A 72089-nucleotide genomic window follows, 5' to 3' on the forward strand; every position below is an offset into this window, starting at 1 on the left:
TATAGAGAGAGAGAGCTAAAATAGAGAATTATAGAGAGAGAGAGCTAAAATAGAGAATTCTAGAGAGAGAGAGCTAAAATAGAGAATTCTAGAGAGAGAGAGCTAAAATACAGAATTCTAGAGAGAGAGAGCTAAAATAGAGAATTCTAGAGAGAGAGAGCTAAAATAGAGAATTCTAGAGAGAGAGCTAAAATAGAGAATTCTAGAGAGAGAGAGCTAAAATAGAGAATTCTAGAGAGAGAGAGCTAAAATAGAGAATTCTAGAGAGAGAGAGCTAAAATAGAGAATTCTAGAGAGAGAGAGCTAAAATAGAGAATTCTAGAGAGAGAGAGCTAAAATAGAGAATTCTAGAGAGAGAGAGCTAAAATAGAGAATTCTAGAGAGAGAGAGCTAAAATAGAGAATTCTAGAGAGAGAGAGCTAAAATAGAGAATTCTAGAGAGAGAGAGCTAAAATAGAGAATTCTAGAGAGAGAGAGCTAAAGAGAGAGAGGGAGGGAGATAGAGAAGACTAGTGAGAGAGCGGGAGAAGGTTAGAGAGAGAAGGCTAGAGAAGGCTAAAAATAGAGAATTCTAGAGAGAGAAGGCTAAAGAGAGAGAAGGCTAGAGAAGGGTAAAAATAGAGAATTCTAGAGAGAGAAGGCTAAAGAGAGAGAGAAGGCTAAAGAGAGAGAGAGAGAGAAGGCTAAAGAGAGAGAGAGAGAAGGCTAGAGAGAGAGAGAGAGAAGGCTAGAGAGAGAGAGAGAAGGCTAAAGAGAGAGAGAGAGATAAAGAGAGAGAGAAGGCTAAAGAGAGAGAGAAGGCTAAAGAGAGAGAGAAGGCTAAAGAGAGAGAGAAGGCTAGAGAGAGAGAACAGAGAGAGTCTGTAGACATGGTTTGTATGTACTTTTTAAGAGCTTTCCAGATGAAACATACCATGGTGTCGTACAGGGGTGTGCAACTCCAGTCCTCGGGGGCCTGATAGTAGATTGTAGCTAAGCAACAGGCGCTCTAGGGAAAATGTGTCCACATGCAGGGTTTTTAATATGCCGAAGCAGATGAATGATGACATGGGCAGCACTAATGACAGGACTGGGGATGGGAGAACTGGGTATTTATACTGGTCAGGATGATGATAAGGGACAGGGCTGTGGTGGGCTCTTTCTAGTGGTCCAGGACTGGTACTGTAGAATCGGGCTGGGCTCATTCAGACAGAGAACAGGAGATCCAGATCAAACAGACCACTGCTCTTTGTCGCTGATAAAAGACCCACGTCGCTAAGCTACACATGGGGGGGAGCTCTTGAGCAGAGATGTGAAACTGCCTCCAAACCTTCACTTCCATCTTATCTATCCATCCATCCATCTATTCATGAGTCATGATTCACTCTCTAAAGGGTAGTTTAGGTTTTGCTGTGAGACGTGGTATGGCTTGTATCAGCAGGTGTCTAACATGGTTAAACTGTCATCTGTGTTTGTGAAGTAAGCCACTGTATGAACATGTTAACATCCCACTGGATACCTCTAACAGCAAGAGTCTGTAAACACACATCCCACTGGATACCTCTAACAGCAAGAGTCTGTAAACACACATCCCACTGGATACCTCTAACAGCAAGAGTCTGTAAACACACATCCCCCTGGATACCTCTAACAGCAAGAGTCTGTAAACACACATCCCCCTGGATACCTCTAACAGCAAGAGTCTGTAAACACACATCCCCTGGATACCTCTAACAGCAAGAGTCTGTAAACACACATCCCCCTGGATACCTCTAACAGCAAGAGTCTGTAAACACACATCCCCCTGGATACCTCTAACAGCAAGAGTCTGTAAACACACATCCCCCTGGATACCTCTAACAGCAAGAGTCTGTAAACACACATCCCCCTGAGTCTGTAAACACCCCTAACAGCAAGAGTCTGTAAACACACATCCCCCTGGATACCTCTAACAGCAAGAGTCTGTAAACACACATCCCCTGGATACCTCTAACAGCAAGAGTCTGTAAACACACATCCCACTGGATACCTCTAACAGCAAGTCTGTAAACACACATCCAGCAAGTCTGTAACAGCAAGAGTCTGTAAACACACATCCCCTGGATACCTCTAACAGCAAGAGTCTGTAAACACACATCCCACTGGATACCTCTAACAGCAAGTCTGTAAACACACATCCCACTGGATACCTCTAACAGCAAGAGTCTGTAAACACACATCCCCTGGATACCTCTAACAGCAAGTCTGTAAACACACATCCCCCTGGATACCTCTAACAGCAAGTCTGTAAACACACATCCCCCTGGATACCTCTAACAGCAAGAGTCTGTAAACACACATCCCCCTGGATACCTCTAACAGCAAGAGTCTGTAAACACACATCCCACTGGATACCTCTAACAGCAAGTCTGTAAACACACATCCCCCTGGATACCTCTAACAGCAAGTCTGTAAACACACATCCCCCTGGATACCTCTAACAGCAAGAGTCTGTAAACACACATCCCACTGGATACCTCTAACAGCAAGTCTGTAAACACACATCCCCCTGGATACCTCTAACAGCAAGAGTCTGTAAACACACATCCCCCTGGATACCTCTAACAGCAAGAGTCTGTAAACACACATCCCCCTGGATACCTCTAACAGCAAGAGTCTGTAAACACACATCCCCTGGATACCTCTAACAGCAAGAGTCTGTAAACACACATCCCCCTGGATACCTCTAACAGCAAGAGTCTGTAAACACACATCCCACTGGATACCTCTAACAGCAAGAGTCTGTAAACACACATCCCACTGGATACCTCTAACAGCAAGAGTCTGTAAACACACATCCCCCTGGATACCTCTAACAGCAAGAGTCTGTAAACACACATCCCCCTGGATACCTCTAACAGCAAGAGTCTGTAAACACACATCCCCCTGGATACCTCTAACAGCAAGAGTCTGTAAACACACATCCCCCTGGATACCTCTAACAGCAAGTCTGTAAACACACATCCCCCTGGATACCTCTAACAGCAAGTCTGTAAACACACATCCCCCTGGATACCTCTAACAGCAAGTCTGTAAACACACATCCCACTGGATACCTCTAACAGCAAGTCTGTAAACACACATCCCCCTGGATACCTCTAACAGCAAGAGTCTGTAAACACACATCCCCCTGGATACCTCTAACAGCAAGAGTCTGTAAACACACATCCCCCTGGATACCTCTAACAGCAAGAGTCTGTAAACACACATCCCCCTGGATACCTCTAACAGCAAGAGTCTGTAAACACACATCCCACTGGATACCTCTAACAGCAAGTCTGTAAACACACATCCCACTGGATACCTCTAACAGCAAGTCTGTAAACACACATCCCACTGGATACCTCTAACAGCAAGAGTCTGTAAACACACATCCCACAGGATACCTCTAACAGCAAGAGTCTGTAAACACACATCCCAGCAGGATACCTCTAACAGCAAGAGTCTGTAAACACACATCCCCTGGATACCTCTAACAGCAAGAGTCTGTAAACACACATCCCCTGGATACCTCTAACAGCAAGAGTCTGTAAACACACATCCCCTGGATACCTCTAACAGCAAGAGTCTGTAAACACACATCCCCCTGGATACCTCTAACAGCAAGTCTGTAAACACACATCCCCTGGATACCTCTAACAGCAAGAGTCTGTAAACACACATCCCACTGGATACCTCTAACAGCAAGAGTCTGTAAACACACATCCCCTGGATACCTCTAACAGCAAGAGTCTGTAAACACACATCCCCTGGATACCTCTAACAGCAAGAGTCTGTAAACACACATCCCCCTGGATACCTCTAACAGCAAGAGTCTGTAAACACACATCCCCTGGATACCTCTAACAGCAAGAGTCTGTAAACACACATCCCCCTGGATACCTCTAACAGCAAGAGTCTGTAAACACACATCCCCCTGGATACCTCTAACAGCAAGAGTCTGTAAACACACATCCCCTGGATACCTCTAACAGCAAGAGTCTGTAAACACACATCCCCCTGGATACCTCTAACAGCAAGAGTCTGTAAACACACATCCCCCTGGATACCTCTAACAGCAAGAGTCTGTAAACACACATCCCACTGGATACCTCTAACAGCAAGAGTCTGTAAACACACATCCCACTGGATACCTCTAACAGCAAGAGTCTGTAAACACACATCCCACTGGATACCTCTAACAGCAAGAGTCTGTAAACACACATCCCCCTGGATACCTCTAACAGCAAGTCTGTAAACACACATCCCCCTGGATACCTCTAACAGCAAGAGTCTGTAAACACACATCCCACTGGATACCTCTAACAGCAAGAGTCTGTAAACACACATCCCCCTGGATACCTCTAACAGCAAGAGTCTGTAAACACACATCCCCTGGATACCTCTAACAGCAAGAGTCTGTAAACACACATCCCCTGGATACCTCTAACAGCAAGTCTGTAAACACACATCCCCCTGGATACCTCTAACAGCAAGAGTCTGTAAACACACATCCCACTGGATACCTCTAACAGCAAGAGTCTGTAAACACACATCCCCCTGGATACCTCTAACAGCAAGAGTCTGTAAACACACATCCCACTGGATACCTCTAACAGCAAGAGTCTGTAAACACACATCCCACTGGATACCTCTAACAGCAAGAGTCTGTAAACACACATCCCCCTGGATACCTCTAACAGCAAGAGTCTGTAAACACACATCCCCCTGGATACCTCTAACAGCAAGAGTCTGTAAACACACATCCCCCTGGATACCTCTAACAGCAAGAGTCTGTAAACACACATCCCCCTGGATACCTCTAACAGCAAGAGTCTGTAAACACACATCCCACTGGATACCTCTAACAGCAAGAGTCTGTAAACACACATCCCACTGGATACCTCTAACAGCAAGTCTGTAAACACACATCCCCCTGGATACCTCTAACAGCAAGTCTGTAAACACACATCCCCCTGGATACCTCTAACAGCAAGAGTCTGTAAACACACATCCCCTGGATACCTCTAACAGCAAGAGTCTGTAAACACACATCCCCTGGATACCTCTAACAGCAAGAGTCTGTAAACACACATCCCCTGGATACCTCTAACAGCAAGAGTCTGTAAACACACATCCCACTGGATACCTCTAACAGCAAGAGTCTGTAAACACACATCCCCCTGGATACCTCTAACAGCAAGAGTCTGTAAACACACATCCCCCTGGATACCTCTAACAGCAAGAGTCTGTAAACACACATCCCCCTGGATACCTCTAACAGCAAGAGTCTGTAAACACACATCCCCTGGATACCTCTAACAGCAAGAGTCTGTAAACACACATCCCCTGGATACCTCTAACAGCAAGAGTCTGTAAACACACATCCCCTGGATACCTCTAACAGCGAGTCTGTAAACACACATCCCCCTGGATACCTCTAACAGCAAGAGTCTGTAAACACACATCCCCCTGGATACCTCTAACAGCAAGAGTCTGTAAACACACATCCCCTGGATACCTCTAACAGCAAGAGTCTGTAAACACACATCCCCCTGGATACCTCTAACAGCAAGAGTCTGTAAACACACATCCCCCTGGATACCTCTAACAGCAAGAGTCTGTAAACACACATCCCCCTGGATACCTCTAACAGCAAGAGTCTGTAAACACACATCCCCCTGGATACCTCTAACAGCAAGAGTCTGTAAACACACATCCCCCTGGATACCTCTAACAGCAAGAGTCTGTAAACACACATCCCACTGGATACCTCTAACAGCAAGTCTGTAAACACACATCCCCCTGGATACCTCTAACAGCAAGAGTCTGTAAACACACATCCCCCTGGATACCTCTAACAGCAAGAGTCTGTAAACACACATCCCACTGGGCACAAACTGCTTGAATCCATTTTGTTTTCACGTCATTTCAACAAAAATATAATGTGATGACATTGAATCAGAGTGGAAAACTTGTTTGGATTTGCAAAATATCATCAACGTAAAGGAATCTCTTTTCATCTAACTTTGACTCTAAATCCAATGAGATGGTTACATTTTTGTTGATTTCACTTTGAATTCACATTAGTTGACAATTTTATCAAATGTGGGACAGATTCCCAGTTAATGAGGCTATAGCCACTGCTAATCCAGTTCATTAACATACATTCACCCTCTGTAACTATGTATTCCACGGGGTCAGGAGGCTTTTCAAGCTAACATGCAGCTCTTCCCCTCCCAAAGTCCCTGCAGATCACACTTCATACTGCTAACAGTCTGCTACAACCCATGTCTAGTCTGCAACAACCAACTTCGAACCAATTAGCACAGGTCTTTAGTGTGAAGACACACGCATGCACACGCACATTCACACACAGAAATCCGGGATTGTTTGGTCCCCCACTGAGATCATAACATAATGAATGTGGACAGTTTCAAAGTTTTAATTAGCTGTGAAACTGTGTCTCCTTGTATGATGTTGGATAAATACTTTTTACAGTGGTCTGTGACTGCCAAGAGAATAAGTGTATTCTATCACCCATGAACTTCTCGTGTCCGCCAGACTTACTTCCACCTAACACCACACTAATAACTAACAAAGCTGAACTATAGGAGAGAAAAGGGTGATGTGGTTTCATTGTGTATATTGGAATCACAGTTGGATAACCTGCTAAAATCATTGTGATGGAGGTAGCTTGCGTAATCCACATGTCACATCCTGACTGCCTGCTGATCATCACACGTGATTCACGTGTACTATTGACTTATTAGTCACACACACACACACACACACACACACACACACACACACACACACACACACACACACACACACACACACACACACACACACACACACACAGACTATTTGAATAACTCTACCTACATGTACTGTACATACTACCTCAACTAACCAGTGCCCCCGCACATTGACTCTGTACTAGCACCCCCCGTGTATATATATATATTTTGTTATTTTTTACTGCTGCTCTTTAATTACTTGTTACTTGTCTCTTATCCTCATTTGTTTTAAATTGCACTGTTAGTTAGGGGCTCATAAGTAAGCATTTCACTGTAAGGTGAAATTGTATTCGACGCAATTTGATTTGATACCTGTGTGTCAGGATGTTTAGGCTCTGTGCTCATCCCTGTGGGTGGTAGAGAACATTACCATCCATAGAGTGATGTTAGTGTAGTCAGACATGAGGGTGAGGTTCCATTCCCCTCTATCATGAACCAGGACCAGCTGGTGTAGACAGTTGCCCTGTGAGAAGGAAGGAAGCAGGAAGTGCTGTGTACTTCTAAATCCCCTCTTTTCCCCCCTCAGAGTCTGATAAACCCACTAGCAGTTATTCCACTCCGGTAGCAGAATATGAGTCATTATCCTGTTGTTACCAGCCTCCACATCTGCTGGTCTGGTCTGTCCAGGGAAGGGAGGGGAGAAGAGGAGAGTGCTTTCTTTGTTATACCAAGGTTTCCTTGGAATTTTCAGCAACATATTGGGTGTCAGTAAGTTACTGTAGAAACAACATCATTTTTTTTTTACAGTGTACCGTAATTCCACTCCACAGAATTCACTATCGTAACCTATGACCATTATTATATATTATAACATATTTTTGAGGCTATAATTGTTGATCCTGTGAGTGAGAATGCTGTACCAATTCAACTCCTATGTGGTTATAGTGCCCCATCTACGTAAAAGGTATAGGGTCCAGATTGGAGTGGAAGCAGGTTTTAAACCTTTAATGGTTGAGTATTTTTGCCATGACCTTTTGTTCTGTTTTGCCCTGTAGTTGTTGACAGTGTGGAGGCTCTTGTTAAGGTCTCTAGAAGTGTAAGTGATATAAAACACTAAATATGAATAATATGCTTTAAGTTTCTTTCCCCCAATGTTTTTAGAAGGAACATTAATGTGTTGAAAATTAAAAATGGTTTGCAGTCGACTCAGCACTGACACACACACTTACCCCACCAGACATAAAACCATGGGTCTTTTCACAGTCCCCATATCCAGAACGAATTCAAGGAATCGTATAGTAGTATATAGATCCAAGATGGCATGGAACTCCTTTCCATTTCATATTGTTCAAGTGAACAGCAAACCTGGTTTAAAAAAAACTGTTAAAACAACACCTCCCAGTACAACGCCTCCCCCGATTTTGACCTAAATGTACTGATAAATGCTACTGAATGAAAACACAATATATGAACATGGAAATTATAAATGTAGGTATAGAATGATAGGCCTGTGTTTTCTCTCTCAGTATTGAGTCAGTACAGAACCTTTTAGTTATATTTTTCTTGTTTTACATTTATCTAGTTCTGTCCTTAAGCTGTTCCTGTCTATTAATGTTCTGTATTATGTCATGTTTTATGTTTTGTGTGGATCCCAGGAAGAGTAGCTGCTTCTATCACAACAGCTAATGGGGATCCTAATAAAATATCAAATACCAATGAATTCCATTCATCCATCCATTGATGAATTCACTGTGAGTACGGTAGCATTGACTTTTTTACATAATTGTACTGTGTGTCATTACACAGTACTTGCTTTGATACCGTATTTATATTATAGTAGGTGTACTGTAATATGAAATACAGAATTTTACCTGCCACTGAGCTGCCTGTAAGTTACTGTCAAATTCACAGCAACCCCTTTACAGTACACACACACACACACACACACACACACACACACACACACACACACACACACAGCGTTCACAGCATTCACATTTATGTACCCTGACAAAGGCTTTTAAAGTCGATACATGTGGCGTTGCTAACAATGAAACACTTAATTCACTTACACTTTGCCTCCACAGTGTCTGAATATCTCTTTGTCTATTGACTGACTGACGATCATGTCTAGAAGCTTTCCAGCTTTCGTCAAATTAACGAGTTGACTTTTCAAAGCAGGTTAGGATAACTTACGCAGCAGGTTAGGAGTATTAACATAGCAGTTTAGGAGAAGTAGGTTACCGTTAGGAAAAGGGTTAGAGTTAGATAAAATGCAACAAACGTTTCAATAGTGTACTGTTAAAACAAAGTTTAGTTGGAATTTACGGTAACATACTGTATTATTATTTTACAGTAACTTACAGGTAACTGGATCCCTTCTAGCCATGACCACTGAATGTGTCAACACGAATGACTGCTCCTGTCTGTCAGATTACCATATCTCCACCATGGTTTCATCAATATCGTCATCTTTCCACCAACAACTCTTCTCCCCAACAGAGGGAAAAGGGTGACGTCAGTTTCAAGGTTTAAGTTACTATATCCAGCAAATAACTCTAAAACATTCTGTTATATTTCGCAGCTTCTTTGTGCAGCTTTTTTTTGTGCAGCCTCTCTTTCACCCCATCATCTGACAGTCTGGTCCATGTTGGTGTATTGTTGCCTGGCTGGGTCTGAGTCTGACTATCTGTGGACTCGCTTGCTGGTATAATCGCTTGGCTGGATTCACTTGTTCCCGTTGCCTGAGTCTGGTTATGTGAGAACTGGTGTAATGGCTTGGCTGGGTTCACTTGTTCCCGTTGCCTGAGTCTGGTTATGTGAGAACTGGTGTAATGGCTTGGCTGGGTTCACTTGTTCCCGTTGCCTGAGTCTGGTTATGTGAGAACTGGTGTAATGGCTTGGCTGGGTTCACTTGTTCCCGTTGCCTGAGTCTGGTTATGTGAGAACTGGTGTAATGGCTTGGCTGGGTTCACTTGGGCCTGAGTCTGGTTATGTGAGAACTGTTGGCTTGGCTGGGTTCACTTGTTCCCGCTTCGTTGCCTGAGTCTGGTTATGTGAGAACTGGTGTAATGGCTTGGCTGGGTTCACTTGTTCCCGTTGCCTGAGTCTGGTTATGTGAGAACTGGTGTAATGGCTTGGCTGGGTTCACTTGTTCCCGTTGCCTGAGTCTGGTTATGTGAGAACTGGTGTAATGGCTTGGCTGGGTTCACTTGTTCCCGTTGCCTGAGTCTGGTTATGTGAGAACTGGTGTAATGGCTTGGCTGGGTTCACTTGTTCCTTGTTCGTTGCCTGAGTCTGGTTATGTGAGAACTGGTGTAATGGCTTGGCTGGGTTCACTTGTTCCCGTTGCCTGAGTCTGGTTATGTGAGAACTGGTGTAATGGCTTGGCTGGGTTCACTTGTTCCCGTTGCCTGAGTCTGGTTATGTGAGAACTGGTGTAATGGCTTGGCTGGGTTCACTTGTTCCCGTTGCCTGAGTCTGGTTATGTGAGAACTGGTGTAATGGCTTGGCTGGGTTCACTTGTTCCCGTTGCCTGAGTCTGGTTATGTGAGAACTGGTGTAATGGCTTGGCTGGGTTCACTTGTTCCCGTTGCCTGAGTCTGGTTATGTGAGAACTGGTGTAATGGCTTGGCTGGGTTCACTTGTTCCCGTTGCCTGAGTCTGGTTATGTGAGAACTGGTGTAATGGCTTGGCTGGCTGAGTTGACTGGAGTTGGCCTTCTCTCTGACTAATTTCCCTTTTGACAGAAATGTGTCGGTTCCTGCGCAATGTGTGTGTGTGTGTGTGTGTGTGTGTGTGTGTGTGTGCATGCGCGTGCATGTGTGTGTTTTGGAGAGCAGACTGAGCCAAGCTATTATCCTATTTAGCTACTGAAGTGCGGGCTGCAGAGGTAGTCTATTTACATCGTAATATTGTCTCTCTCTGTCATGATGAATTTGGAAAGGAAACAATCACTCTAACTTGTCTATCAATAAATGAATCTGGCCCCATGGCACAGCTTGGCAACCCTTTAAGCCAATATTTACAAAACTATCTCCAGCTCTGGCTCAGAATGGTATTTTAGCCATTTATTTCTACATAATCATTACATGTTAAAGTAGACAGGAAAAAATATTTGAAGTCATGTAAATGCATGGATGGCTTACAACATATGCTTGTGTAGGGGACCAGTGTGGTGTCAGATGAGTGGGCAGGTTTCTAATGGTTCAGAGACTATTGATGCCACAATAATCATACCAACCCACAACAAATACTACATCTGGGTCTAAGGAGATGAACTATGTAGTGTTTTACATTACTTACGAGTTTAGGACCTGTACACAATGCAGTACAGTTAGTGTAGCATTTTTTATTATAACGCACCGGGTTTCTTATAACTCACAGGGTTTCTTATAACTCACAGGGTTTCTTATAACTCACAGGGTTTCTTATAACTCACAGGGTTTCTTATAACTCACAGGGTTTCTTATAACTCACAGGGTTTCTTATAACTCACAGGGTTTCTTATAACTCACAGGGTTTCTTATAACTCACAGGGTTTCTTATAACTCACAGGGTTTCTTTAACGCACCCGGGTTTCTTAACTCACAGGATTTCTTATAACTCACAGGGTTTCTTATAACTCACAGGGTTTCTTATAACTCACAGGGTTTCTTATAACTCACAGGGTTTCTTATAACTCACAGGGTTTCTTATAACTCACAGGTTTTCTTATAACTCACAGGGTTTCTTATAACTCACAGGGTTTCATATAACTCACAGGGTTTCATATAACTCACAGGGTTTCATATAACTCACAGGGTTTCATATAACTCACAGGGTTTCTTAACTCACAGGGTTTCATATAACTCACAGGATTTCTTATAACTCACAGGGTTTCTTATAACTCACAGGGTTTCTTATAACTCACAGGGTTTCTTATAACTCACAGGGTTTCTTATAACTCACAGGGTTTCTTATAACTCACAGGGTTTCTTATAACTCACAGGGTTTCTTATAACTCACAGGGTTTCTTATAACTCACAGGGTTTCTTTAACACACCCGGGTTTCTTAACTCACATGGTTTCATATAACTCACAGGGTTTCTTACAACTCACAGGGTTTCTTACAACTCACAGGGTTTCTTACAACTCACAGGGTTTCTTACAACTCACAGGGTTTCTTACAACTCACAGGGTTTCTTACAACTCACAGGGTTTCTTACAACTCACAGGGTTTCTTACAACTCACAGGGTTTCTTACAACTCACAGGGTTTCTTACAACTCACAGGGTTTCTTACAACTCACAGGGTTTCATATAACTCACAGGGTTTCATATAACTCACAGGGTTTCTTATAACTCACAGGGTTTCTTATAACTCACAGGGTTTCATATAACTCACAGGGTTTCATATAACTCACAGGGTTTCTTATAACTCACAGGGTTTCTTATAACTCACAGGGTTTCTTATAACTCACAGGGTTTCATATAACTCACAGGGTTTCTTATAACTCACAGGGTTTCTTTAACCACCCGGGTTTCTTAACTCACATGGTTTCATATAACTCACAGGGTTTCTTATAACTCACAGGGTTTCTTATAACTCACAGGGTTTCTTATAACTCACAGGGTTTCTTATAACTCACAGGGTTTCTTATAACTCACAGGGTTTCTTATAACTCACAGGGTTTCTTATAACTCACAGGGTTTCTTATAACGCACCCGGGTTTCTTAACTCACATGGTTTCATATAACTCACAGGGTTTCTTACAACTCACAGGGTTTCTTATAACTCACAGGGTTTCTTACAACTCACAGGGTTTCTTACAACTCACAGGGTTTCTTACAACTCACAGGGTTTCTTATAACTCACAGGGTTTCTTATAACTCACAGGGTTTCTTTAACTCACCCGGGTTTCTTATAACTCACAGGGTTATAAGAAAACATGCCTCCCGTGGCCCCTGAGACACACCGCGGAGGGTTTGCCTGTTGACAGTGTGTCTCCATTTATGAATATTTCAAAACCCTATTACTATTAAAGAGATGTGCCTTATTCATAATGGCATATAGTAGTAGTTAAGTTGAGGTTTCTTTATGGCATTTAAACACAGGGAGAATTTTCTGTTCTTTACTCAAAAGGAGAGGAATCATTTTTATGCCTTCAGTCTTACTTTTGACAAGTGAATAGACTTGTGTCGTAGGAGGATTTATCTGAAGAGCGTGACAGGAACAAAATGGGCAATTGTGTAGGTTATTTGAGAATGTTCTGCCACAGTATATAAAATATATATATATATATTTCATATATATTTCATTTTGGAATGCCATGATGTTGTTTTTTCCACCCCACCACCAAACTTCATCCACCCCTCATCACATCAACTTGTCCCCAGCTGGCTGTCTAGCAACTGAACCTGGGGATGAGGTTACTCATCACATAACACTTTATTATTTATGAGAAATGAGGCTTGTTTGATCTGATTAGTTCCATATGTAGATATGGTTACTGTAAGCAAACTGGATGCAGTTTATCACAGTGCCATCCGTTTTGTCTCTAAAGCACCTTATACTACCCACCACTGCGACTTGTATGCTCTAGTCGGCTGGCCCTCGCTACATATTCGTCGCCAGACCCACTGGCTCCAGGTCATCTACAAGGCCATGCTAGGCAAAGCTCCGCCTTATCTCAGCTCACTGGTCACGATGGCAACACCCATCCATAGCACGCGCTCCAGCAGGTGTATCTCATTGATCATCCCTAAAGCCAACACCTCATTCGGCCGCCTTTCGTTCCAGTACTCTGCTGCCTGTGACTGGAACGAATTGCAAAAATCGCTGAAGTTGGAGACTTTTATTTCCCTCACCAACTTCAAACATCAGCTAGCTGAGCAGCTAACCGATCGCTGCAGCTGTACATAATCTATTGGTAAATAGCACACCCATTTTCACCTACCTCATCCCCACAGTTTTTATTTATTTACTTTTCTGCTCTTTTGCACACCAATATCTCTACCTGTACATGATCATCTGATCATTTATCACTCCAGTGTTAATCTGCAATATTGTAATTATTCGCCTACCTCCTCATGCCTTTTGCACACATTGTATATAGACTCCCCTTTTTTCTCTGTGTTATTGACTTGTTAATTGTTTACTCCATGTGTAACTCTGTGTTGTCTGTTCACACTGCTATGCTTTATCTTGGCCAGGTCGCAGTTGCAAATGAGAACCTGTTCTCAACTAGCCTACCTGGTTAAATAAATAAAAAATAAAAAAAGCCCCATGCTGCTCTAACAGTCAGTCACTGACAGGAATGAAATGGAAGGAATATAATGGCAGTGGCAGTTCAGTTCCTTTTTTCAGTATCCCTTTCCTGATGAAACAGGGTGCATGCGAAAGGTGTGTGTGTGTGTGTGTGTGTGTGTGTGCGTGTGTGTGTGTGTGTGTGTGTGTGCGTTTGTCAGATGAAAGGATTGCGACTGCAGAGAAGGAATGTTTCCACCCAGGAGGCACTCATCATCACTATGCAGATCGTCATCATTACTTATGTAGTTGTCAGGATGCACACACGTATACATACTGTACACACACACACACGCATACATACTGTACATACTGGGAAATCTTAACACTACAGCATACAATTACATTGTTTTAACCTATATTTAACTAAGCAAGTCAGATAATATATATTTTTTAATTTGCCTCTCCCTTTTTCCTTTTAACTTTGTGGCATCAGTTTGGGGAAGGCCCTTTCCTGTTTCAGCATGACAATGCCCCCGTGCCCAAAGCGAGGTCCATACAGAAATGGTTTGTCGATCGGTATGACAGAGCGCTGACATCAACCACATTGGACACCTTTGGGATGAATTGGAACGCCGACTGCGACCCAAGCTCAAATCGGCCAACATCAGTGCCCAAACTCCCTAAAGCTCTTGTGGCTGAATGGAAGCAAGTCACCGCAGCAATGTTCCAACATCTAGTGGAACGCCTTCCCAGAAGAGTGGAGGCTGTTATGGCAGAAAAGGGGGGACTAACTCCATATTAATGCCCATGATGTTGGAATGAGATGTTCGACGAGCAGGTATCCATGTCCTTCTGGCCATGTAACGTAGTTGTTGAGTGGATTTTCCCTTAAACAAGAGCTCAGAACACCCACACATTCTGAATAACTGACTGAAGAAACTCACTGGCAAGTCTGAGTTTCATTACAATTCAAGGAAACTTGTGCAGGGTTTGTCGAAAGGGAATTGAGTTAACTGCATAATTCATCATTGTTATCTGTCAAATAGTTCTGAGTCTTTGTAGAAGGAGCCCAGATTGTTTTGGTAGACTTCCTAGACTTTTGTAGTCTCTATGCCCTACTTCGCTGTTCTACGCCCACTCCTTACCCACTGGGCATAGACATAAACTCAAATCCTAGTCCACGTTGGTTCAATGCCATTTCATTGAAATAATGTGGAAACAACGTTGATTCTACCAGTGTGTGCCCACTCCTTACTCAGTTGGGAGTTATGAATAGAAAATCAAAGATGTAACTGCACTGGACCATGGAAATGACATTTTAATAGGGGAATTATTGTGTATCCAAACCCAACAAGGGAGTGTTAGCTTCAGGTTAATCTTTCAGAAAATATTGCCTTTCAGTCACCTGTCTCTTCTTCAGCCACCTTCATGAGCTCTGATTTTTATATTGTGTGACTGTCTGTACTGTGTGGAAGGACTGGGGTTGTGTAGGAGTGACATGGTGACACCATGCACCAGTCATAGGACAACGGCCCTTCCCCTGCATGGTCTGCAGTGTGATATTCAGTGTGACAGAGCATATGAGAACAAAGATGAATCTGTGGCATTCTTTAATTTGACCTAAACATAGCCCAACTAAATCCACTGTCACGTCCTGACCATAGAGAGCCCTTATTTTCTATGGTAGAGTAGGTCAGGGTGTGACTGGGGGTTAGTCTAATTTATTATTTCTATGTGGGGTTCTAGTTTTGTTTTTCTATGTTGGTGATTTTGTATGATTCCCAATTTAGAGGCAGCTGGTATCGTTGTCTTTAATTGGGGGTCATATTTAGGTAGCTTTTTTCCACCTGTGTTTGTGGGATATTGTTTATGTGTAGTTGCATGTTAGCACTCCATTGTCGTCACGTATCGTTTACTCTTTGTTTTGTTGTGTGGTTCACTTACTTTAAATAAAAGATGTGGAACCCAGATCATGCTGCACGTTGGTCCGACTCTGCTTCCAACGATCGTGACAGAATATCCCGCCACAACGGGACCAAGCAGCGTGCCCGGGAGGAGATGGCATCCTGGTCTTTGGAGGAGATCGAGGAAAGAATATCCTGGACTTGGGAGGAAGTCTTGGCAAGACACGAAAGCCTGCCGTGGAAACAGACGACAGGAGAGAAGGGAGGACGGCGACGACGCTGGGGTTCGCGACCATATAAAAAGCCCCAAAAACAGCCCAAAAGTATTTTGGACGGGGGGCACAAAGGGTGGTCGACAGAGCCGAGGAGTGAACCAGTGCCAGTCTGGGAGAAGAGGGAGAAACTGGAGGAGAGTGAACGGAGAGAGTCAGAGACCGTCAGAGAGTGGATGGAGGTATTGGAGGAGAAAGAGCTGAGAGAGTTGTTGAGTTGGTGGAAGATGCACAACATTTGCCCTAAGGAGCGTGTAATCAGTTTAATACCACCTGAGTCAGTTCCCCGTGCTATTAGTCTGGTGAAATCTGTGCCGGCTCTACGCAGCAGCTCTCCAGTACTCATCCAAAGCCCAGTAAGTCCTGTGCCAGCTCTCCACACTCGCCTTGAGTAGCGTGTCTTTTGTCTGGTGCCATGTGTGCGGGTTCTACGCACCAGGTTTCCAGTGTACCTTCACAGCCCAGTACATCCTGTACCTGCTCCACGCACCAGGCCTCCAGTGCGCTTCCCCAGTCCGGTACGTCCTGTGCCTCCGACCCGCACTCGCCTTGAAGTGCGTGTCACCAGTCCGGTGCCAACTGTACCGGTCCCACGCATCAGGCCTCCAGTGCGCCTTCACAGTCCAGAGCTTCCGGCGACGGTCCCCGGTCCGGAGCCTCTGGCGACAGCGTCCAGTCCAGCTCCATCCATTGGTCATTCTCTATGAATGGGATGTTTCCATTTGTTATGTTCACTTTGACATGTCATCTTATTTGTTGCCTGTATCTTAGCTTTGCATTTTGATGCAATTATAATAAATGCATAGATTCTGCCAGGTGGGCTTGGGGGTTAATCACAGATTAACTACAACAGTCTATCAAGGCGAGACCAAGATGCAGACATAAGAGGCAGATGGTTGGAGTCTTACAATGTTTAATAATTCAAAGGAGAAGGCAAGAGAATGGTCGTGGACAGGCAAAAAGGTCAAAACCAGATCAGAGTCCAGGAGGTACAGAGTGGCAGACAGGCTCATGGTCAAGGCAGGCAGAATGGTCAGGCAGACGAGTCCAGAAACAGGCAAGGGTCAAAACCGGGAGGTCTAGAAAAAGGAAAATAGCAAAAAGGAGTACAGGAAAAACACGCTGGTTGACTTGACTAAACATACAAGATGAACTGGCACAGAGAGACAGGAAACACAGGGAGAAATACATTGGGGGAAATAAGCGACACCTGGAGGGGGTGGAGACAATCACAGGAACAGGTGAAACAGATCAGGGCGTGACACCGTCTTCATGTTCCCTTCAGCTTTATCTCCCCTTACGCTTAATTTAATACACATAGTATTAAGAGTCGGTATCATATACTCTGTCAAAGTGGACATTTTTTAAGAAAAATGAAACACAAATATACCTTGATTACCCCTGAGTCAATACATGTTAGAAAGAATGTTGGCAGTGATTACAGCTGTGAGTCTTCTTGGGTAATTCAAAGTGCTTTGCCCACCTGGATTGTGCAATTTTTTTGCTCATTATTCCTTGTCAAAATTCTTCAAGCTGTGTCATGGTGTGGCTAGGACAGAAATGTTCAATTCTTGCCGTAGACTTTAAAGCAGATTCAAGTCATAACTGTAACTTGGCAACTCAGGAACATTCACTGTTTATTGGTAGACAACGTCCGTGTATATTTGGCATTTTGTTGTTGATTATTGTCCTGCTGAAAGATAAATTCCTCTCCCAGTGTCTGGTGTAAAGCTCACTGAAGCAGGTTTTCCCCTAGTATTTTGACTGTGCTAAGCTCCATCCCATTTATTTTTTATCCTGAAACACTCCACAAATTTGCCGATGTCAAGCATACCGATAACATGGTGCAGCCACCACCATGTTTGAAAATAAGGAGGCAGTTACATAGTGATGTGTTGTGTTGGATTTGGCCCAAAAAAGTGTATTCCTTTGCTGTGTTTTTTTTATAGTATTACTTTAGTGCCTTGTTGCAGACAGGATTAATGTTTTGGTATTCTGTAGATTTGTATTCTTCTTTTCACTCTGACATTTAAGTCATTTTTGTGGAGTCAGTACAATGTTTTTAGCCATCCTCAGTTTTCCCTTATCACAGCCATTGAACTAAAATGTAAATGTAAAATAATCAATGGCCTCATGGTGACATCCCTGAGTGGTTTCCATCCTTTCCAGCTGCTCAGATCAGAAGGATGACTATCTTTGATGTGTCTGGGTGGTTTAATACATAATCCACAGCATAATTATTAACTTGACCATGCTTAAAGAGATATGCAGTATCTGATTTGTTATTGTTAACCATCTATCAATCACTGCCCTACTTTATGAGGCTTCCCGAAAAGCTCCCTGGTCTTTGTCGTGAACCTGTGCTTAAAATTCAATACTTGACTGAGGGACCTTACAGGTGTTGTATGTATGGGGGCAGAGGAAGGGGTAGTCAAAAATATGTTTTTATTTCACACAGAGGGAGTCCATGCAAGGCCATAGCTACATGAGGACACTGAGGTCCGGAACTATTTTAGAATAAAAACTATTTACTGTTGAGAGTTAGAATACACAAGGTGCCATTTTGAAACTTGGTTGTGCATCAGCAGTTTTCTTCTTGTTATATGTCACTTACTGGCAGTCACTCAGCCCATGTCAGTAAAAAAAAGTACAATTAATGTGATTGGTAAATCAGTCCAGTTAGTCTAGCCACTTGTAGTAATCATGGCCAAATTACAGACCGGCCATGTGCCCAGGGGGCCCCCATTGACTTTGTTAGTCAGTCTCACTCAGATATTAACATGACCTAAGTAATGGTCATAAGTCATGTGCAGAATTGCAGGAAATTTGCTTTTAAAACTGCAAAAATGTCTCCTGACCCCATGGCAAAATGTAGAATTGCAGGAAGTTTGTTGTAAAACTGCAACAACAATAAAAAGTATAGTAAAGCAAACATTTATTTACCATTTGTTAATAAAATACGTGTTCTGCTAATAGGTCCCTCTGTACGTATTACATGATAGTTTTTAATTATGTTGCTGAGTAATGCGAGGTAAAGCCCCTATGCAGTCTTTGTATTTTAAAATCATGATGCTCGTGAATGAGGATTGTTGCAGTTGTGTAGCAAGTATACCAGACAGTGCAGTCAGCACTGAGTGGAATATCTTTTCAACGGACAAATTGGCAAGGCGTTGTGGCGGGCCAAAAACTGTGAGTAAAAAGCTAGCTAGATAACATGACGAATTATCCATTATCCACATATTATCTCTGTCAGTGACAATTTTAGATAATGTTATCTAATTAGCAAACAACCCCATGCATGCTAGCTTGAGCATTAGCTAGCTAGCTACTTAGCTAACGTTTGCTAACTTAACTTCGCTTGCTCGTAAGCAAGCTATATTCCTGTGCTCTGTGTGGAAGCAAACATTTTAGGCTTTTGTTGAAGTTTGGCTAGCAAACTAGCCATGTCGGTGCCGTGCCCATAGAAAGCTTGTCTTTTGTAAGCCTAACTTTACTGTGAGGTGCATTGTTTCACGCCATCAGCTGATGTGACAAAGTGCTATACAGAAACCCAGCTTGAAACCCCAAACAGCAAGCAATGCAGGCGTAGAAGCACGGTGGTCCGATAGTCCAGGATTATGTGGAAAAACATTAAGATCCATAATATTTATTCCACGAGACAAAACTAGGCCCATAGTATGACTGGCAGTGAGTATGTCCCGGAGACATGTTGGACAAAACCCACTGAGTCGATGATGACTCCGAAAGCCTTTGAGTGCGTCTGTGGACTTTTCCATGTGAATATTGAAGTCCCCCAAAAATGTGATATCTGCCATGACTAGAAGGTCCGATAGGAATTCAGGGAACTCGGTGAGGAACTCTGTGAACAGTAGTTATAAAAAGTGATTGAGTGGGCTGATTCCATGACTAGAAGCTCAAAAGATGAAAACACAGTCATTTTTTTTGGGGGGGGTGAATTGAAATTTGCTATTGTAAATGTTAGCAACACCTCCGCCTTTGCGGGATGCACGGGGGGATATGGTCACTAGTGTAACCAGGAGGTGAGGCCTCATTTAAGACAGTAAATTAATCAGGTTTAAGCCAAGTTTCAGTCAGGCCAATCTCATCAAGGTTATGATCAGTGATTAGTTTGTTGACTAACTGCCTTGGAAATGAGGGATCTATTCATTATTTTTCGATTTTCGATTGTTGTTTAGCTCAGTACTTTGTCCTATATTCCACTTTGTCGTTGTTTATAGTTTCACTCAATGCTAGGGGGTTAAGAAATAATGTAAAGCGCAAAGCATTAATTTTTATTTGCCAAACAGCTTAAAACAGATTTGTTTTGTTCAAGAGTTTCATTCAGTTGCTACCGACGTCAATTTCTGGAGATCTCAGTGGCTGAACGCTCTGCTGGAGTTATCAATCTAAAGAATCATTTCAATGGAAGTATTTTGCACCCTGACTGTGACCCTTTTGGTCACTTCTTTCTTCTTCTTTGTCTTGTTATCAACTGTAACAACATCATCATTATTATTACCAACATTTATGGTTATAATTCCAAACTTGAAAATGATCACTTCACTTGAAAAACGTATTCTCCGTTGCCTAACCAAGTTCATGAATGCTTTACTTGTAGTAGATGGGGATTTTAATATTTCTCAGAATAATTTAATTGTTAGATGACCTCCAAGACAGTCCACTTCTATGAATACAAGTTTGAGGCAGTTTATGTAAAGGTTTGATATTATAGATATTTGGAGAGTAAAGTTTCCTAATAACAAGTATTTCACATGGAGTAATGAGGCGCCAGACAATCATTCATAGATGTTTGGCTGGTGTCTAAATGTTTTTGATAAACAGGGTATTTCTGTTAACATCCTAGCCACGCCCCTTACTGATCATAGAGCTATTTATATTGACATTAAACTTTTTATCTCTGATAATGGCCTTGGCAGAGCATCCTACTGGAAGCTTAATAGCTCTATATTAAAACATGAATCAGTCATGATGGAGAAACTATTTAATTACACACTTTTGGAACAAAGCTATAAATGACAATTCATACAGTAATAACGGGGAGCTTTTAAAATATGAGGTTGGAAAATATGGGACTTTTCCTGCCAAGATGAGGAGAGCTGAAGAAGAAAGTGTAATTACAAAGATCACCTCTCTTGTTCAAAAGCCTGTTGAAAGTCTCTCAGAGGAGGACAAATCTGTTCTGTTTGAGCAACAAAACAAGTTGGATGATATTTATAAACTGAAAGCAGAGGGAGCTTTTGTCAGATCTAGGAAGAAGTGGCTAGAGGGTGAACAAAATTAATCTTATTTTTTCAGGTTAGAAAAATACCACTCTAAAAAGAATAATTCAACAATTAAATATTAACGGTCTCATCACAGATGATCCCAAATGAATCTCTAACTTTAGTTGCAACTTCTTCTGTAATTTCCATTTGAAGTAGGACGTTTACATACACTTAGGTTGGAGTCATTAAAACTTGGTTAATCAACCACTCCAGATAAATGTATTGTTAACAAACTATAGTTTTGTCAAGTCGGTTAAGAAATGTCCTCTGGTTTGATGAAACAAAAACTGTTTGGCCATAATGACCATCGTTATGTTTGGAGGTGGCAGCATCATGTTGTGGGGGTGGCAGCATCATGTTGTGGGGGTGCTTTGCTGCAGGAGGGACTTGTGCATAAAATAGATAACATCATGAGGCAGAAAAAATTATGTGGATATATTGAAGCAACATCTCAAGACATCAATCAGGAAGTTAAACCTTGGTCACAATGTCTCTTCCAAATGGACAATGAGCCCAAGCATACTTCCAAAGTTGTGGCAAAATGGTTTAAGGACAACAAAGTCAAGGTTTTGGAGTGGTCATCACAAAGCCATATAGAACATTTGTGGGCAGAACTGAAAAGCGAGCAAGGAGGCCTACAAACCTGACTCAGTTACACCAGCTCTGTCAGGAGGAATGGGCCAAAATTCACCCAGATTGTGGAAGGCTACCCTAAACGTTTGACCCAAGTAAAAAAATTAAATAAAGGCAATGCTACCAAATATTAATTGAGTGTGTGTAAACTTCTGACTCACTGGGAATGTGATGAAAGAAATTAAAGCTGAAAGAAATAATTCTCTCTACTATTATTAGGTAAAGTCCCCCCTTATCTCAGCTCGCTGGTCACCATAGCATCTCCCACCTGTAGCACACGCTCCAGCAGGTATATCTCTCTAGTCACCCCCAAAACCAATTCTTTCTTTGGCCGCCTCTCCTTCCAGTTCTTTGCTGCCAATGACTGGAACGAACTACAAAAATCTCTGAAACTGGAAACACTTATCTCCCTCACTAGCTTTAAGCACCAACTGTCAGAGCATCTTACAGATTACTGCACCTGTTCATAGCCCACCTATAATTTAGCCCAAACAACTACCTCTTTCCCAACTGTATTTAATTAATTTATTTATTTTGCTCATTTGCACCCCATTATTTTTATTTCTACTTTGCACTTTCTTCCATTGCAAAACTACCATTCCAGTGTTTTACTTGCTATATTGTATTTACTTTGTCACCATGGCCTTTTCTGCCTTTGCCTCCCTTCTCACCTAATTTGCTCACATTGTATATAGACTTGTTTATACTGTATTATTGACTGTATGTTTGTTTTTACTCCATGTGTAACTCTGTGTCGTTGTATCTGTCGAACTGCTTTGCTTTATCTTGTTAATTGGGGATAGGGCTGTCTACTGCCCCCGCTGGAGTAATTGCGTGCCCATAGTAAACCATTTTTTTTTGTCAAAAGTTGCTAATATATGCAAATAAAAAATATGATTGAATAGAAAACACTCTAAAGCTTCTAAAACCGTTTAAATTATGTCTGTATGTAAAGCAGAACTCTCAGGGCAGTCATTCTCCCAAAGTCTCTCTTGTCATCAGAAAAGTTGGCCCAACTTTGACGTCATCGCCCCCACCCTTCCCAAACACTTACAGGTCTGGGAACAGTCTCTCTGTCTTCAGCGTGATCTCAGCTGTCAATGGGGCTTCTCATTGTGAGAATTGCGTGCTCACGAGAGTTTTGGCGGGCAGAAACCTTTTGGTCACACGAAAAAACAGGTCACTTTTATGCCCGCTCTGCTCCGGTCCTGTCTTTTTTCCAAGATCGATTATACAATGCATGCGTTTCTGTTCGTCCTCACGATTGCTGTACATCTTTATAACATGTTAAAGCTTGATTATGAACTTAGTTTGATAAGTTTAGTCGACATATAATATGTAAGTTTGACGTTTTGGTGCGCATCCACTTGACTTTTGGCTACATTTCAACCGAAATGTGTCGTGTTTGAGAACCGAAAGACACAGACTGCAAAACTAAACGCTGTTTTTGGTAAGTATAATTCCTTCCAGGTCTTCTGATGGAAGAACAGCAAAGGTAAGGGAATATTTATGTGGTAAATTTGGGTTTCTGTGGACTCCAAGATAGAGGAGCCATAATGCTACTTTTTGAGCGCCGACTCATAGTATAATATATGCCATTTAGCAGACGCTTTTATCCAAAGCGACTTACAGTCATGTGTGCATACATTCTACGTATGGGTGGTCCCGGGGATCGAACCCACTACCCTGGCGTTACAAGCGCCATGCTCTACCAACTGAGCTACAGAAGGACGCCTAGTGAACGAAACCTGTAACGTTAAAAATAAATGTAACACAGCGATTGCATTCAGAAGAAGTGTATCTAACTATATATATGTATAACATGCATATTTAGTCAAAGTTTATGATGTGTATTCCTTGTTAGCTGACGTTATCTGCCGGAGCTATCGTCATTTCTCAGGACATTTGAGTAGCATTTTTTGAACGATGCATCATTGTAAACAGAGATTTATGGATATATATAGCATATTATTGAAAAAAACATAAATGTACTGTGTAACATGTTATATTACTGTCATCTGATGAAGATTTCAAAAGGTTAGTGCATAATTTTTCTTTTAATCCTGCGTTTGTTGATTGCATATTTTTTTCAACTTGGCTATGCAAATTAGCTGTGTCTTCGGTAGTGGTTTGACATAAATATGTGCTATGTTTTCGCCGTAAAACATTTTAGAAATCTGACTTGCTGGGTAGATAAACAAGGTGTTTATCTTTCATTTGAGCCATTGGACTTGTTAATGTGTGGAGGTTAAATATTTTTAGGAATATTTTTGCGTTCCATGCGCCACCTTCCAGCTGAACGTTGGGGGGGGGGGTGTTCCCAAATTGGAACCCTAGTCCCCTTCTGGTTATTAAAGAATGGCACTTCTCCTAGATTTGATTTGAAAAGAGGAATTAGGCAGGTTGTTAAAAAAACTATTTGACCTCATAAATCTTAATTGTGCTAATGGCAAAATGTCATATTCATGAAGGTAAATTCACGAATAAAAAAACACTTCCGTGTTTTCTATAAGGAATTTGAGCAGTACATTAAGACCATTCAACATTCTTCTAATAAGAAAGCTGTTAAAATAAATCAATATGTGTGTTTCTTTTAAGGTCTTTGTATAATCTAATTTGTTGAACCCCTTAGCATATGTTATCATTGTCTATTTGTATACTTATTGTATGTATACAGATTATTCTACATTATATTCTTTTTAAAGAGAGGGATCTAACATTAAGTAGCCCTATTTTGAGATGTGAGATATCACGATCTCTTTCAATAATGACAGGAATGTAGGTCTTTATTGCGGTGAGATTATTAAGGCGAACACCCCCATGTTTAGTTTTGCCCAACCTAGATTGAGGCACAGACACGGTCTCTTTGGGGATAGCTGAGCTGACTCCACTAGGCTGGCTAACACCTGGCTGCACCCTATCTCACTGTGGAGCCAGAGGAGTTAGAGCCCTGTCTATGTTCATAGATAAAATGAGAGCACCCTTACAGCTAGGATGGAGTCCATCACTCCTCAGCAGGCCAGGTTTGGCCAGAGATCCAGAAAGAGGGCCAATTATCTACAAATTCTATCTTTTGTGAGGGGCAGAAAAGAGTTTTCAGACAACGATTGAGTTGTGAGACTGCTGTAGAGTGCATCACTCCCCCTAACTGGGAGGGGGCCAGAGACAATTACTCGCGATGCCGATGAATCTTTCTAGCTGATTTACACATTGAAGCTATGTTGCGCTTTGTGACCTCTGACTGTTTCATCCTAACATCGTTGGTGCTGACGTGGATAACAATTTCCCTATACTCTCTACACTCGCCAGTCTTAGTGCTGGCTAAAGCTATCTTCAGATTAGCCTTTACGTCGGTAGCCCTGCCCCTGGTAAACAGTGTATGATCGCTGAATGATTGTTTTTAAGTCTAATACTGCGGGTAATGGAGTCGCCAATGACTCCCATTTTCATTTTTTCAGAGCTAATGGTGGGAGGCTTTGGCGGCTCAGAACCCGTAACGGGTAGAGGAGAGACCTGAGAAGCCTCGTCCTCTGACTCCGACTCATTGCTTAATGGTGTGAGACTGCTGAATTTGAATTTTCTTCAAGAAGCCATGAGAAAATTGTCCTGCTGCAGGGACTGCATAAGGCGATAGTTGTCCTGTATATTATGAGTACAGCGACTGCAATTAAATGTCAATGTGCTAATGTTACTATTTAGTTTTGGCTGGTGGAGGTCGTGTAGAAACATGTCCAGATAAAGCGTCTGAGGTGAAAAAGTTGAATGAAAAAAGTAGAGCGAGGGGAAAAAAGAAAAAATAACATTTATTAAAATTTGAAAGTAATTTTCGAAAGAAAAAAACGTGAAGTTGGCAGGTAGCAAAGTAGCGTTAGCAACAACCCGTACAGCAGCTCGTAAACAAGTCCATAGCTAGTTGGCAAGCTTGAACTGACCGCATTTGAACTACTTTGGAGATATGAAACGGACAATCATATCAGTAAAAAATAATACATTCCCAGTTTATGCTACAAAACCAACTTTATAAGTGGTTTTAAAAAGAGGTTATATTTGACTCAACATTCCATGACGTACACAGACGCATTGTTGGCAGAACAGATGGATGCAGTTCAATATAACATAACATTTGAACATCTTGGCCACGTTCTGTTATAATCTCCACCCGGCACAGCCAAAAGAGGACTGGCCACCCCACATATGCTCTCTCTAATTCTCTCTTTCTTTCTCTCTCTCTCGGAGGACCTGAGCCCTAGGACAGTGCCCCAGGACTACCTGACATGATGGCTCCTTGCTGTCCCCATTCCACCTGACTGCTGCTGCTCCAGTTTCAACTGTTCTGCCTTATTATTATTCGACCATGCTGGGCATTTATGAACATTTGAACATCTTGGTCATGTTCTGTTATAATCTCTACCCGGCACAGCCAGAAGAGGACTGGCCACCCCACATAGCCCGGTTCCTCTCTAGGTTTCTTCCTAGGTTTTGGCCTTTCTAGGGAGTTTTTCCTAGCCACCGTGCTTTTACACCTGCATTGTTTGCTGTTTGGGGTTTTAGGCTGGGTTTCTGTACAGCACTTTGAGATATCAGCTGATGTACGAAGGGCTATATAAATAAATTTGATTTGATTTGATTTGAATATATGATTCATATAATTCACCAATACATTTCTTGGTAGTCCAAAAAATATTATCAGGTTGTAGATCACAGCGGGCCTGGTACATTGTTTACAGCCTCCATTCGGGATGCATTGTTTGTTTACATGACAAAATTTCGGACAAAAACTGATGAATTTATTGTAACTCTGGCTGGGAATGTCAAAACATTCAAAAAAATCCTCAGAGTGAGGTGTTCTCTCATTTGTGTCTGGAAGTAGCAAGCTAGCCAACTTTAGCCAGTTAGTTTGGTTGCTTGGTGGCAGACAAGCTGCAGAAGAACAAGTAGGCTACACTTTTATTAGGCAGAGGCAATAAAACAGATAGACGCCACTGCGTCAAAACCTCCAGCCAAAGGTAAAAGTGCAAGGTGCGAAACAGTCACGAAAACAGTCACAAATGTTTTACAATAAACATCCTTCATGAAAATACCATGGAATAACAGGAAAAAAAACAGCCTGGCGCGTACACGCAAAGCATGTAACAAATCCAATTTCACACAAAGACATGGGGGGGAACAGAGGAATAAATACATGCAGTGTGATGAGGGAATGTAAACCAGGTGTGCAGGGAACAAGACCAAACAAACGGAACAATGAAAAAAAACAAGGAGAGGAGCCAACTTCGGAAGAAGTCGTGACATTGAGAGGGTTATCTCATGCTCCTTCGTTAGATTTGAGCTAATATCGCTCTGGCTAGCATTAGTTGTTGATCTTGTGTCACGTCTGCTCCCGCTCTTCCCCCCCCTGGCGCTCGAGGGTGCCAGGCTCCCCTGCATTACACACTCCTGCCACCATCATTATGCACACCTGCCTTCCTTCGTCACGCGCATCAGCGATTCATTGGACCTGGGCTGTATCACCTGATTTATTACCTCCCATATATCTGTCTGTTCCCCACTTCTGCATCGATTGTCGTCTGTCTTTGTCTTACCAGTGTGCTGACGCTGTTCCTATCATGTTCCATGTCTGTTCCAATTAAATGTTGACTCCACGTACCTGCTTCTCTCCTCCAGTGTCGGTCCTTCTATCTTGTTGTTGTTGAAGCGATTAACTGAGGGAGAGCCTACCTTTTCATGGTTGTTTAATCAATAGGACTGTAAAGTCCCAAAATGTAAAATGGGCAAATTTCTTAAAATGATCTAAAGTCACACTTTTGCAACTGCCTGTAAACACACAGTCCAGTTCAAAGTGAAGGATGGCAGGCTTTACATTTTTTTATTTTTTTTTTTACATGAAGGCCTACTGTAGCTCTGATTGGCTATGGTGCACCTGTCTGCGTAGACTCCGGTCCTGGGTGAGACAGATGTTTTTATTAGGTTTTATTTCCTGCAGTGTCTATTAATTGTCCAATTGCATCATATTCTTCCTGGGGTTTGTATATGAACAGATTTTTTAAATAAGATTACATGTTGCTAAAATGCTGTCAGTTCCACTTTTAAACTATCCATTTTGACTTTTTACTTAAATTGTGTTAATGTGGTCTACCACCGTAGACAAACCGGCCACGATCCATCATGCTCGAATAGATTTTGGCCCCCCACACTAAACGCGATCACGACACTCAGGTTGAAATATCAAAACAAACTCTGAACCAATTATATTAATTTGGGGACAAGTAGAAAAGCATTAAACATTTATGGAAATTTAGTTAGCTTGAAGTTACTTGCTAATTTGTCCTATTTAGCTAGCTTGCTGTTGCTAGCTAATTTGTCCTGGGATATAAACGTTGAGTTGTTATTTTACCTGAAATGCACAAGGTCCTCTACTCCGACAATTAATCCACACATAAAATGGTCGACTGAATTGTTTCTAGTCATCTCTCCTCCTTCCAGGCTTTTTCTTCTTTGGACTTGTCTTTGTCCCCCAGGTACTAAAAAAACATGATTCTGAGAGGGTTTTTCACACCACCAGTGTAATGAGTTGGAAAGGAGACTGCCCACCCAAGCATTTATGAGGCCTGAAAGTCATAATGTAGCGTAAATATACATGTGGAATATTGAATACTATTTCATATGTAATACTGTAAACCAGAGGTGGGAAGTAAATAAATACAAATACTCTCGTAACTATAATTGAGTAGCTTTTCCAGAGACTTTTTTCAAAGTCAGTCATTTTACATCTACTGGGGTAAAATGTAATTGAAAAACAGTACTTCTACTTGAGTAGGCTATTTCAGTACTCTTCCCACCCCTGCTGTAAACTGCACACAAAGTGGCTGGACTCAACTCAATGCAGATTAACGTCCTGCACACAGCAATAATATAATATAATAATAATAATATATGCCATTTAGCTGACGCTTTTATCCAAAGCGACTTACAGTCATGTGTGCATACATTCTACGTATGGGTGGTCCCGGGAATTGAACCCACTACCCTGGCGTTACAAGCGCCATGCTCTACCAACTGAGCCACAGAAGGACCACTAGACTGTATATGAGTATAGTTTGTTCTGAGTATTAGGAAAGGCCACAATTTGTGTGTGTGTGCTTGTGAGCGCGGGCTTGTGCAAGAGTGTGATGAGTGTCTTGATTATTGTTCAACATTTATAGTCATATTCTCTAATCCCCAGGCTGGAACCAATATGGCTGAATATCTCTACCAGGTGACCAAAAAAACAAGAGACCCCAAATCTTAGTTCGGACTCTCTGGAATATTGTATCTACTCCCTGGCATTCACCATCATGAATGGACAGGCTCTGGAGCAGAAGACATGATGTTAAGTTGTTGTTTTACACAGATTCCTATTGGAAATTGATACCTGGTCTGGGTTTTGGGTGTAGAGGGTAAAGTGTTTCCTTCAGCCCATTTCCTCAGCTTTAATTGGTAGGGCTGCTGTGATTTTCAAATGATGGATTGTGTTTGTAAAGTTTCTGTTTATTTGTGTGTTGCTTATTTGTTTCTTTTGCATTACTTTATTTTGTAGCTGAAATTAATATATGAAAATAAACTTTTGGTATTTTATCTACAATTGGTTATAATTGGCCATATGTAATTTAAAGAATTATCAACTGTGTAGTAACATTGTAACATTGATTGAAATTGTTACACATATTTGTAACGTTAGAAAATGAATGGATTCTGTAATAGAGAGAAGGTAGAAAAAAATAACCCAAACATAAAGTAAGAAATAATGTTAACTGCTGGGTCAAAAATACATGAATAACAATAACCCAGCAGAAAAGTTCAAAGCAAGCTGGGTCAAAATCAGTGGAGGCTCCTCAGAGAAGGAAGGGGAGGACCATCCTCAGTGAATTTCAGAAAAATAAAAATAGTGCAACATTAAAAAAAGTTGTTTAGAATAAACTACTAAATATATTCACGTCACAAATAATTTATTCAAATACACTGTTTTTCAATGATGGTCTACAGTAGCCTCAACAGCGCTCTGTAGGGTAGCACCCTGGTGTAGCCGGGGGACAGCTAGTGTCTGTCCTCTGGGTACATTGGCTTCAATACAAAACCTAGGAAGCACGTGGTTCTCACACCCTTCCATAGACTTACAAAGTAATTATGATAACGTCCTCTGGAAATGAACTGACATGTTTTCCACCCAATCAAAGGATCAGAAAATGAAGCTAGTACTGAAAGCGTAAGCTATAGCTAGCTAGCACTGCAGTGCATAAAATATGTTGAGTAGTTGACTCAAAGAGAGTAAAAGACAATAGTTGAATAGTTTTGAACAAATTAATTTCTTCAAAAATGGAGAAGCAAGAGAGATTTTATTTTTGTTTTTCACTTTCACCTAGCCTACTTAACTAGCAAATGCAGCTAGCTAGTTTAGACTACTCAAACACCTGGCTCAAGCAGAGAGGGAAGCATTGTTAGCTAGCTGGCTATGGCTATCCAATACGGGAACTCTTCCAAGTCAAGGTAAGCTTTTAGTTTTATTCATTTATTGCCACTGGGACCTGCCGGTGTAACTGCTAAACTTCGTGCTACTGACTGTACACTGTACTGTGTGATTGTAGTGGATTTACTAACATGTTAGTTCTAGTACCTCTGACTATGATGTTAATATGGTGACAACAAAGGCTGTGTGTAGCGGTTATGATATGAAGGTTGTTTTTTTTTTTATGTGGCTGTTACAAAAGTGAACTGTGTTTGCATGTGATCAGGGGTGTTTATTCTGCCAATTCTGTTGAAAAACATTTGTTAATTGGAAGCAAACGGAACGAAACAGGGGTAAACATACCTGAATTTGTCCAATAGAAACTCCCGTTTGCAGCTGTTGGACTAATGATTACACCCTAGATCAGCTAGATACAGGCAGGAGTGTGCAAGGCGGTATTGAATGTGTCAGTCTGTTACCTTCATTACTAAAATGTATCTTCACCTGTGCACCTAAGTTGTAAACTTTCATTCGTAGACTAGGTTGTAGCAACCTCCATGATGGGTGAAGGGAACATCTGATTATCATGTAGTAGCCTAAACGTATTGATGTTACATTGAGCTTGGTGAATGGGATATGAATGACAGTCATCCAATATGCTGTAATAGAAATAAGGCCATGCTCGTAAAAAAATAAAATATTGTCACTCATTTTAAACTGCACTGACCGCCACTGGTCAAAATAACCACATTTTTGGTTAAATCAAGTAACCCAATGTGTTTGATCATTCATATAACCCAACAGCGCTGTTTCAGTGCTGGAAATGTACTATGTATTGACCCAGCCTTTTTTAGTGTACTGATTTGTATCATGGGTGACCTGCATGCACAAGCACAGCATGTGGCACCTTTTCGCGCAGATACCCATAGCTCCATTCCCTGAGCGCTGGTGCACCATCACTAGATTAACTGTAGGTCGACCACCCGTGCGCGCTCCCAATTGCGCATTCGTGTTTGGACGGGTCGGATTTCGGATGGAAGTCGGTAACAGAAAAGGGTATTCGCGTCGCCTCAAACCGTATCCAGGGACCAACACACCGGGAGAAGAGCGGGAGGATGTGACTATTCAACAGATCAGATTATCCGACAGTTTTATCGCGGTTGAGAACACAGGTGACGTTGTATTCACCGTCTGTTTTTATACGATTGTAGATTAGAAATAATTGCAGGTGTGAACAATTTTGCAACAAACAAATAAGTATATTTAATTTGTTGGAACCATAATCAATGGGTTGAAGCTGGAACAATTTCCTTCCACAGCATTTGTTTAATTGAAATGGCTATTTTTTTAATAGTGTTTGAATGATAATGATTTCCCGTGTCTTGTCTCGTTGTCCTGTGTATTGTGTCCTGTGTATTGTGTCCTGTGTATTGTGTCCTGTGTATTGTGTCCTGTGTATTGTGTATGTCATGAAGATAGGCTGCTGCATCTTTTCAATCCATAATGATGTATATAGATTACCTGTCAGTCTGTTAATAACATAGTCACTATAGTTGACTAGCAGGGAGAGGAGAAGTTTCACTATCCCTCTTCCTCATTCCCTTCATATTTTATCCTCTTCTTCATCCCCTGGTCTTTATGTCTCTAATTGAATGATTTGTTTGACCCATTCTCTAATGAGAGCAAGCTTCAGAGCAGTAGTAGACAGACTAGTTGCTATTGATTATGCTGGTCAGCTGAATTGCAACTTCAACAGACATCTTTGCCAGCCGTGATCTTACATGTAGGGCCTATACAATGTGATGATGATTCCCCAAGGAGAGTGGGTAGGGCACAAAATCCCCCTTACCCGATGGACCATTAGGGGGGAGGGTCAGTCTTGGGTCAACTTCTACCAAACAAGGTTATTATAGTAAACGAAAACTTGAACGAAACATGGAAAAACTATTTCGTAAACTGAAATAAAATAACTAACAAACCTGTTATATATACTGAAACTATATTTGATTCCAAAACAAATTAAAATGAAAATTATAACTAATTATATGTTCAGTTTGAGTTTTTATTTTGTTTGGGGGGGAAAAAATCTAATGGTGTTTTCAAGCTTCTGAATCTGGCAGGTAAATGCTGCCAGGAGATGGGGATGTTTCCAATAGGGCTAGTTTGTGCATCACTATTACTAGCTATCACTACAGTATTTAACAGGAAATAAATCTGCTACTTTCTGTCCCTAACACTCAAACTAAAACTGAAACTAAATCATTTAAAAAATAGAAATGGCTTATGGAACTCAAACAAAAAACAATTCGTAAATCAGGTCTGAAAACTAATTGAAACTAAACTGAATTCCTAACAAAAATGTCAAATCTAATAGAAATAAAAACGAATCTAAAAACACAAAAGTATAATAGATAGGTTGGGGAGCAGACATATTTTAAGAGTTTTAATAAGGATTGGAGCCTTTTTTTTGTTGCCTTAAATGACATACCCAAATCTAACTGCCAGTGCCTGAAGTAAGGATATGCATATTATTGATACCATTTAAAAGGAAACATTTAGAATTTTGTGGAAATGTGAAATTAATGTAGGAGAATATAACACATGGTAAAAGATAATACAAAGAAAAAACATGATTTTTTTTTTGTTTTTTTGTTCCATTATCTTTGAAATGCAAGAGAAAGGCCAAAATGTAATATTCCAGGTTAGGTGTAATTTAGATTTTGGTCATTAGATGGCAGCAGTGTATGTGCAAAGTTTTAGACTGATTCAATGAACTATTGCATTTCTGTTCAAAATGTTGTATCAATACTGCCCAAATGTGCCTAATTGGTTTATTAATACATTTTCAAGTTCATAACTGTGCACTCTCCTCAAACAATAGCATGGTATTATTTCACTGTAATAGCTACTGTAAATTGGACAGTGCAGTTAGATTAACAAGAATTTAAGCTTTCTGCCCATATCAGACATGTCTATGTCCTGAGACATTTTCTTACAACCTCATGCTAATCACATTAGCCTACGTTAGCGCAACGTCCCGCGGGGGGGACATCGATTCTGTAGAGGTTTTAATCTCTTCCCTGTCTCTGGTGAAGAGGACTGTTCATCTGTAGTCTCTTCTGTTATTACTGAGGAGGAGGAGGAAGCAGGAGGGAGGGGGATCTCAGACAGACCTTGGGCCATTCATCCATCATAAATCCAGACATTAGCAGTTAGGTTTTAATAGTAAAGGGTACAGATGAGTGATCCTCAAACCTAGAGGCAGTGAGGATATTGAGTTTTTAAAAGTCACATTGTCTCAGTCAAACCCTGTTGTCTGTCAGACAGAGGAGAGAGAGAAAGAGAGAGACTGTTTCCTGCCTCGTTTGTGTGTAGCTTTGATCCTGCAACTACCCACTGGAGAAAAACTGGTTGAAGCTACATTGTTTCCACACCATTTCAACCCAAAAAATCTGTGATGACTTTGAATCAATGTGGGAAACTGATTGGATTTGCAAAACGTCATCAATGTAAGGGCATTTAGTCTTTCTTCCACTCAATGTTTAACCTAAATCCAATGACATGGTACATTTTTAGTTGATTGTATGATGAATTCACGTTAGTTGACAACTCAACCAAATGTAAATCAAACTAGAAATTGAATTGACATCCGTGCCCAGTGGGTAATGAATGATATTATGCACAAACCCCCTCTGTTCCAGTTATCACAGACAGACATCAGACGTCTTATTTACAAACACTGATGATTAGTCTGAAAGCAGAATGTCTAGTATGGAAGCATGATGAAACAGTCAAGGGATTCTTCTGTCAGGTGAATAAGAGAGAACAGAAAATACCTTGACAGGTTACATACTCAAACAAATAAAGATTTCTGGAGAGAGATCTTGCTGTCAAATTGAAACGTTTTAGCAACATATCATCGTCTTGGGATCTACTGTTGAATTTTTTGTGAAACACACACAGCCGGCCCAACGGTACCTCTATGGTCTCACTATTAAGAGACTATTAACGTGTTTCAGTCTAAATGACTCCCAAGGTCCTGTGGCAGAAAGCATTGCGGTGTGAACACTGATCTATCCCAGGGTCTTATTCCCTTAACACAGATCACAGGGTCTATCTTCTGCCCCTCTGAGGTTCCCTTCAGAACACCACCAATTAGCCATCTGCTCTAAAGCCTCTTTCTTAATATCCACAGCTTCAGAAGGAAATACCTCAATACTTTACATCAATCACTGGGCCAGAAGGTGGTTATAGAACAGACCTGGTGGTGTCTCTCACTTAACCCTTAGTATCAGAGCATAGTATCTCTCTCCTATCTTTCCATCAGACCTATGTATATTCTGCTGAGAGGGAAATATGTATTAAACTTTTTCTCCTTTTTCATCCCTGGTCATCTCCCAAGTCCTTGAGAGAAGTGTCCCGTTCTCTGACAGGGACAGTGTGTACACACCTTCATTGCTACAGTACTGTATTTTGAGCTACGATGTTTTATTACCATGGCTTTATTCATCACTGTGGGACAGGCTGTGTCTCCAGAGAAGGAAACAGATTCATTCTGCACTAAAACAGTCACTCAACTGTTCACAGGCCCTGACTCTCACCCTAATACAGCCACCTTAGACAAGCACTGTTGTAACTACATGAAGAATATCATGTTAACCCGTAAGCCCGATAATGTGCCTATTCCAAAAAATCTATTTTCAGGACCATGGAGAGCGCCCTCAATGCCCTGAAGAAATCACTCAGAGTTCAGCACCACAGTAGTGGAGAGCGCCACTCTGCAAATGGGCTCTCTCTCCACCAATAGTTTCAAGTTTTAATGTCACTTACACAAGTACAGTGAAATACCTTTCTTGCAAGCTCTAAATCCAACAATGCAGTAATCAATATCAATGTAGTACTAACAATTACATAAGGTAGAACAAAAACACACAAGAAAGTAAAATAAGAAATGAGAAGAACATAAGAAAGTAAGATAAACAGAGTGGCAACAGTGTAAAGGAAGATTATACATAAGTGTGTATGCGTGTGTGTAGTCAGTATAAATGTGTGTCTTGGAGTGTAAGTGTGTAGAGTCCTGTGAATGTGCATAGAGACAGTTCAACATTTTAAATAAATACAAGGGTCAACTCAGTCCATGTAGCCATTGTTGTTAGATATTTTGCAGTCATTTGTCTTGGGGATAGAAACTATATCAGGAGCCTGTTGGTGTCAGACTTGATGCACTGGTACCGCTTGCCGTGCTGATGCAGAGGGAACAGTCTATGACTTGGGTGGTTGGAGTCTTTAACAATTTTCCGGCCATTCCTTTCACATCACTTGATATAGAGGTCCTGGATGGCAGGGAACTGGGCCCCAATGATGTACTGGGTCCGCACCACCCTCTGTAGTGTCAAGTGGTAAAGGGTGGTGCTGTTGCCATTCCAAGCAGTGATGCATCCATTCAATATGCTCAATGGTGCAGCAGTATAACTTTTTGAGGATTTGATACAGTGAGGTGAATCATACCGTGAGGTGAATAATTAGCAGGATGTGATCCTGCTGAGAGGAGGAAGTATGCATGACACACACACACACACACACACACACACACACACACACACACACACACACACACACACACACACATTCATACTGTACACATACACTCCATCCTAAATGAGTTCATTCCTCTGATTATACTCAAATCAATACAGAGTAATTACTGTTTGTCATGAGGTGTGCGTGTATGTGTATTCATACACAAACATTCACCACCAACAGAAGCCACTCATCCTTGTACCTCAGTTCAGCCTGAGACAGTCAGGGAGATAAGTGTGTCTATAACAGTATTGACCGGTGGTGTGTGTTTGACAATCGAAGTAAGAATAATCAAATGCCATATTTTTGTCACCCAGTATCACCTCAGTAGACTGCTGCTGGGTGTCCTGTCTGCTCTGCTCTGTCTCCAGAGCACTTTATAGAAGGAGATTACATCCCCACACAGATAGATAGGGAGGGGGAGACATTTTTTGATGCATTATTGCATACTCCAAGCCTTGGCTGAAATAGGTATTTTGAAATCCAAGTTAAACTGAAACAGGTCTGTTTTAGTCCTAGTTCATCTGAAACAAGCCTGTTTAAATTCCAGTTCATCTGAAACAGGTCTGTTGACATCCCTGATTCTACCTCCAGCTTGATAAATTAGTTATGCTAAGCTTTGCATCTCCAGGGGGACACGTCACTCTCACAGTCCTAGCGCTTCAATCCACAGATTGACGTTTAAATGGGTGTATTCCAATTACACAGCATCAGGTATCAGTCCCTATCATTTCAATCAACACACACACAAACACACTGAAGCTGTTGGGTTTAAATGAACCACTCTGGTGAGAAACAGTACATACTTAAATACAGTGCATTACTACAGTACAGTACATGCTGTTCCTTGACTTTAGTGTTCTATATTGAGTAAACTATGGAGGAACAGACTCAGACAGGTGATATGCTGATAGACGGGCGAGAGGTTTGAGAGAGATCAATCAATCAACTGCATTTTGTACATCAGCAGATGTCACAAAGTGCTTATAGAGAACCCAACCTAAAACCCCAAACAGCAAGCAACGCAGATGGAGAAGCACAGTGGCTAGGAAAAACTCTAGAAAGGCAGGAACCTAGGAAAAAACCTAAAGAGGAACCAGGCTCTGAAAGGTGGCCAGTCCTCTTCTGGCTGTGCCGGGTAGAGATTATAAGAGTACATGGCCATTAAGGCCAAATCATTCTTCAAGATGTTCAAATGTTCATAGATGACCAGCAGTGTCAAATAATCATCACAGTGGTTGTACAGGGAGCAACATGTCAGCACCTCAGGAGTAAATGTCAGTTGGGTTTTCACAGCCCAAAATTCAGAGGTCGAGACAGCAGGTGAGGTAGAGAGAGAGGTAGAGAAAGAGCGAGAGAGGTAGAGGGAGAGAGAAAGAGGTAGAGAGAGAGAATGAAGTAGAGAGGGTGAGAGAGAGAGAAAGAGGTAGAGAGAGAGACAGAGGTAGAGAGAGAGAATGAAGTAGAGAGGGTGAGAGAGACAGAGGTAGAGAGAGAGAATGAAGTAGAGAGGGTGTGAGAGAGAGAGAAAGAGGTAGAGAGAGAGAGACAGAGGTAGAGAGAGAGAGAATGAAGTAGAGAGGGTGAGAGAGAGACAGAGGTAGAGAGAGAGAGAATGAAGTAGAGAGGGTGAGAGAGAGACGGAGGTAGAGAGAGAGAATGAAGTAGAGAGGGTGAGAGAGAGAGAGACAGAGGTAGAGAGAGAGAGAGGTAGAGAGAGAGAATAAAGTAGAGAGGGTGAGAGAGAGAGAGAAAGAGGTAGAGAGAGACAGAGGTAGAGAGAGAGAATGAAGTAGAGAGGGTGAGAGAGAGAGAGACAGAGGTAGAGAGAGAGAATGAAGTAGAGAGGGTGAGAGAGAGAGAGACAGAGGTAGAGAGAGAGACAGAGGTAGAGAGAGAGAATGAAGTAGAGAGGGTGAGAGAGAGAGAGAAAGAGGTAGAGAGAGAGACAGAGGTAGAGAGAGAATGAAGTAGAGAGGGTGAGAGAGAGAGAGAGAGAAAGAGGTAGAGAGAGAGGGATGATGTTTAGCTAGGCAATGTTTTTGATGTGTGATGCAGCTGTGTGTGTAGGTGTGTGTTTGTGCATGCGTATGTGTGCATTTAATGATGTCTGAGAGTTTATCTAACTTGAGTTGTGCTTTTCTTCAAATCCATCCTTCACAAAAATGAAGTCATAGTTGCTATGACAACTGTTCCACCTTGAAACAGGCTTCTCACAGCTAACTGTAGAAATACAAGGAAATCAGCATGATGAGTGCTTTCAATGTCTTATGAAAGCTGTTAAAGGCACTTAGTTTCACTTCGTGATTGATAAACTCTAAAGAAGTACAGAAGCTAGAGTACAGAAATACTGTCTTCAGGGACAAGTATATACACACACACACACACACACACACACATTGTACTCTCTGATCAGTGATTGCACCGTGTGTATGCGTGTGTGTGTTTGCACGTGTGCGTGCCATGTGATGAGGATCATGGCTTTGATCAGTGATTGCATCAAGGGTGAGTATGTGTGTGGGTGGTTGGGGGTTATGAAATCAGCGTCTGGACTCTCATTGTTTATTCTTTCTCTTGTCTCTCTCCAGGTGTGTGTGTAACATCATTGTTGAGACCAGAGAGCCTGCTGATCAGAAGCTACTGATACGAGGGTTACTGCTGAAGGTCACACACCAATGAACACACTTTACAGAGGTACATAAAGCTTTTACAGCTATGGAGGATTAAGGTTCATTCATCATCTGTCTGAAGTCCTTATCTTCATGGTTTGAGTGTGAGTATGTTTTGAACTGTTAAGCACCGTTCATCTATATACAGCTAGCCTTGGTGTAAACCCTTATCCCCCTCCCCACCCCTCCCCTCTAGGATGGACTTCTCTAACTGTACAGAGGGGTTCTTCTCCCTGGACGATGAGAGTGAAGAGGTTTCTATAATCCCCCCAAGGAAGATCCTCCTCACCTTCACCCTGTCCCTGCTCGCTGTCATGACAACGGCCATCAACTCTCTGGTGATCACAGCCATCATAGTAACCAGGAAGTTGCATCACCCGGCCAACTACCTGATCTGCTCTCTGGCAGTGACAGACCTGCTGGTGGCCATCTTGGTCATGCCCTTCAGCATCCTCTACATACAGAGGTCACAACATAGATTCATTATTGCACAATTGATTGATTTGTCTTGCAGCATAAAGTGTCTTACAGCATTTCAGATGCCCATTTATGTTTAAAATACTTATTTTATCAAAGTATACATTGAGTGTACAAAACATTAAGAGCACCTTCCTAATATTGAGTTGCAACCCCACGTTTGCCCTCAGAACTCACTCAATTCGTTGGTGCATGGACTCAATAAGGTGTCTAAAGCGTTCCACAGGGAGGCTGGCTCATGTTGGCTCCAATGCTGTTTTTTTTCAGTTGTGTCAAGTTGGTTGGATGTCCTTTGGGTGCCTGGGTGGTGGACCATTCTTGATACACACGCGAAACTGTTGAGCGTGAAAAACCCAGCAGAGTTGCAGTTCTTGACAGAAACTGTGCGCCTGGCACCTACTACCACACCCTGTTCAAAGACACTTCAATCTTTTGTCTTTCCCTTTCACCCTCTGAATGGCACAAATGTCTCAATTGTCTCAAGGCTTAAAAATCCTTCTTTAACCTGTCTCATCCCCTTCATCTACACTGATTGAAGTGGATTTAACAAGTGACATCAATAAGGGATCATAGCTTTCACCTGGATTCACCTGGTCAGTCTATGTCATGGAAAGAGCAGATGTTCCTAATGTTTTGTTCACTCAGTGTACAGTTTGTGAGCATAATAATATATATATTATAAATTATTATATTATTATATATATTATAAAGTATTTTATAATGAAGTTCAGTAACAAACTTTCATTATTCTGTCTGAATCCTCAGGGAGAGCTGGCAGATGGGAGAGGCTGTGTGTTACATGTGGCTGAGTGTTGACATCACCTGCTGCACCTGTTCCATCCTCCACCTGGCAGCCATCGCTCTGGACCGCTACCGGGCCATCACTGACGCCGTGGAGTATTCACGCAAACGCACTGGACTCCGAGCTGGGATCACTGTCGGCGTGGTCTGGTTTCTGTCCGTCCTCATATCCCTTCCCCCTCTCCTGTGGAGGAACCATGGCGGGGAGCCAGAAGAGGACCAGTGTCTGATAACTCACCACCACATCGCCTTTACCCTCTACTCCACCCTGGGAGCCTTCTATATCCCCTTGCTCCTCATCCTCATCCTATACTACAAGATCTACAGAGCAGCTCAGACTCTGTACCTCCGCAGGGGGGGCAGCAGAGGGGCCAGCAGGGCCAGCCGACACTCCTCCATGGTCAACGGAACCACTCTCCCCTCCTGCCCCCCTGATGGGGGCCCCGACACCCTGAACCTCCAGGAGAAGTCCTACTCAGACCCCACCACGGAGGGAGACCGTGTGCGCATTACCGTAAAGAGTCCCCACAGCGAGTCGAGGCGGGAGCGTGAGTGTTCGTTGAGACGGCAGCGTATCTCAGGGACCAGGGAGCGGCGCGCTGCATCTACGTTAGGACTGATACTGGGGGCCTTTGTTGTCTGCTGGCTGCCTTTCTTCCTGAAGGAGGTGATCGTCAACACGTGTGGCTCCTGCAGCACCTCCATAGAGCTGGCTGACTTCCTCACCTGGCTGGGTTACCTCAACTCCCTCATCAACCCTCTCATCTACACTATCTTCAATGAGGACTTTAAGAAGGCCTTCCAGAGACTGGTCAGGTGTAGGCATCGCCTCTGACACGGACGGAGAGGACACACATGCACACACACACAAACACGTGCACAGCGTTCAGTTCTGAGTTGTGTTGTGTTGGGCACGGGATGGCATCTGATTGCCTGAGATTAGAGACTATCGACAAGAGACTTTAAATTATTAACCGGAGGAAATGACCTTAGAGACTATGTCAAGACTATGAGACACTCCAGCCAGGTCAGTCTAATGGGACTGGCACATTGCTGAGGTCTGGAGGGAAGTTAGGAGGACCTCAGATCCATAGCAGTCTATTTATGGAGAGCCCTGCAATCATCATCTTCTTGTTTGTATGGGTTATTGACGTGGCCGGAATGGTGTTGAATGACATTGAAAGGACAGTGTTTAAATGACAGACTGAAACAGATGAAGCGCTAGGGTGAAACTCTGGATGTAGACCATCGGCCTCGATCTTTCCAAGGTCTCAGAAAAGCTTACCATGGTGTTTCTGTCTGTTCTATAACTATCAACCTCCCCAAGCAAGTCTGCTCTGAAATAAAACGTATCAAAACAATATTTGTTGTGGTCATTGTTTTTGTTTAACCGACCGAAGTAGTGATTAAAGATATTATGATACTCAGTCAGTGTTGTTAATAAACTACAGTATATATTCCACTTATACAGTTCAACTGTGATCTTATCTGCGGCATGGGTACTGTATATTCTGTGGTCTTTAATACAGAGACCTCTATAGCTGATTAAGGAGGTAAGAGAGTTACTCCAGCCGTAGCACAGCGAGCTGTTCCAGAACACTCCTAAGCACAGCAGGATAATGAGTGTGCACAGGAAGTGCTGGAAAGCTCGTTATTTTACTCCCACTCATACACTTAAGAATAGCACATATTTTCTTTACTGTAGGACCACAGGGCATTTTTTTGTGATGCAAATGTAAGGAGATTTGTTTTTTAAATTGATAACAAAATTATATAATTTTAAAATGAGAATGTGATACAATGATGCTAGAAAGAGGGGGTGACATGGTTTTATTGAACGTGCCTCCCCTCTGAAGGTTCAGTTCCATCAAACTGTGGTTCCTACCTCCACACCCAGATGGTGTCTACAGTATAGCAGGGTAGAGATGAGGTATTCTGTGATTCATACAGTATGAATCGTATCTCACTTTTAACCTGATAAATACCATCTGTGTGGGGAACTAATGCTACAATTTTACATAATTCTGAGGCAAGGGATAGCTGGTCTCAACAGTATCTGAATGTAGCCTAGGCATGTGAGTTTATACATTGACAGCATGTTGAACAGGTTGATAGACTCATCCCAGCAGTGACCGTCCCTGACAGCACAAGCACAATGTCAGAATGGTTGTGTAATGGCGCCCTCCTCAGGACGAAATCATGTTTTTCAATTCCGGTTTATCAAAAATGCACAGAATTCAAACAAACAACTTGTTGACTGTGATTTTGTTTTGGAGTTTGTTGAACAACCATCCATCTGTGTGGAACCTCAAGATGAGCAACGAATCGTCAGAGAGCGATGTGGACGTTACTATTTAGAGGCTGAAAAGAAAATATCTGGAGAGGAAACGGGTTAGTTTGCCTGCTTAGCTTTATTATTTAGCTAGCTGGATCACTCGTTACCAAGGGAACAAGCTCAACTAGCTATCTAGTTATATAAACATACTAGGTTTTGCACGTACATGCAGTGACTGAACATGCCATAGCTAACTATTGGCATATGATCGCAAGGTCTCTAGAGAGCAGAAAGCAGCTGGGCTGAGTGGAAGACACTAACATGTTGAGCAACAGAGAGTGGTGAAGTCCCCCAGGTCTAGACGAACCACCACCAGGAAGATGAGAGGTTACAACGGAGCTGTTCCAGGCTGTCACCAACCCAGGGGGAGAGAGGTGAGGCTGTCATCCCCTGTCCCCTCTTCCTCCTGCCCCTCAGTGATGGGACAGTACTACCAGAAGATGCTGCACATTTACGAACAACTACAGGCATAGCGTTTGAGCTAGCAACAGTGGTCGGCCCAGCTCCAGGACAGAAAACAGACCGCTAGAGCATGAGGAGGTACACGCACACTTGATGTGCAGTGTGTGAATATAGTCAGAACCACACAGTGCTATTCAAACTTTTTCAGCAGGGATCCCAGACTTTCTGGAATCATTTTTTCCCGAAAATGTTTTTGCAACCCCATCCCAAATCTAATAACACAACATTAAAATCTGTATATGTAGATTTTTACATCATCAAATAACCTTCGATTCATTGCATTTTCATCTCTTATCAAAATTAAATGAAAAAAAAATATCTTTCTCAAAAACTTTTGTAAATTGTCCCATAGGCCTAAGTCTGTACTCTAACATTTTTGTCCCCCGCACAAAAAAAGGACAGTTAAAAAAATTGGCCTCCCCACTGCAGGGTCACGACCCCGACTTTGGATACCACTTCCCCAACCATACATAATAATGATGATGATGATGACAATGAGTGTTTCTGTTTGTCTCATTCTGCATGGCAGTGCAAGCCCTGCCCCTCTCAGGCTGCAGGCATTGCTATTGGACTGAGTTCTAGATGGACAGGCATTTCCTCCAGTAGCAAGAGACCGCTGGACAGCCCAGGGTCAGCAGCACACGTCTCCAGCTGTCTCTCTCGACAGGTGCTCTAAGGTGGGAGGACTGGACTAGGCCAGGGGGTTGGTAGTTGTTTTTGTTATTTAGCCATGTGTTTATGCTGTTATGATGTCCCAGGCTTTGTGTTGATCCTCTGTTTTGAGGTTTATGTTGTGTTTGTATTGTATTGTTTTGTTGATATTGTGTTGTCCTGTCTCTAGGTGTTGATCCTCTGTTTTGAGGTTTATGTTGTGTTTGTATTGTATTGTATTGTTGATATTGTGTTGTCCTGTCTCTAGGTGTTGATCCTCTGTTTTGAGGTTTATGTTGTGTTTGTATTGTATTGTTTTGTTGATATTGTGTTGTCCTGTCTCTAGGTGTTGATCCTCTGTTTTGAGGTTTATGTTGTGTTTGTATTGTTTTGTTGATATTGTGTTGTCCTGTCTCTAGGTGTTGATCCTCTGTTTTGAGGTTTATGTTGTGTTTGTATTGTTTTGTTGATATTGTGTTGTCCTGTCTCTAAATCAAATCAAACCAAATCAAATCAAATTGTATTTGTCACATACACATGGTTAGCAGATGTTAATGCGAGTGTAGCGAAATGCTTGTGCTTCTAGTTCCGACAATGCAGTGATAACCAACAAGTAATCTAACTAACAATTCCAAAACTACTGTCTTATACACAGTGTAAGGGGATAAAGGATATATGAATGAGTGATGGTACAGGGCAGCATACAGTAGATGGTATCGAGTACAGTATATACATATGAGATGAGTATGTAGACAAAGTAAACAAAGTGGCATAGTTAAAGTGGCTAGTGATACATGTATTACATAAGGATGCAGTCGATGATATAGAGTGCAGTATATACGTATGCATATGAGATGAATAATGTAGGGTAAGTAACATTATATAAGGTAGCATTGTTTAAAGTGGCTAGTGATATATTTACATCAATTTCCCATCAATTCCCATTATTAAAGTGGCTGGAGTTGGGTCAGTGTCAATGACAGTGTGTTGGCAGCAGCCACTCAATGTTAGTGGTGGCTGTTTAACAGTCTGATGGCCTTGAGATAGAAGCTGTTTTTCAGTCTCTCGGTCCCAGCTTTGATGCACCTGTACTGACCTCGCCTTCTGGATGATAGCGGGGTGAACAGGCAGTGGCTCGGGTGGTTGATGTCCTTGATGATCTTTATGGCCTTCCTGTAACATCGGGTGGTGTAGGTGTCCTGGAGGGCAGGTAGTTTGCCCCCGGTGATGCGATATGCAGACCTCACTACCCTCTGAAGAGCCTTACGGTTGAGGGCGGAGCAGTTGCCGTACCAGGCGGTGATACAGCCCGCCAGGATGCTCTCGATTGTGCAGCTGTAGAAGTTTGTGAGTGCTTTTGGTGACAAGCCAAATTTCTTCAGCCTCCTGAGGTTGAAGAGGCGCTGCTGCGCCTTCTTCACGACGCTGTCAGTGTGAGTGGACCAATTCAGTTTGTCTGTGATGTGTATGCCGAGGAACTTAAAACTTGCTACCCTCTCCACTACTGTTCCATCGATGTGGATAGGGGGGTGTTCCCTCTGCTGTTTCCTGAAGTCCACAATCATCTCCTTAGTTTTGTTGACGTTGAGTGTGAGGTTATTTTCCTGACACCACACTCCGAGGGCCCTCACCTCCTCCCTGTAGGCCGTCTCGTCGTTGTTGGTAATCAAGCCTACCACTGTTGTGTCGTCCGCAAACTTGATGATTGAGTTGGAGGCGTGTGTGGCCACGCAGTCGTGGGTGAACAGGGAGTACAGGAGAGGGATCAGAACGCACCCTTGTGGGGCCCCCGTGTTGAGGATCAGCGGGGAGGAGATGTTGTTGCCTACCCTCACCACCTGGGGGCGGCCCGTCAAGAAGTCCAGTACTCAGTTGCACAGGGCGGGGTCGAGACCCAGGGTCTCAAGCTTGATGACGAGCTTGGAGGGTACTATGGTGTTGAATGCCGTTGAATGTAGTCGATGAACAGCATTCTCACATAGGTATTCCTCTTGTCCAGGTGGGTTAGGGCAGTATGCAGTGTGGTTGAGATTGCATCGTCTGTGGACCTATTTGGGCGGTAAGCAAATTGGAGTGGGTCTAGGGTGTCAGGTAGGGTGGAGGTGATATGGTCCTTGACTAGTCTCTCAAAGCACTTCATGATGACGGAAGTGAGTGCTACGGGGCGGTAGTCGTTTAGCTCAGTTACCTTAGCTTTCTTGGGAACAGGAACAATGGTGGCCCTCTTGAAGCATGTGGGAATAGCAGACTGGTATAGGGATTGATTGAATATGTCCGTAAACACACCGGCCAGCTGGTCTGCGCATGCTCTGAGGGCGCGGCTGGGGATGCCGTCTGGGCCTGCAGCCTTGCGAGGGTTAACACGTTTAAATATCTTACTCACCTCGGCTGCAGTGAAGGAGAGACCGCATGTTTTCGTTGCAGGCCGTGTCAGTGGCACTGTATTGTCCTCAAAGCGGGCAAAAAAGTTATTTAGTCTGCCTGGGAGCAAGACATCCTGGTCCGTGACTGGGCTGGGTTTCTTCTTGTAGTCCGTGATTGACTGTAGACCCTGCCACATGCCTCTTGTGTCTGGGCCGTTGAATTGAGATTCTACTTTGTCTCTGTACTGACGCTTAGCTTGTTTGATTGCCTTGCGGAGGGAATAGCTGCACTGTTTGTATTCGGTCATGTTACCAGACACCTTGCCCTGATTAAAAGCAGTGGTTCGCGCTTTCAGTTTCACGCGAATGCTGCCATCAATCCACGGTTTCTGGTTAGGGAATGTTTTTATTGTTGCTGTGGGAACGACATCTTCAACGCACGTTCTAATGAACTCGCACACCGAATCAGCGTATTCGTCAATATTTTTATCTGACGCAATACGAGACATGTCCCAGTCCACGTGATGGAAGCAGTCTTGGAGTGTGGAGTCAGCTTGGTCTAGGTGTTGATCCTCTGTTTTGAGGTTTATGTTGTGTTTGTATTGTATTGTTTTGTTGATATTGTGTTGTCCTGTCTCTAGGTGTTGATCCTCTGTTTTGAGGTTTATGTTGTGTTTGTATTGTATTGTTTTGTTGATATTGTGTTGTCCTGTCTCTAGGTGTTGATCCTCTGTTTTGAGGTTTATGTTGTGTTTGTATTGTATTGTTTTGTTGATATTGTGTTGTCCTGTCTCTAGGTGTTGATCCTCTGTTTTGAGGTTTATGTTGTGTTTGTATTGTATTGTTTTGTTGATATTGTGTTGTCCTGTCTCTAGGTGTTGATCCTCTGTTTTGAGGTTTATGTTGTGTTTGTATTGTATTGTTTTGTTGATATTGTGTTGTCCTGTCTCTAGGTGTTGATCCTCTGTTTTGAGGTTTATGTTGTGTTTGTATTGTTTTGTTGATATTGTGTTGTCCTGTCTCTAGGTGTTGATCCTCTGTTTTGAGGTTTATGTTGTGTTTGTATTGTATTGTATTGTTGATATTGTGTTGTCCTGTCTCTAGGTGTTGATCCTCTGTTTTGAGGTTTATGTTGTGTTTGTATTGTATTGTTTTGTTGATATTGTGTTGTCCTGTCTCTAGGTGTTGATCCTCTGTTTTGAGGTTTATGTTGTGTTTGTATTGTATTGTTTTGTTGATATTGTGTTGTCCTGTCTCTAGGTGTTGATCCTCTGTTGGTAGAGCAGCTGCAGCATGTCTCTGCATCATCAATCCCCTCTGTCACCCTGTCCCTGATCAAGTATATATAATGGAGCCTGAGAGAGATAGACAACAGCACACAGGTAATACACAACACTACACAATACAACGCCACAAACAACATAAGACCGTATTCTCCTCCCAGCTGTGAGAAAGCCTTTGATTTAACGTCCAGTTGAGTTTCAACATTATTTTATGAAATCCTTTGTGTTGGACTGTGTCCTGTGCTGGCCTGGCCAGTATGTGGTTTATTAGTGTGGGGTACATTAGAACAGGCTGTGTGTGTGGCTGGGGAACAGACATTTCACTGACAGAGGCTCAGACCCTGCTGGATAGAATGGGCCCCAGCATCTCTGTCTGGTTCTCAATGAAAACATGCCCAGCCCAGTGAGTCAACAACCAGCATAGATGCCATTCCGGATCCAACGCAACGCAGAACTGAAACGTGTGTGTCTGTGCGTGTGTCTGTGCGTGTGTCTGTGTGTGTTTGTCAGGCAGTGTCAGGGCAGCTATTTGACATGCTTGATGTTTAAACTGGAATCACATGGTGTAGTATTACTGCAACATGTTGAGTTTGAACCAGAAACAGGCCAGAAACATAATCTCCGTGGATTTAATTACAACGCTGGTCTCCCACTGACTGTGTGTGTGGGTGCATTTGTATTTGTGACTTTGTGTGCTTCTGTGTATGCAGCCCGTGGCTCTGTCATCCACTCTGCGCCGTCTGGTGAAGAGGTATCCAGGGCTCCAACCCAGCAGCAGGACCCCAGCAGCCCCCATTTCCATTAATCAAACAAACAACCAACCAATCACTTTTTATTTGTTTCATGCTTTTCAAAAATACATTGGTAAGCAAGTTTATAGCAGCAACCCAGACCTAAACCCCACAGGGCAAGCTCTCTGCCAGGTTGGCTCAGTTCTATATCTGAATGGACATTAAATTGGTTTGTTCATATTGGAAGAATATTTCTTCAAAATTATGTTATCATGTCAGACAACGGTATCTGTCCCAAAAAGCTTTTAAACATTTCTGAACTAATAAAAACACTGTCTGCATTAGAGTCATATAATATCTCTCGCCACATTTGCTTACGAAGTTTTCTGGAAACCCAGACCCATAAATTGGTTTGGACCAGAGAGAGAGAGAGAGGCAGGCTTTGGGTCAGGTGGTTTCTGGTGTTCCCTGGTGTAACCCCCACCCCCCTGGCCAAGTCAGTCACAGACTGCACAGTCCTGTGTGTCTGGAGAGCATCAGTGACACAGGCCTCATAAACATGTCTTCTCCAAAACCATGGCCCAGTTTCCCAAAAGCATCTTAAGGCTAAGTTCATCCTTTGTTTCTGAAGTTGCACTTGAAAGCGCTTGTTATTTACCAACTGCCTCAGACCACCCCGAGATCAGCTAAGTGCATCGTTAGATCTATTTCCCCTACTGGGTCACTTTATACGTCCACTATACATACACTGAACCAATATATAAATGCAACATGCAACAATTTCAAAGATTTTACTGCTTTACAATTAATTGAGGAAATCATTCAATTGAAATAAATTCATTAGCTCCTAATCTATGGATTTCACATGCCTGGGAATATAGATATGCATCTGTTGGTCACAGATACCGTGGATCAGAAAACCAGTCAGTATCTGGTGTGACCACCATTTGCCTCATACAGCGCAACACATCTCCTTCACATAGAGTTGTTCAGGCTGTTTATTGTGGCCTGTGGAATGTTGTCTCCCTCCTCTTCAATGGCTGTGCAAAGTTTCTGAATATTGGCGGGAACTGGAACACGCTGCCGTACACATCAATCCAGAGCATCCCAAACATGCTCAATGGGTGACATGTCTGGTAAGTATGCAGACATTTTTCAGCTTCCAGGAAGTGTGTACAGATCCTTGCGACATGGGGCCGTGCATTATTATGTTGGAACATGAGGGGATTGCGGCGGATTAATGGCACAACAATGGGCCTCAGGATCTCATCACGGTAAAATGCAATTGTCTTTGTTGTCTGTGGCTTATGCCTGCCCATACCATAACCCCACCTCCACCATGGGGCACTCTGTTCACAACGTTGACATCAGTTAACCACTCGCCATACACGCTCCCATCTGCCCTGTACAGTTGAAACAAGGATTCATCCGCGAAGGGCACACTTCTCCAGTGTGCCAGTGGCCATCGAAGGTGAGCATTTGCCCAATGAAATCGATTATGACACCAAAACTGCAGTCAGGTCAAGACCATGGTGAGGATGACGAACATGCAGATGAGTTTCCCTGGGACGGTTTCTGGCAGTTTGTGCAGCAATTCTTTGGTTGTTCAAACCCACATTTTCATCAGCTGTCCGGGTGGTTGGTCTCAGACAATCCCGCATGTGATGAAGCCAGAGGTGGAGGTCCTGGGCTGGCATGGTTACTCATAGTCAGCGGTTGTGAGGCCGGTTGAACGTACTGACAAATTCTCTAAAACGATTTTTACTTACGGCTTACGGTAGAGAAATTAACATTACATTCTCTGGCAACGGCTCTGGTGGACATTTCTGCAGTCAGCATGCCAATTGCACGCTTCCTCAAAACGTGAGACATCTGTGGCATTGTGTTGTGTGGCAAAACTGCACATTTTAGAGTGGCCTTTTATTGTCCCCAACACAAGGTGCACCTGTGTAATGATCATGCTGTTTAATCAGCTTCTTGATATGGCACACCTGTCATATGGATGGAAATGCTCACTAAGAGGGATTTAAACACTTTGTACAAAATATTTTAGAGAAATAAGCTTTTTATGCGTATGGAACATTTCTCGGATTGTTTATTTCAGCTCATGAAACATAGGACCAACACGAGTGGGAGAGAGAGAGGGAGAGCGAAAGAGAGAGACGTGAAGGGCAGAGATGTATGGGTCTAGACTTGCGCTTTTGTCAGGGCCACAGTCAGTGTCACCTCCAGTAGGCTTTAAACAGAGCTGTTAACTGATCTCAAATGTGTGTTGGATTCGGGCTAAACTTTGAACATTGAGATGTTAAAGACATGATAGATCAGACGCATAGTATATAAAGGAGTGAGATCTGTATAAAGACAGAGTGGCTGTGGAATGTGCTGGGTGGACGGGAGAGAGTCACGGGAGTGCCATGGGTGATATGAGAAGACATCTGTGGATTAGGAGAAGGAGGGGTTGAGGTCAGGAGGTTAAGTCAGATCCCCTGAAGGGAGAAATAATGGTTATATTATCCTGTTACCCTCTTCCTGTCGAACCATAAGATGTAAGGTTTGGAGAGAAGATGAGGTGTCTAAAGAGCAGTATATACAGTTGAAGTCGGAAGTTTACATACACTTAGGTTGGAGTCATTAAAACTCGTTTTTCAACCACTCCACAAATTATTTGGTAACAAACTATAGTTTCGGCAAGTTGGTTAGGACATCTACTTTGTACATGACGCAAGTCATTTTTCCAACAATTGTTTACAGACAGATTATTTCACTTATAATTCACTGTATCACAATTCCAGTGGGTCAGATTTTTACATACACTAAGTTGACTTTGCCTTGAAACAGCTTGGGAAATTCTAGAAAATTATGTCATGGCTTTAGAAGCTTCTGATAGGCTAATTGACATAATTTGAGTCAATTGGAGGTGTACCTGTGGATGTATTTCAAGGCCTACCTTCAAACTCAGTGCCTCTTTGCTTGACGTCATGGGAAAATCAAAAGAAATCAGCCAAGACCTTAGAAAAAAAAAGTCTGGTTCATCCTTGGGAGCAATTTCCAAACACCTGAAGGTACCACGTTCCTCTGTACAAACAATAGTACACAAGTATAAACACCATGGAACCACCAGCCGTCACACCGCTCAGGAAGGAGAGACGTTCTGTCTCCTAGAGATGAACATACTTTGGTGTGAAAAGTATAAATCAATCCCAGAACAACAGCAAAGGACCTTGTGAAGATACTGGAGGAAACAGGTACAAAACTATCTATATCCACAGTAAAACGAGTCCTATATCGACATAACCTGAAAGGCCGGAAGGAAGATGCCGCTCAGCAAGGAAGAAGCCACTGCTCCAAAACCGCCATAAAAAAAGCCAGACTACGGTTTGCAACTGCACATGGGGACAAAGATTGTGCTTTTTTGGAGAAATGTCCTCTGGTCTGATGAAACAAAATAGAACTGTTTGGCCATAATGACCATTGTTATGTTTGGAGGATAAAGGGGAGGTTTGCAAGCCCTAGACACCATCCCAACCGTGAAGCACGGGGGTGGCAGCATCATGTTGTGTGGTTGCTTTGCTGCAGGAGGGACTGGTGCACTTCACAAAATAGATGACATCATGAGGCAGGAAAATGATGTGGATATATTGAAGCAACATCTTAAGACACCAGTCAGGAAGTTAAAGCTTGGTCACAAGTGGGTCTTCCAAATGAACAGTGACCTCAAGCATACTTCCAAAGTTGTGGCAAAATGGCTTAAGGACAACAACGTCAAGGTACTGGAGTGGCCATCAAAGCGCTGACCTCAATCATATAGAATTTTTTTCCACAAATCTTGCTTGTTTGTAGGTGACCAAATACTCCACCATAATTTGCAAGTAAATTCATTAAAAATCCTAAAATATGATTCACACAGACCCCATACCTGTATTTAGGTTACAGGGTCTGTAAAAATGCAGGTTTGTGTATGAAAGGGTTAAGTGAGCCGCCAGCTTGGTAGCAGAGATGGGGGTGGGAGCCTGTTTGGGTTTCAGTGGTAGTGTCCAGGGTGTCTCTATGGTGTCTGGAGGATCTAAGGGCTATTTCTCTCCTCTCCCCCAGCTGACATGCTACTCCCTCCACAGTGACCTGGTGTGTGTGGATGTCAGGGGGCTGTTTCTGCAGTATGGGGGAGTGTCTGTCCTCTTAGCCCTGCTCTGAGGTGGAAAGAAGGGGCTGCAGACCCCCATAGGCATCCTACTGCAGCTCAGTGCAGAGTCACGTAAGTATACAGTACACTACTACTCTCACCATGAATCAGTCAGTACAGGCCCACGGATTCCCACCACTAAGTACTGTCCCTCCATAACAGTACAGTTAGAGTAGGCTCTTATTATGTGTTTTACGTTTGACTAATTCATGACTGCTGATTGTGGCAAGGAACCATGTCATTGGTGGATACTGAACAGAGCTGCTGGTGGCGCCGTGCGTGCGTGTGAGAGACAATGAGCAGAGCTAAGCTCTTGGTTCCCTTAAGTGTAGTGTGGCAGGCAGAGATCACAGCACCCCACCATGATACATGATACAGACAGAGGGAGGGAGAGGGCCAGAGCTGGTGATTAGCGTGGTTTACAGGGGAGTAATGAAGTGAGTGTGAGTGAGGCCATGAGGGAAAGTTGGGGTTCACACTTTAAGGTCACCATAAAAGCTCCCCAGACACACACACACACACACACACACCTCGTCCTGCACCACTGTAGGCCTGTTCAATGCCCCCAAGGCAGCCGCCCCAACCCCCTGTACAGTACTGTATGGCTCGGCTCCTTCATTCAGTTCACACCTGAAGGTCAACTCAACTTCCCCTCTATGGCTGCCCTGTTATACTGTAAGCCTGCCCTGTATCACTGACACACAAACAGGGATGTAGCTACAGTAATAGGGATGTATCTACAGTAACAGGGATGTAGCTACAGTAATAGGGATGTATCTACAGTAACAGGGATGTAGCTACAGTAATAGGGATGTAGCTACAGTAACAGGGATGTAGCTACAGTGACAGGGATGTAGCTACAGTGACAGGGATGTATCTACAGTAACAGGGATGTAGCTACAGTAACAGGGATGGATCTACAGTAACAGGGATGTAGCTACAGTGACAGGGATGTAGCTACAGTGACAGGGATGTATCTACAGTAACAGGGATGTATATACAGTAACAGGGATGTATATACAGTAACAGGGATGTAGCTACAGTAACAGGGATGGATCTACAGTAACAGGGATGGATCTACAGTAACAGGGATGTAGCTACAGTAACAGGGATGTAGCTACAGTAACAGGGATGTATGTACAGTAACAGGGATGTATCTACAGTAACAGGGATGGATCTACAGTAACAGGGATGTAGCTACAGTAACAGGGATGTATGTACAGTAACAGTGATGTATCTACAGTAACAGGGATGTGTCTACACTAACAGGGATGTAGCTACAGTAACAGGGATGTAGCTACAGTAACAGGGATGTATGTACAGTAACAGGGATGTATCTACAGTAACAGGGCTGTAGCTACAGTAACAGGGATGTATCTACAGTAACAGGGCTGTAGCTACAGTAACAGGGCTGTAGCTACAGTGACAGGGATGTATCTACAGTGACAGGGATGTATCTACCGTGACAGGGATGTATCTACAGTAACAGGGCTGTAGCTACAGTAACAGGGATGTATGTACAGTAACAGGGATATATCTACAGTAACAGGGCTGTAGCTACAGTAACAGGGATGTATGTACAGTAACAGGGATGTATCTACAGTAACAGGGCTGTAGCTACAGTAACAGGGATGTATGTACAGTAACAGGGATGTAGCTACAGTAACAGGGATGTATGTACAGTAACAGGGATGTATCTACAGTAACAGGGATGTAGCTACAGTAACAGGGATGTATGTACAGTAACAGGGATGTATCTACAGTAACAGGGATGTATGTACAGTAACAGGGATGTATCTACAGTAACAGGGATGTATGTACAGTAACAGGGATGTATGTACAGTGACAGTGATGTATCTACAGTAACAGGGATGTATGTACAGTAACAGGGATGTATCTACAGTAACAGGGATGTATGTACAGTAACAGGGATGTATGTACAGTGACAGGGATGTATGTACAGTGACAGGGATGTATCTACAGTGACAGGGATGTAGCTACAGTGACAGGGATGTAGCTACAGTGACAGGGATGTAGCTACAGTGACAGGGATGTATCTACAGTAACAGGGATATAGCTACAGTGACAGGGATGTAGCTACAGTGACAGGGATGTAGCTACAGTAACAGGGATGTAGCTACAGTGACAGGGATGTAGCTACAGTAACAGGGATGTAGCTACAGTGACAGGGATGTAGCTACAGTAACAGGGATGTAGCTACAGTGACAGGGATGTAGCTACAGTAACAGGGATGTAGCTACAGTGACAGGGATGTAGCTACAGTGACAGGGATGTAGCTACAGTGACAGGGATGTAGCTACAGTGACAGGGATGTAGCTACAGTGACAGGGATGTAGCTACAGTAACAGGGATGTAGCTACAGTAACAGGGATGTAGCTACAGTGACAGGGATGTAGCTACAGTGACAAGGATGTATCTACAGTGACAGGGATGTAGCTACAGTAACAGGGGTGTATCTACAGTAACAGGGATGTAGCTACAGTGACAGGGATGTAGCTACAGTGACAAGGATGTAGCTACAGTGACAGGGATGTAGCTACAGTAACAGGGATGTAGCTACAGTGACAGGGATGTAGCTACAGTGACAGGGATGTAGCTACAGTGACAGGGATGTAGCTACAGTGACAGGGATGTAGCTACAGTGACAGGGATGTAGCTACAGTAACAGGGATGTAGCTACAGTAACAGGGATGTAGCTACAGTGACAGGGATGTATCTACAGTGACAGGGATGTAGCTACAGTAACAGGGGTGTATCTACAGTAAAAGGGATGTAGCTACAGTGACAGGGATGTAGCTACAGTGACAAGGATGTAGCTACAGTGACAGGGGTGTATCTACAGTAACACCGTGAGACTTTTTCACACACACATTACTCTATTAGTCCCGTATTCCCCATTGAACTTCTCACAGTGATAGTAAAGGTGTTTGCATTTTATCCCCCAGCTCATTTATGTACAGAATGTGTTCTCAGTGAACTGAACTAGGAAAATAAAGGACAATAAGAAATGTGTGGATTGTGAAAAATAAATGTTTTTTGAGAATTGTATCTCTCATGCTGGTTATGAGAGTTACTGTGTTATGTCAGGGCAATGACTTTGGCACGTATTCTACACTTAATGTTGTGATTGTACTCTGTGAAGACTCTTACCATACTGACCTGACTAGCTCCATAAGCTCTGTGTTTACTAAACGGAGAGAAATATGCAGCTCACATCTGCTGAGATCTATGCCTCCCGTCTCCTCTCTGTTTCATCTCTCTCTGTTTTTGTATCCAGAGACAAGAGTTAACACTGACAAAATGGACTCTTCTTGAAGTGAAATCATGTAGAATTATTATTGTTGGCTGAGTGGAGTCGAACAGCATCTGTACGACTGCATGACTGATTCCTGATCCAGTTTACTGACAGCAGAGACTGGTTATAGTGTGAGGGCTGACTGGTCAGATTGTGGGCGGACTGGGCAGGTTTCACATGAATCTCCAAAAGCCTTAACAGGAGTAGACGGTTGGACTGTGTAGGGTAATTCAGTGGAACTGTCTGTCTGTCCATCCGTCTGTATGCTCATCTTAGTGGTTCCCTCTCTGCAGGGTATCTGTCTGAGTTCCGGCCTGCGCGCACCACTGAGGACTTTTTCCATACAGCAGCTGTTCTTGTGAATAGCCCCCAGACTAGAACTTCCTCTTCTGGAGAAACTTTCCATCATCCTCCAGAAACTCCCTAAGATCAGGTGAGACAAACTGATAATGTTCTTCAGTCTGGACTCAGAATCATGATTAGCTGAATCAGGTGTGTTACTGCAGGGTTGGAACAAAAGCCTGAACCCCCCAAGCTGTCTAGGTTAAATACTCAGAGTCATCTGCGGCAGGGATTTTGGAGGGACCAGCATGGGAGGGAGCTGAAAGTTCGTATTGCCCAGCGACAGCCCCGACACCTGAAGGATCTGGAGAAGGTCTGTATGGAGGAGTGGGCCAAAATCCCTGCCGCAGTGTGTGCAAACCTGGTCAAGAACTACAGGAAACTTATGATCTCTGTAATTGCAAACAAAGGTTTCTGTACCAAATATTAAGTTCTGCTTTTCTGATGTATCAAATACTTATATCATGCAATAAAATGCTAAATTAATTACTTAAAGATCATACAATGTGATTTTCTGGATTTTTCTTGTTTTAGATTCCGTCTCTCACAGTTGAAGTGTACCTATGATAAAAATTACAGACCACCACATGCTTTGTAAGTAGGAAAATCTGCAGTGTATCAAATACTTGTTCTCCCCACTGTAGATACTTTTGTGCCTGTTTCCTCCAGCATCTTCACAAGGTCTTTTGCTGTTGTTCTGGGATTGATTTGCACTTTTCGCACCAAAGTACGTTCATCTCTGAGAGACAGAACGTCTCTCCTCTCAGAGCGGTATGACGGCTGCGTGGTCCCATGGTGTATATACTTGCGTACTATTGTTTGTACAGATGAACGTGGTACCTTCAGGCGTTTGGAAATGTCTCCCAAGGATGAACCAGACTTGTGGAGGTTTACCTTTTTTTTTCTGAGGTCTTGGCTGATTTCTTTAGATTTCCCTATGATGTCAAGCAAAGAGGCACTGAGTTTGAAGGTAGGCCTTGAAATACCTCCACAGGTACACCTCCAATTGACTCAAATGATGTCAATTAGCCTATCAGAAGCTTCTAAAGCCATAACATCATTTTATGGAATTTTCAAAGCTGTTTAAAGGCACAGTCATCTTAGTGTATGTAAACTTCTGACCCACTGGAATTGTGGTACAGTGAATTATAAGTGAAATAATCTGTCTGTAAACAATTGTTGGAAAAATTACTTGTGTCGTTGATGAAGTTGATGTCCTAACCGACTTGCCAAAACTATGGTTTGTTAACAAGACATTTGTGGAGTGGTTGAAAAACAAGTTTTAATGACTCCAACCTAAGTGCATTTAAACTTCCGACTTCAACTGTACCTGCTGGAGCACATGCTACGGGTGGGTGTTGCTATGGTGAACAGTAAGCTGAGATAAAGCTGGGCTTTACCTAGCATAGACTTATAGATGACCTAGAGCCAGTGGGTTTGACAACAAATATGTTGTGAGGGCCAGCCAACGAGAGCATACAGGTCGCTGTGGTTGGGAGTATATGGGGCTTTGGTGACAAAACGGATGGCACTGTGATAGACTACATCCAGTTTGCTGAGTAGAGTGTTGGAGGCATTTTGTAAATGACATCGCCAAAGTTAAGGATCGGTAGGATAGTCAGTTTTACAAGGGTATGTTTGGCAGCATGAGTGAAGGAGGCTTTGTTGCGAAATGGGAAGCCGATTCTAGATCTAATTTTGGATTGGAGATGCTTAACGTGAGTCTGGAAGGAGAGTTTACAGTCTAGCCAGACACCTAGGTATTTGTAGATGTCCACATATTCAAGGTTGGAACCATCCAGGGTGGTGATGATGGTCAGGCGTGCGGGTGCAGGCAGCGAACGGTTGAAAAGCATGCATTTGGTTTTACTAGCGTTTAAGAGCAGTTGGAGGCCACGGAAGGAGTGTTGTATGGCATTGAAGCTCGTTTGGAGGTTAGATGGCACAGTGTCCAAGGACGGGCCGGAAGTATATAGAATGGTGTCGTCTGCGTAGAGGTGGATCAGGGAATCGCCCGCAGCAAGAGAAACATCATTGATATATACAAAAAAAATAGTCGGCCCGAGGATTGAACCCTGTGGCACCCCTATAGAGACTTCCAGAGGACCGGACAGCATGCCCTCCGATTTGACACACTGAACTCTGTCTGCAAAGTAATTGGTGAACCAGGCAAGGCAGTCATCTGAAAAACCGAGGCTACTGAGTCTGCCGATAAGAATATGGTGATTGACCGAGTCGAACGCCTTGGCAAGGTCGATGAAGACGGCTGCACAGTACTGTCTTTTATCGATGGAGGTTATGATATCGTTTAGTACCTTGAGCGTGGCTGAGGTGCACCCGTGACCGGCTCGGAAACCAGATTACACAGCGGAGAAGGTACGGTGGGACTCGAGATGGTCATTGACCTGTTTGTTGACTTGGCTTTCGAAGACCTTAGATAGGCAGGGCAGGATGGATATAGGTCCTACCTACCTACCTACCTACCTACCTACCTACCTACCTACCACCTACCTACCACCTACCTACCTACCACCCACCACCCACCTACCACCCACCTACCTGCCACCTGCCCACCTGCCTGCCTGCCTGCCCACCTGCCACCTGCCTGCCTGCCTACCTGCCTGCCTACCACCTGCCTACCTGCCTGCCTGCCTACCACCCACCCACCCACCTGCCTGCCTGCCTGCCTGCCCACCCACCCACCACCCACCCACCCACCTCCCACCCACCCACCTGCCTACCTGCCTGCCTGCCTGCCCCACCTACCCACCCCCACCACCTACCTACCTGCCTACCTGCCTACCTGCCTACCTGCCTACCTACCTCCCCTACCACCTACCACCTACCACCTACCTACCTACCTACCTACCTACCACCTACCTACCACCCACCTGCCTACCTACCTACCTACCTACCTACCACCTACCACCTACCTACCTGCCTACCTACCTACCTACCTACCACCACCTACCCTGCCACCCACCTACCTACCTACCCACCTACCTACCTACCTACCTACCTACCTACCTGCCTACCTACCTACCTACCCACCTACCTACCTACCTACCTACCTACCTACCACCTACCTACCACCTACCACCCACCACCCACCACCTACCTACCACCCACCCACCTACCTACCTACCCACCTACCTACCTACCTACCTACCTACCTACCTACCACCCACCCACCTACCTACCTACCTACCACCCACCTCCTACCTACCTACCCACCCACCTACCTACCACCTACCTACCTACCACCTACCCCACCCACCTGCCACCTACCTACCTACCACCTACCACCTACCTACCTACCACCTACCTACCTACCTACCTACCACCCACCTACCACCTACCTACCTACCTACCTACCTACCACCTACCTACCTCCCTACCTACCTACCACCTACCTACCTACCACCTACCTACCACCTACCTACCTACCTACCACCTACCTACCACCTACCTACCTACCTACCCACCTACCACCTACCTACCTACCACCTACCACCTACCTACCTACCTACCACCTACCACCTACCTACCTACCTACCTACCTACCTACCACCTACCTACCTACCTACCTACCACCTACCTACCTACCACCTACCTACCTACCTACCTACCTACCACCTGCCACCCACCTACCTACCACCCACCACCCACCTACCTACCTACCTACCACCTACCCCCTACCTACCCCCACCACCACCTACCACCTACCTACCTACCACCTACCTACCACCTACCTACCTACCTACCTACCTACCTACCTACCTACCTACCTACCCCACCTACCCACCTACCCACCTACCCACCTACCCTACCTCCACCTACCTACCTACCACCTACCTACCTACCACCTACCTACCTACCACCTACCTACCTACCTACCTACCTACCTACCTACCTACCCACCTACCTACCCACCCACCACCTACCCACCTACCACCACCTACCTACCTACCTACCTACCTACCTACCTACCTACCACCTACCTACCTACCTACCACCACCTACCTACCTACCACCTACCTGCCTACCACCCACCTACCACCTACCTACCTACCACCTACCTACCTACCACCTACCTACCTACCTACCTACCTACCTACCACCTACCCTACCTACCACCTACCACCCACCTACCTACCTACCACCTACCTACCTACCACCCACCTACCACCTACCTACCACCCACCACCTGCCTACCTGCCTGCCTACCTACCTACCTGCCTACCTGCCTACCTACCACCTACCTACCTCCCCCACCTATCTCCCTACCACCCACCACCTACCTACCTACCTACCTACCTACCTACCACCTACCTACCTACCTACCTACCACCTACCTACCTACCACCTACCTACCTACCTACCTACCTACCTACCTACCTACCTACCTACCACCTACCTACCTACCTACCTACCACCTACCTACCTACCTACCACCTACCTACCTACCACCTACCTACCTACGCACGCGCACGCACGGTGGCTTTTTATTTTTGTCCAATTTTGTTATTTGTTTTGATATGTTCTTAACATTTATATTTTATCCAACCATACATCAATTTCAACCTATATACCATCTGCTATGAAATGTGCATCATGTTGGGATTGGCTATAATGTGTGTCTAATGCATTCTGAGGTACAGATGATTTCACTAGGAAGCAATAAACAAAGAAATGTTGGAAACAGTGTTTGACTCCTCTGTCATATAATTATGAGATACATGTGTTTTATATGAGTCTCATGTGTTTTATATAAGCCTGTTTGTTTGTTATGGACTGAAGCTGACAATTAGAACCTGAGTTTTCTAACCAGTCCAGAATGTTTCTGTGTGGTAATGGTGAAGAGAACATCACACAGACATGTCATATCTGATCTCTCCTCTTGAAAGAGCCCTGCAAGTCCATGTTGAATAAATTTACTATGCTGCTCGTTGGGTGTTGGTTCCTGTTCAGGTCACTCCTTGTTTACAGGTTTGCCTATGACTGTACAGACTTTTCTAAAATGTTGGTCTGCGGGTTTGTTTCTTCATCACCTCACATCGAAACTACAAAAAAGTCCTGCATAAGTGTGTGCATGCAGAACAGTCTTGTGGGGGTGCTGGTACCAGTTAGTTTAATAAGGCTCTGTAACGGTCCTAAACACTCCTTACTGCTTCAGGACCTGTCACTAACTGATTTATCAACTTTCATTACTCACTATGGGCCCACAGTGGGTCTGCTATGTGCCCTACACACACACACACACACACACACACACACACACACACACACACACACACACACACACACACACACACACACACACACACACACACACACACACACACACACACACACACACACACACACACACACACACACACACACACACACACACACACACACACACACACACACACACACACACACACACACACACACACACACACACACACACACACACACACACACACACACACACACACACACACACACACACACACACACACACACACACACACACACACACACACACACACACACACACACACACACACACACACACACACACACACACACACACACACACACACACACACACACACACACACACACACACACACACACACACACACACACACACACACACACACACACACACACACACACACACACACACACAGCCCCTGCGCAGCGTCAGGCCCTGAGCTGCGGTCCCTATAATTTATGTTAGTGTTTCCCAGTGGAGCAGATCTCAGTGGAAACTCAGTTAAAGATTCCCTGGCCTCCAATCTGCCCAGTCTACCTCATTAGAACGCTATTTACCTGTTTAACATTAGTGGCTACGCTTTGCCACAGATATAAAGTCATTCAATCATGTTGGACGTTACAGACCACCAAATGTATATTATTCCTCTGAGTTGGCTGAGTTATGAGATGGCAGTAGAGTGGTGTGTGATGCAGTAAAAGCATTGTGCAGCAGTTTATGCCTCTAGTCCTGAGAGAGTGGAACCATGTGGTTGGCAGAGTGCTTGGTGAGAGAGAGCATGGCCACAGCAGCCTGTTAACCTGGGCATTCACTCCTTATTAATGAAGGGGACTGGATCTGGTCCTGAGCTCTCTGTCTCTCCCTCTACTTCTCTACTTGCTTATAGTGCAGAACTAGAGAGACACGGGCTCTATAGCGCTGAAGATCCAACTTTATAGCACGATTGACAATTAAAGGCAATGTTCCCGTGGTCGTGGAGACTGCATTACAGTTAACACTGCATATTTCGGCTCAATCGGAAATTAGCTTTCCGTTTTAACACAGATCTTCCGCGATACTGATTGAATCCAGTCCTAACATACAGTAGCTAGTTGATACAGCCCTAGTTTAACACCTTAGTCCTCGGATGCCCTGTCCTCTCCTGCCTTTGCTTCTTATGTAAGCGATCTGTCATTGTGCTGTAGTGTCAGATAAAAGCTTGTTTAGATTAAGTATATGTGCTAGAAAGCCCTCTATATTTTACATTTTAGTAATTTATCAGATGCACTTATCCAGAGCGATTAGGGATCAGTGCATTGTTCAAGGGCACGTCACCATAATATTCACCAGTCAGCTTGGGGATTCGAACCAGCAACCTTTCAGTTACTTACCCAACACTCTTAACCACTAGGCTACCTGCCGTGTAGTGAGCACATTCTTCCTCTTACACTGAACAAAAATATAAATGCAACATGTAAAGTGTTGGTGCCATGTTTCATGAGCTGAACTAAAAGATCCCAGAAATTGTCCATACACCTAAAAATATTATTTCTCTAAAATTTTGTGCACAAATTTGTTTACATCCCTGTTGGTGTGGCATATCAAGAAGCTGGTTAAACAGCATGATCATTACACAGTTGCACCTTGTGCTGGGGACAATAAAAGGCCACTCTAAAATTAACCGTTTTCACACAACACAATGCCACAGATGTCTCAAGTTTTGAGAGAGAGTGCATTTGGCATGCTGACTGCAGGAATGTCCACCAGAGCTGTTGCCAGATAATTTAATGTTCATTTCTCTACTATAAGCTGCCCCAAACATCGTTTTATAGAATTTGTCAGTGTGTTCAACCGGCCTTACAACTGCGAACCACGTGTAACCACGCCAGCACAGGCCAACCGGGCAGCCGATGAAACTGTGGGTTTGCAAAACTGAAGAATTTATGCCCAAACTGCCAGAAACAGAGATGAGATCCTGAGGTCCATTGTCATGCCATTCATCTGCCACAATCACCTTATATTTCAGCATAATAATACACAGCCCCATGTCGCAAGGATCTGTACACTCCTAGAAGCTGAAAATGTCACAGATTTTCCATGGCCTGCATACTCACCGGACAAGTCACCCATTGAGCATGTTTGGGATGCTCGGGATCGACGTGTACGACAGTGTGATCTCGTTCCCGCCAATATCCAGCAACTTTGCACAGCCATTGAAGAGTAGTGAGACAACATTCCATAGGCCACAATCAACAGCCTGGTCAACTCTATGTGAAGGAGATGTGTCACGCTACATGAGGCAAATGGTGGTCACACCAGATACCAACTGGTTTTCTGATCCAAAGTACAGTGGCTTGCGAAAGTATTCACCCCCATTTTTCCTTTTTTTTGTACCTTTTTTTGCCTTATAACTGGAATTTGTATCATTTGATTTACACAACATGCCTAACACTTTGAAAGATGCAAAACATTTTTTCTTGTGAAATAAACAAGAAATAAGACAAAAAAACAGAAAACATACATAACTATTCACCCCCCCAAAATCAATACTTTGTAGAGCCACCTTTAGCAGCAATTACAACTGCAAGTCTCTTGGGGTATGTCTCTAAAAGCTTGGCACATCTAGCCATTCTGCAAGGCAAAACTGCTCCAGCTCCTTCAAATTGGATGGGTTCAATATTTAAGTCATACCACAGATTCTCAATTGAATTGATGTCTGGGCTTTGACTAGGCCATTCCAAGACATTTCAATGTTTTCCCTTAAACCACCCGAGTGTTGCTTTAGCAGTATGCTTGGGGTCATTGTCCTGCTGGAAGGTGAACCTCTGTCCCAGTCTCAAATCTCTGGAAGACTGAAACAGCTTTCCCTCAAGAATTTCCCTGTACTTAGCACCATCCATCATTCCTTCAATTCTGACCAGTTTCCCAGTCCCTGCCGATGAAAAACATCCCCACAGCATGATGCTGCCACCACCATGCTTCAGTGTGGGGATGTTGTTCTCGGGGTGATGAGAGGTGTTGGGTTTGCGCCAGACATAGCATTTTCCTTGATGGCCAAAAAACTCATATTTAATCTCATCTGATCAGAGTACCTTCTTCCATATGTTTGGGGAGTCTCCCACATGCCTTTTGGCGAACACCAAACATGTTTTCTTATTTTTGTCTTTAAGCAAGGGCTCTTTCTGGCCACTCTTCTGTAAAGCCCAGCTCTGTGGCGTGTAAGGCTTAAAGTGGTCCTATGGACAGATACTCCAATCTCTGCTGTGGAGCTTTGCAGCTCCTTCAGGGTTATCTTTGGTCTCTTTGTTGCCTCTGATTAATGCCCTCCTTGCCTGGTCTGTGAGTTTTGGTGGGTGGCCCTCTCTTGACAGGTTTGTTGTGGTGCCATATTCTTTCAATTTTTTAATAATGGATTTAATGGTGCTCTATGGGATGTTCAAAGTTTTGGATATTTTTTACAACCCAACCCTGATCTGTACTTCTCCACAACTTTGTCCGTGACCTGTTTGGAGAGCTCCTTGGTCTTCATGGTGCCGCTGGCTTGGTGGTGCCCCTTGCTTAGTAGTGTTGCAGACTCTGGGGCCTTTCAGAACAGGTGCATATATACTGAGATCATGTAACAGATCATGTGACACTTAAATAAAGTTCATCTTTGTGCAATCTAACTAATAATGTGACTTCTGAAAGTAATTGGTTGCACCAGGTCTTATTTAGGGGCTTCATAGTGAAGGGGGTGAATACATATGTACACACCTCTTTTCAGTTGTTTTTTTTTACATTGTTTTAAATTTTTTAAATTTCACTTGACCAATTTGGACTATTATTTTGTGTATGTCCATTACATGAAATCCAACTAAAAATCAATTTAAATTACAGGTTGTAATGCAACAAAATAGGAACACAGCCAAGGAGGATGAATACCTTTGCAAGACACTGTATCTGTGACCATATCTGTATTCCCAGTCATATGTGTTTAAGTTGTCTGTGATGAACAGTCATGCGAAATCCATACATTAGGGCCTAATTTATTTATTTTAATTGACTGATTTCCTTGTATGAACTGTAACTCGGTAATTCTTTTGAAATTGTTGCATGTTGTGTTTATATTTTTGTCCAGTATAGCTTTCTCTATGCTGCTGCAAATCTTGGCTGGCTGGAGAGAATAAAGTGTTTCCCATATTTGTCTGACAGTGATTAATGACATTCACAGTGTTGGATGTGTCCCTGCATGCTCTGGGATTAGACATAACTGGTCCTTCATTATATCATCAGTAGATACTACTGTACCAACACTAGGCTATAGGATGTCACTGTAGCAACAAAGATATAGGACGTATGAGAGATATGGAACAAGCTCAGGTTTTGGAGACCTGTTTAAGTATTTAATGATGGAAAGTGTGTATGTGTGTGTGTGTGTGTTAGCAGGTACAGTAGCTGTATGAAGATTGACTATTTGTTGGCACTCCCTGCCCTCAGGAGTCCAACTCTCTGTCTCGTCTCGCTACACTCAGCCAAGCCAAGCACTAGTAACTGGCCCGCACTGGCCAGCAGAGAGATGAACGTCATTATTTATCACAAACGATGGCTGTGTGATGTCTTGGCAGAGAGACTAACATGGCAGACTCTGGTTATAGTACAGATGACTCTCCAAGGTCTGATGTCATACTGATATAGAGTCACCAGATTTCCACCAGTGCCCAGTTGTAGTGTAAACCTCTCTAGTCATCTGAGATAAATGGTAATCAACTGTTCCAGCAGATTCCTCTTCTTTGAGAGAATAGTTTGATCAACCACAGAAAACATGACATCCTTTATGTAAACAACGAGGGAAAAGGAGTGGTCTTATTATTGGAATAACATTACTGTTACCAAAACCATTATCCAAAAAGATAATTTTATCTTTTTACTGTAAATAAATAATATAGCTTGGACGTTTTAAATTGATACTTCTTTATTGATGCATACAGTATGTACAATAATAAGTTATATATACATTTCCATTTTTTCCATAAAATTGTTTTTGTTTCCATTGTTTCCAAAGTTTAGTCTGTGGAGCGTTTGTGATCCTGAGGTAAGAGGTCCAGGTTCTGCACATACAGTACAGTCAGTCATCTTCTGTCACTAAACTACCTACCTAAACCACTAGCCTTCTGTTGACGCTGTGTTTGAATTGAAAATAACAAGGAGAAACTTAAAGAAGCTGTTATGGATATGTGCTAAATGATGAGCATTGTACATGCACATTTATTATTCATATACACTACCGGAGTCCAGCCCCTTTAAACGTGGCTAACTTAAAACACCAGAGCAGTGAAGACACACTGAGCAATGGGAGTGTGCCTCCCCAGTCACTCAACCGAAAAAGGATCCTTGGAGGTATAGAAAGGCACTGTTAAAACACTATAAACCAAACACACAGGTGGCTTCTCTTGTTCCTGAAATGTCTGTAGCTGGGAGCTTATCACCATTAGCTGATACAGTGGGGAGAACAAGTATTTGATACACTGCCGATTTTGCAGGTTTTCCTACTTACAAAGCATGTAGAGGTCTGTAATTTTTATCATAGGTAAAACTTCAACTGTGAGAGACAGAATCTAAAACAAAAATCCAGAAAATCACATTGTATGATTTTTAAGTAGTTCATTTGCATTTTATTGCATGACAAGTATTTGATCAACTACCAACCAGTAGGAATTCCAGCTCTCACAGACCTGTTAGTTTTTCTTTAAGAAGCCCTCCTGTTCTCCACTCATTACCTGTATTAACTGCACTTGTTTGAACTTGTTACCTGTATAAAAGACACCTGTCCACACACTCAATCAAACAGACTCCAACCTATCCACAATGTCCAAGACCAGGGAGCTGTGTAAAGACATCAGGCATAAAATTGTAGACCTGCACAAGGCTGGGATTGGCTACAGGACAATAGGCAAGCAGCTTGGTGAGAAGGCAACAACTGTTGGCACAATTATTAGAAAGTGGAAGAAGTTCAAGATGACGGTCAATCACCCTCGGTCTGGGGCTCCATGCAAGATCTCTCCTCGTGGGGCATCAATGATCATGAGGAAGGTGAGGGATCAGCCTAGAACTACACGGCAGGACCTGACCAATGACCTGAAGAGAGCTGGGACCACAGTCTCAAAGAAAACCATTAGTAACACACTACACCGTCATGGATTAAAGTCCTGCAGCGTACGCAAGGTCCCCCTGCTCAAGCCAGCGCATGTCCAGGCCCATCTGAAGTTTGCCAATGACCATCTGGATGATCCAGAGGAGGAATCGGAGAAGGTCATGTGGTCTGATGAGACAAAAATAGAGCTTTTTGGTCTAAACTCCACTCGCCGTGTTTGGAGGAAGAAGAAGGATGAGTACAACCCCAAGAACACCATCCCAACCGTGAAGCATGGAGGTGGAAACATCATTCTTTGGGGATGCTTTTCTGCAAAGGGGACAAGATGACTGCACCGTATTGAGGGGAGGATGGATGGGGGCCATGTATCGCAAGGTCTTGGCCAACAACCTCCTTCCCTCAGTAAGAGCATTGAAGATGGGTCGTGGCTGGGTCTTCCAGCATGACAACGACCCAAAACACACAGCCAGGGCAACTAAGGAGTGGCTCCGTAAGAAGCATCTCAAGGTCCTGGAGTGGCCTAGCCAGTCTCCAGACCTGAACCCAATAGAAAATCTTTGGAGGGAGCTGGAAGTCCGTATTGCCCAGCGACAGCCCCGAAACCTGAAGGATCTGGAGAAGGTCTGTATGGAGGAGTGGGCCAAAATCCCTGCTGCAGTGTGTGCAAACCTGGTCAAGAACTACAGGTCTCTATAATTATGATCTCTATAATTGCAAACAAAGGTTTCTGTACCAAATATTAAGTTCTGCTTTTCTGATGTATCAAATACTTATGTCATGCAATAAAATGCAAATGAATTCCTTTAAAATCATACAATATGATTTTCTGGATTTTTGTTTTAGATTATGTCTCTCACAGTTGAAGTGTACCTATGATAAAAAATTACAGACCTCTACATTCTTTGTAAGTAGGAAAACCTGCAAAATCGGCAGTGTATCAAATACTTGTTCTCCCCACTGTATGTGCTGAGCTTTTTGGCACAAAATGGCTGACATCCTGTGGAATCACCCAGCATAGTGTCAGAGCCCGGCTGACCATAGCGTTGCTCAGTGCTGGGTCTCCTGGAGTTCTGTCTCCCTGCATTCCTCAGGCTGCAGTAGGCCTAGTCTGTTAGCAGCCTATTTAATAGTCTCTGGCATCTGGTCTTTACTGGTTCATTGGTTTTAGTGGTTAATTAGGTGCTGAAAGTCTCGACTGTGAACCACAACACTATTATACCAGACCGCCACACGATAACCAATTAGAGCCAGTGGCAGCAGCTGACCGCTGCTGGGTAATAGAGGGTCTGGGGCCACAGGGGTCCTGGCAGAGGTCCATTATGCCATTTTTAAAATCTGATATTATGAAATGTCCTACATGTGATCTATGTAAACAAAAGCAAAAATGTTAAAGAAGGTTATAAAAAGCTTTTGTCGAGCAAGGTTAATTGCCAGTCCATTGCCAGAGGAAGACAGAAAGACGAGGAGGAGAGAGATTTGAGATCCGGAGAGGCCTGCTGGCATTCTTCATGTTGAGGGCTAAAACTGTTTGTTTCTGAATGTATGTGCGGGTATATGCACATGCGTCTATTGCATGTGTGTATAGGAATGTGTGTGAACATTAGTGTGTATATGAGTCAGACGCTTGCACACCGTGGTGAGGACAGAGGGACAGTGTTTGTATCTCCTCCTCCCAGTACATCAGAACATAGTGACTCCACAGCATCCAGTCTCTCTATCTGCACCAGTCTGGTGAGCAGGTCTGGGATGCTGTATCCGGCTGTACTGATCCTCTCAAACAGCTGCAGGCCGTCACTCATCCCTCCGATCTCATCCCTCTTCAGGCCAAAGCTCTCTGCCAGGTGTCTCCAGGTCTTCACCACGGCTGCCTCGCTACTGTAGGAGGAGCTCAGCATCCGACTGGCCTTCTCCAGACAGTCAAATGGTAGTTCTGTAGGACTTAGACCTGGGGAGAGGAAGGGAGAGGGAGGGTTAGGATGTGTGTGTTGTGGCTAGAGATCAGCATACAAGATTCCTTCGCTAGACAGTCGAAGAGTACTTCTATAGCATTATAAAAGGGCCACATTGAAAAAACACAAGGAATTCGCAGGCCAGACAGAGCCTACTATGTTTGTTTTTACAAAATAATTGGCCATGGTTTTATTACAAAGAATATGGCTGTTTAAAATGTCCACTTACGTACAAATGATGCTGTATATATCATTTTAACATATTAAAACAAAAGATGAGATAAATAATATTTGTCCAGACTTTGCTGCTATGCTTACAGATGTGCATAATATACTGCGACTCTAATCAAAAAGTAGCCTATTTAATAACCCAAAATAACAAAAACCTAGCTAGGTTGTTGTAACATTTAAACTTAAAACATGTTAAAAAATGTTTTGCAATGAATGGATCAGCGATGCGGTTGAATGCAGCATTGCTGTATGTTGCACTCAAAATTAATTGACAACCCAAATCATTGCGCGGGCCGGAATGTAGAAATGTATCACGGGCCGGGAACGGCCCGTTGGCCTTGTGTTTGAAGTTCTATAGGGCTGAAACCAGTCGAAGGGTAGTTCTATAGGGCTGAAACCAGCCGAAGGGCAGTTCTATAGGGCTGAAACCAGTCGAAGGGCAGTTCTATAGGGCTGAAACCAGCCGAAGGGCAGTTCTATAGGGCTGAAACCAGCCGAAGGGCAGTTCTATAGGGCTGAAACCAGTCGAAGGGCAGTTCTATAGGGCTGAAACCAGCCGAAGGGCAGTTCTATAGGGCTGAAACCAGTCGAAGGGTAGTTCTATAGGGCTGAAACCAGTCGAAGGGCAGTTCTATAGGGCTGAAACCAGTCGAAGGGCAGTTCTATAGGGCTGAAACCAGTCGAAGGGTAGTTCTATAGGGCTGAAACCAGTCGAAGGGCAGTTCTATAGGGCTGAAACCAGTCGAAGGGCAGTTCTATAGGGCTGAAACCAGTCGAAGGGCATTTCTATAGGGCTGAAACCAGTCGAAGGGTAGTTCTATAGGGCTGAAACCAGTCGAAGGGCATTTCTATAGGGCTGAAACCAGTCGAAGGGTAGTTCTATAGGGCTGAAACCAGTCGAATGGTAGTTCTATAGGGCTGAAACCAGTCGAAGGGTAGTTCTATAGGGCTGAAACCAGTCGAATGGTAGTTCTATAGGGCTGAAACCAGTCGAAGGGTAGTTCTATAGGGCTGAAACCAGTCGAAGGGCAGTTCTATAGGGCTGAAACCAGTCGAAGGGTAGTTCTATAGGGCTGAAACCAGTCGAATGGTAGTTCTATAGGGCTGAAACCAGTCGAAGGGTAGTTCTATAGGGCTGAAACCAGTCGAATGGTAGTTCTATAAGGCTGAAACCAGTCGAAGGGTAGTTCTATAGGGCTGAAACCAGTCGAAGGGTAGTTCTATAGGGCTGAAACCAGTCGAAGGGCATTTCTATAGGGCTGAAACCAGTCGAAGGGTAGTTCTATAGGGCTGAAACCAGTCGAAGGGTAGTTCTATAGGGCTGAAACCAGTCGAAGGGTAGTTCTATAGGGCTGAAACCAGTCGAAGGGTAGTTCTATAGGGCTGAAACCAGTCGAAGGGCATTTCTATAGGGCTGAAACCAGTCGAAGGGTAGTTCTATAGGGCTGAAACCAGTCGAAGGGCATTTCTATAGGGCTGAAACCAGTCGAAGGGCAGTTCTATAGGGCTGAAACCAGTCGAAGGGCATTTCTATAGGGCTGAAACCAGTCGAAGGGTAGTTCTATAGGGCTGAAACCAGTCGAAGGGCATTTCTATAGGGCTGAAACCCGTCGAAGGGTAGTTCTATAGGGCTGAAACCAGTCGAATGGTAGTTCTATAGGGCTGAAACCAGTCGAAGGGTAGTTCTATAGGGCTGAAACCAGTCGAATGGTAGTTCTATAGGGCTGAAACCAGTCGAAGGGTAGTTCTATAGGGCTGAAAACAGTCGAAGGGCAGTTCTATAGGGCTGAAACCAGTCGAAGGGCATTTCTATAGGGCTGAAACCAGTCGAAGGGTAGTTCTATAGGGCTGAAACCAGTCGAAGGGTAGTTCTATAGGGCTGAAACCAGTCGAAGGGCAGTTCTATAGGGCTGAAACCAGTCGAAGGGCATTTCTATAGGGCTGAAACCAGTCGAAGGGTAGTTCTATAGGGCTGAAACCAGTCGAAGGGTAGTTCTATAGGGCTGAAACCAGTCGAAGGGTAGTTCTATAGGGCTGAAACCAGTCGAAGGGCAGTTCTATAGGGCTGAAACCAGTCGATGGGCAGTTCTATAGGGCTGAAACCAGTCGAAGGGCAGTTCTATAGGGCTGAAACCAGTCGATGGGCAGTTCTATAGGGCTGAAACCAGTCGAAGGGCAGTTCTATAGGGCTGAAACCAGTCGAAGGGTAGTTCTATAGGGCTGAAACCAGTCTAAGGGTAGTTCTATAGGGCTGAAACCAGTCGAAGGGCAGTTCTATAGGGCTGAAACCAGTCGAAGGGCAGTTCTATAGGGCTGAAACCAGTCGAAGGGTAGTTCTATAGGGCTGAAACCAGTCGAAGGGTAGTTCTATAGGGCTGAAACAAGTCGAAGGGTAGTTCTATAGGGCTGAAACCAGCCGAAGGGCAGTTCTATAGGGCTGAAACCAGTCGAAGGGTAGTTCTATAGGGCTGAAACCAGCCGAAGGGCAGTTCTATAGGGCTGAAACCAGTCGAAGGGCAGTTCTATAGGGCTGAAACCAGTCGATGGGCAGTTCTATAGGGCTGAAACCAGTCGAAGGGCAGTTCTATAGGGCTGAAACCAGCCGAAGGGCAGTTCTATAGGGCTGAAACCAGCCGAAGGGCTGTTCTATAGGGCTGAAACCAGCCGAAGGGCAGTTCTATAGGGCTGAAACAAGCCGAAGGGCAGTTCTATAGGGCTGAAACCAGCCGAAGGGCAGTTCTATAGGGCTGAAACCAGCCGAAGGGCAGTTCTATAGGGCTGAAAGAAGCCGAAGGGCA

General features: G+C 43.5%; 3 protein-coding genes and 1 long non-coding RNA gene across 9 annotated transcripts in view; 2 read left to right on the top strand and 2 right to left on the bottom strand.

The window, feature by feature from the left end:
• Positions 1-2270: 2270 nt before the first annotated feature.
• On the bottom strand, positions 2271-4973 carry LOC127931119 (uncharacterized). 2 transcript variants are annotated; one of them, XR_008139825.1, is made up of 4 exons: positions 4942-4973; positions 4276-4359; positions 2661-2870; positions 2271-2373 (listed from the first exon to the last, which is right to left on the bottom strand). It is a non-coding gene; the product is annotated as an uncharacterized LOC127931119 (long non-coding RNA). The 2 variants fall into 2 exon arrangements; XR_008139824.1 differs by lacking the exon at positions 4942-4973 and adding an exon at positions 4442-4473.
• Positions 4974-5824: 851 nt separating this feature from the next.
• Positions 5825-41426, top strand: LOC118374118 (5-hydroxytryptamine receptor 1F-like). Of its 4 annotated transcripts, none has more exons than XM_052522560.1 (5): positions 5825-8491; positions 9097-9269; positions 38715-38899; positions 38992-39261; positions 40038-41426. In XM_052522560.1, the coding sequence occupies exons 4-5, from the start codon at positions 38993-38995 to the stop codon at positions 40906-40908; spliced, it is 1140 nt and encodes a 379-aa protein (XP_052378520.1). In that variant the 5' UTR covers positions 5825-8491; positions 9097-9269; positions 38715-38899; position 38992; the 3' UTR covers positions 40909-41426. The 4 variants fall into 4 exon arrangements, with proteins under 4 accessions (XP_052378520.1, XP_052378521.1, XP_035616373.1 ...); XM_052522561.1 differs by having other exon boundaries at positions 38715-38820; XM_035760480.2 differs by lacking the exons at positions 5825-8491; positions 9097-9269 and adding an exon at positions 31454-31718.
• A 24479-nt stretch (positions 41427-65905) lies between these two features.
• Positions 65906-72089, top strand: part of LOC127931025 (uncharacterized) — a 254429-nt gene continuing 248245 nt past the window's right edge. The window contains exon 1 of the mRNA XM_052521795.1: positions 65906-67182. Within this exon, the coding sequence (XP_052377755.1) occupies positions 66826-67182 (357 nt within the window). The 5' untranslated portion in view covers positions 65906-66825. The remainder of the gene's footprint in view (positions 67183-72089) is intronic.
• The window catches only part of edar (ectodysplasin A receptor), a 70143-nt gene continuing 66780 nt past the window's right edge, over positions 68727-72089 (bottom strand). For both annotated transcript variants that reach the window (XM_052522566.1, XM_052522565.1), the window contains exon 11: positions 68727-69056. In XM_052522566.1, coding sequence (XP_052378526.1) covers positions 68728-69056 — 329 coding nt within the window. In that variant the 3' untranslated portion in view covers position 68727. The remainder of the gene's footprint in view (positions 69057-72089) is intronic.

Source organism: Oncorhynchus keta, chromosome 7 (genome assembly GCF_023373465.1).
Source record: "Oncorhynchus keta strain PuntledgeMale-10-30-2019 chromosome 7, Oket_V2, whole genome shotgun sequence".
NCBI classification, from domain to species: Eukaryota; Metazoa; Chordata; class Actinopteri; order Salmoniformes; family Salmonidae; genus Oncorhynchus; species Oncorhynchus keta.

Coding starts and splice junctions, on each gene's coding strand:
- LOC118374118 (XM_052522560.1), top strand. CDS start 38,993: ATGGACTTCTCTAACTGTACAGAGGGGTTCTTCTCCCTGGACGATGAG. Junction 39,262..40,037: donor AGCATCCTCTACATACAGAG/GTCACAACATAG, acceptor CTGAATCCTCAG/GGAGAGCTGGCAGATGGGAG.